This window comes from Lygodium microphyllum, chromosome 24 (genome assembly GCF_053477565.2).
Source record: "Lygodium microphyllum isolate KBCC chromosome 24, Lygodium_microphyllum_v1.1.10, whole genome shotgun sequence".
Taxonomy (NCBI): Eukaryota; Viridiplantae; Streptophyta; class Polypodiopsida; order Schizaeales; family Lygodiaceae; genus Lygodium; species Lygodium microphyllum.
The window spans coordinates 43395003-43467091 of record NC_141158.1 but is presented as its reverse complement, the minus strand read 5'-3'; positions in this window follow the sequence as shown (position 1 = coordinate 43467091).

Genomic DNA, 72089 nt, shown 5'->3' with positions numbered 1-72089 from the left:
ATTCGCTTTTTGGATTTTATATATGCCATCATCCCTTTGGGCACCCATCTCCTTTTTTACATGACCGGCCATCTTGTCAATGCCTCTTTTCCTATTCCCTTCTATTTACATAATGCCTTCACCTATGCCTATCCACTCTTTCCAACTTGCACAGGAGGGAGACTAGCGCTCTTTTACAAAAAATTTGGGTTGCCTTTACATTTTAAAATGCACATTTTCCATTGCCTTGGCTTTTAAGGTTTCTCTTGCTCTTTTGTCTTTTTCTCCTCTTATCCTTCTCTCGGATCACCCTTTTTGAAATTTCTCAAATTTTCTTCGCTTCTTCCTTTCTCTTTGTCTTGCACTGGGGTTAACATGATGATATCCTAATCTCAAGTTAATCTTGATAAAAAAACTTAGCTCCCTTGCTCTCATTAAGAAAATTATCTACTCTAGGAATCAGACACCTGTTATTCAGTATGCTCTTGTTTAAATCTCCATAGTCAATACACATCCTGAAGGATCCATCTTTCTTCTTTACCAACAAGACCAATAAAGCATATAGCAAAGTCTATCTAGGCTCAATGAACCCCACCTCTAAAAGATCCTTGATTTTATTGGACACTTTTTCATGCTGACATTTAGAAAATCTATAGGGTGGCTTATTGACAACATGCTTGGAATGTGTCTCTAAATCAATAGGGTGATTCATTACTTTATTGGGAGGTAATGAAGTAAGCACCTCAAACAAATTCTTGTACTCCTTAAGTAGATCTTTTAATGTTGGATGAGCAATTGAATCCTTAGATTGATCGTCAACCTCTTTATTCATGTGTAGAACAAAAATCTAAGAGCACTTCTTATACTCCTTCTTGATATGCTTAATGGTGATAAGCTAAAAATTTGATTTACTAGGAATCCCCTATAGATGGATAGGTTGCCCATCAATGGAAAAATTCATGTACAACTATGAGAAATCCATAAGATCCTCCCTAAGGTTATCAACCAAATACACCAAACTACTATATCTATGGGCTCCATTTCCAAAGTAAGGTTCACGTTTGCTTCATAATTTTTAGCCAACTCCATGGGAACCTATAAACACATTTGGATACTAATTTTCTCTTCACCATTTCTACCTAAACTCTTGTGGAATATTTTAAATCAATGGGAAAACAATGCAACTTGTACACAATTGAGTTATTTCCAAAACTATGCATAATGTGAGAGTCTGTCAAGATAAACACATCCTTTCCATGAATGGTACCCTTCATATAGAGTACATTAGGGCTCCTAGAACCTCACCAAGCATCTCTAGAAATAGAACAAAGAATAGTGGTATCAATATGCAAATTTTTCCCACCAAGATCAAAGGGAACATGCCCACCAAGGTCAAATGGAAATCTATCAACTACTCATAAGACTAATTTGGCTCAAGATCCTCATCATGCTCTGCAAACTTAGCTTGTGCACTCACATTTGGTTCTTCAATGACTTCCTCATAAATATCCTCAAGTACTATCATGTTGTAGTTCTTAGTGGCTTTAACATTCTTATAAGTGCATTTAGACACATTATCAACTGTATACTTTACACCACATTTGAAGCATAGACTCTTCTCTTTGTACTCTCAACAAAGATCCATGCATATAAACTTGCCATTGTTTGCTAAATTATTTTTGGGTCTACTATCACCTTGCTTAGGCACAACTGTATGGCTAGCTGCTATTTTGAAGCACTTTGCTATCTTGAAGCATCAAAAGTAGGATATGTAGGAACTTTGAGCTACCAAATGAAGTATTATCCAAAAGAAGCTTGCATAGGGATATCTTTCATGTACTTACGGCCATACCTCTCTACTAGCTCAATATCTTGAAATAGTGTAGCAAGTTTCTAGGCCATAACATTAGCTAATAAGTTAGGATCAAGACCAAAGATATACTTATGCAATTTTTCACCATTGCTCATACTTTTTACATACATGGTAAGGTTCAAGAACTAGTTAGTATACTGTCTAATTGCTACTGATAGGCTTCATTGGTCCAATTGATACCATCTCCTAGCCAATTTATCTTTCTCAATGGGAGAGAAACACTTGAGCTATCTTAGCTTTGAAATCCTTCCAATTATCAACCTATTGATTCTCCCTCTTTATGTACCTCCACCATGTATAAGCAAAGCCTCAAGGTGAAGCATAGAAAAAGTGAATATTTTGGTTGCCAAACCTAAGAAATTATCAAAATAGGACTCTAAATTTAAGATCCACTTCTCCAAATTAGCCTATGATTATGAATGGCCAGTATATTTGGTCAACACAATTTTATCATGGAGCTCCCTCTCAATAAAACATTTCTATCCATTTGATACTCGCGGTTGCATGTTCATATACTTACCAATGGGGACTGAAAGATTAGAGGTACTCCTATGATAATCGGTTTGGAATCTACTTGGAGGAATAACTGGCTCACTTCTAGCTCTTGGAGGAAGGTTAGATGCATGCATGATCAAAATATGCTGATAAGAAGTCTCCTTAATCTCATAGGTTGTATGTTTTATACCCTTCTTTCCAATGATACCTGGCTGTGGGTTATTATTCAAGGTTTGCAATGATTTTTTATCTCTACATTTCTTGTTTGCCATTTGTACTACCATAAGCATTAAAATTTGAGCACTAAGTTTGTCCAAAGATTCTTTAGTGGAAGAGGCAAACTCCCTGGAATCCTTAATAGAGTGAGCTATCTGCTCCATAACTTCCTTGGTTTGGATGTTTGAGTGAACCATTTGCTCCAACCACTTGATCCAATTTAGAAACCAACTCCATATGTCTAATAGAGTGCCTAGTTTCATGGTTACAAAGCATGGCATTGAGAGTGCTATATGCACCATATTGTTGAAATTCTTTCTCATCATAATGATATCATCATTAGCCTTGTTCTTTCCCTTATTTCCAACCATTTTTGCTCATTGTCACAGTGTAGTCCAAGTAGGCCACGTGTCACTAATAGCTATAAATTTTCACCATGATATCATAATCAATAAACTTTTGATTCAAAATGAGCTAACAAATAGCTCTTTAGGATGAGTATAGCACTTGACTTTAGAATTGAAATAAAATACCATAAAAATATTCTTTTTTTCTATATAGAATAGTCCACCCTATAAATACATTATTTTGACATTTCCACCACCCTTAGGTCCAAACTAAGGTCTCCCAACCCTAAAGCACCCTAAATATAATGATTTTGAAATTTCCACCCCCTTAGGTCCAAACTAAGGTCTCCCAACCCTAAACCACCCTATAAATACATAATTTTGACATTTCCACCACCCTTAGGTCCAAACTAAGGTCTCCCAACCCTAAAGCACCCTAAATATGACCTCTAGGGACTAGATATGACTTGCAATACTTTGTATATGCTCTGGATAAATTTCAAAATACTCTGGAATATCTGTAACCAAGTGGATAATACCCAAAAGTAGGTCCTAATTCCTTATTTCATTGAGCTATCGTATGAACAACATGTAATAGACTTGGAATAATTTGTAGCACATGTAAATGGCAGAATATCAGTTCCAATCAATGTCCGAGTGCCTTGTTATGACTACATGTACTTGTACCCTACTAATGAAGGTTGAATAATCCTATAAAAAACATGTAATCCCTATGAACTAATCAATGAGATCCTAATCAAATGCTCTTTAGCTAGAATATTTCATAGTATCTATGTGAGAGATAAATAGCATGATAGGCTCCCTACACAAGCTCCCAATCATGGATAGGTGAGTAAAGTTCTCCTCAGGTCAGTTGCACCCCTTTGGATCTTCAATAAAATGAGGGAGGATCACCTCTCTTTGTCCCACTATCTCCCTCGGCATCTACCTTTCTTCTTGATGGGAATTTCTATAGCAAGAGCATTCTATTCTAAGAAAATAGAGATGATATGCATTACTAAAATGATTCTTTCAACCTTCAATTATATGCATAGATTTTTATCGATGAAAATAGAATCAAAAAATGCGATTAGCTACTAAGGGTCTTACCACTAGAATTCAGTGACTCATTGATTGCATTACTTACCCTTGACAATTTAATTATTGGGTATAAGAGAATCAAATGATCAAAATTAGGGTTATGGGTAAAAGCATTAAAAATGATCACCATGATTGAATTGGATTAAAATGAATACTAAAATGTGATGTAGAGCTCTAATTTAGCTAAAGAGGCATTAATCTTTGACCCATGGTTCATTTAGAAGCTCAAGTGATCAATATCTCTCATCAAAAAATGGAAAAGCTTGAGCAAGTGGTTGTAAAGATGTTTCAAGGATTAAAAACAATTGAAATACCTCTTGTAAGCTTGAAGAAGAAGACGGAAGAATCACTTGGAACCAAGCCTCAACCATTGGTAAAAGATTTTGTCCCAAACTAGTCTACAAGCTCCCTGCTCCATGATTCCATTGAAATCAACACATCCTTTTCTTAAAGATCATTAAATCCTTGAAGAATAGTTTCCTTGAGCCTTCTTGAATGCTTGAATGTAAGAGATTCAAGCTCCCTAACTAAAACCCCCAAAATAGAACTCCATTATGCACTCCATGAAGCTTAACAGGCTGAAATCTCTTCAATTTCTTCAATCTTGAAGCCAAACTTTCTTGATAGTGGTAGTAGAGAAGCCCTAAAGGTCACAAAGAGTCAAATCTTGAAGAAATTTGAAGCTTCAAACCTGCTACCCTACTAGTTTTTTGGGTTTCAAAGATAAGAATGAAGATCAGAGACTCAAATAACTCAATCCTTACTAAGGATGATACCAAACATTTCTCCAAAGAGTGTACAAGTACTAGACAAGAGGTTAATGACTACCATGAACTATAGAGAAAGAGTTTAAGATTAGTGCAAAAAACAATGCAAAATCCAAGCCTGTTTCTATAGACTAGTGAGTGTCATGCTTCATCATTGGTGGTTGGAATGATCAGTGGTAGAAGATGAAGAATCACTGCCCAGTGTTTCAGAGAGAAATGGAGTGGCTACTAATCAAGAAGAGATTATTCTTGTTGTTTGCCATGAAATCTTTTCCAAAAACTTGAAAAAAAGAGGAAAGAAAGAGCTTTTTTGAAAAGCAACTCGACTTCTAGTCTTGATTAACTTCTTCTTTAATTTTTACCTCCAAAATGACCAATTTCTTGTCCATAACCTACCATTAATTTGTCCATGATGCCTCCAACTTAGTCTCATGCCTCCAACACATGATGAAATGGTTCGAGATACTAGCTCATGGGTAGCCTAGTCAAGTCAAGCTTGAAATTTTAAATTTTTTGCAAGGGTTTTCTCAATACAAATCCACTAAGGGAAAGAAAACATCCACTATGGTAAAGATACAATGAAAATTTCTTTAGAATAATTTGTCAGAGTTTTTGATGGTGGTGGAAGCATCTTCTTCTTCTTCTTCATTCATAAAATGACCTTGATGGTGATCATCTTGCACCTATTGTGATCTCTTCTTGTGGAAACATTCACTGGCTACATTGCCAATCTTGCCACATAAATGACAAATAATTCGATCCTTGTTGCTGTTGGTGGTGAATCCTCGACCACGTCCTTTTGCTGCCTAAGTACCCTTAGTGTACAAGAGGTTATCCCTTGATCTAGTTTCTTTTACATCCTTGCTTTTAAATTTGCTTTCTCCATCAAGCAGTGAGTACTCAATGTCTTTGAGTGAGAGACTAGGAACATTACTTAGTGCTAAAACAAGGTTCTCATATGGTTCATGATTAACATTGGCAAGTAGCACTGCTATTGCCTTATCCTCATCAATGTTCTTTTTAGGAGTTGCTAGCTGAGTTTTAAGGCTCTTGAACTTATTGATGTGTACAGTCATAGACGAACTGTCTTTAACATCCAACTTATAAAACTGCATGAGTAATTTTACCTTTGAGTTCTTTGCTTGGGTACCAAAGATCTTGTCAAGTTCTTCCCATGCCTTCTTTGCATCCTTGATGCTAGAAATATGATGTAATACATCATTTGATAGACCCCAGACAATAATACCTAGAGCTTTGTTATTCATCTTCTTCCATGCCTTTGTTTTAGGCTGGTCTTCTACAGCATCTTCCTCTTTAGCATCTTCTTTCTTGTCATCTACATCATCTTTCTCAAGAGATCCCTGAGGTCTTTCCTCATGAGATGATACATGGTTTTCTCCTTCTAAGCATGAAAGCCTTCACCATTAAAATTTTCTATCTGCTTCAGTTCAGTCATCTTAGAAGTAGGTCTTACCATGAGAACACTCAAGTAGTTATGTCTATCATTTTACAAAGAAATGGAGACTTACAAATGGATTTGATCAATCGAACTTTAAATCATTACAAGTTCTGAGAATGAGCTTTTCTGTAGCTGAGGTAAAATCGATGAATAGCTTGTTCATGAGTACGCTAAATACACATGTCAAGAGACACTGATTGAGTATCAATAGATACTATGTCTAGAAGATCTTTATATATTGGGCTTGATGTTGCTCAATGATCTCCTCCCCTTACTGATTTTGAGTGTTGTGGACTAAGCTAGAACTCACATCAGAGTGGCAGCAACTTGAATTAGTTGGAGGAAGTGAGAGACTGAAGTGTAAGATGAGCTTGAACTACACAAGCTATGGCTGCCTTGTATTAGGGTTTTTGTACATGATTGTTCTTTTGTCTGTAGTAGCAGCATGTACATGCAATCAAATGACAAAAGATTTGATGGAGAGAAGTCTCATATACCACGCTTTAAAAAACTTATGGTTCTGAGTTGGATTACAGCATGTGCAGATCACGCAACTGTACAACAGCCTGTCAAGCGCAGTTTAGGGGACAGGTTTGACAAATTTCCATAATGCTAGAGATGTATCACACGAATGTCAGAATTGAGGTGCCAGGAGAGAAGCTCCTGAATAAACTAAAGAAATTTGCAAAAGATATCTCGATGAGATGTTTCATGTACTGAGAGATCCAGGGACTCCAAGGTAAGTGGGTGCAAGTTGGCTATGGTGGCCAAGAAGAGATGTGTGAAAATGAAGTAGAAGATGAACTCATACACTTGTCCTAAGCTAGATTTGAGCTGTTTGAGAAGTTGGAGAAGCAGGGAGAAGAGCTAAATTAAGCTCACTATGGCTTTGATACCATGTTGAGAAACATGGATCTTGAACACAGTTTAGCTATGGAGGCTTGAACTCATAAGGAAGAGACATGAAGACTAATGACTAGACACATACTTTCACTCAAGTGAATTAGGTTCCATGATAGATTAGCTTGGACTCATAAACACAATCTTGAGTGGATAGGAACACAAACTCTAATTACAAAGTACAATAGCATTGCATTGAAAAGTGAACCCAGTACATGTCTTTATAGCTTTCCAGCTTCTCCACTCTCCTCACTGTGCTTATGGGATACAAGTCTCCTCATCCTACAACATACATCATTTGACCTATTTTCCAACATCGTGTACTCCATTTAGCTTTGACTAAGTTGAAAGGCTCCTAGATCTTTACACATGTCTAGTTCAAAGGCAGATACCCTATCCTTGAGAAATTGAAATGTAACTAGTCTTAGAAGGAAATCTAGGGAAATATTGTAACCAAATAGATCAAAGACCAATGCTTTTATACCACTAATCAAGAAGCAGACTAAGAGGTGAGAGAAAGGAGTATAGAAGAGAGAGAAGAGAAGCGAGAGAATGAGTGATACAGAGAGAGAAAGAGTAGAAATATATGAGAGAAGTGAGAGAAGCCATGGGATCTGTAAACAAGGAAGTGAGATGAGAGATAATAATTCTATTATTTTCAAAAGTATTGAAAATTACATCTCACACCTTTTATACCTATGTGAGTTTGACAACGTAGTATTAATAATCTCTCTCTTAAATATATGTCTTCTTAACTTCTTATAACCTTTGCATCTTTGGAGGGAAAAAAAGATCCATGGACATAAGATCAATGGCTAAAAATGTGGTGAATAATAACATGGGAAAGGATGGGGAAAAACTTAACTTTTGTTGAAATATGCTTAATTTACGAATGATGCTTAACTTGGAGAAGAAGAAAGGGAAGGAATAAAACAAGTCTTTAATGCATACTTATATGCATATGTACATGCTTGTGAGGGAGGAAAGAGAAAAAAGATGGCTTTTATGGAAAAATACTATTTATTTGTAGGGCTTTCATGACAATTTGGAAAGAAGGCCTATAGGGAACGTTATGGCCCTCCTTGCAACCATGAAGTAGTGAACTTTATGCAAAAATTCATCACTCACTACAACAATGTTTAATTGATTCACTTTCTTCCACATTACTATGATATGATAAGCTGATAATGATGTTTTGATCCAGCTTATGGGGAGAGGAAACATCAACTGGAGAGAGGGCTCATGAAGGAGGGTGATGGTTCTAAAAACATCACTTGTTAAGGCATTAAAAGCTCAAAATCATGATCATGATCAATGATTTGCTACCTGAACATCAACTGTCATAGAAGTTTTAGGATCATATTAGGAAGGCGGACTACTTAAATTGGAAGAGAAACAAAAAGATGAAGCAATTAACTACAAGATAAGATGGCTTTTGTTTGATAGAGGTGCAATCTCTAGATCATGATTAAAATCCATGATATCATATGCTCTTGCAGCCATTTACACTATTTAGTCTTTGTGATTGAGAGGATGACACAATGTTATATTAAGGTGGCTTGACATGAAGAACTTGCAGGTCATCCTGAAGCTGACACCAACATGGAGGATGTCATCTGCAAAAACTTGGGCTGCTAAGAGCTAGGCATTATGCAAGATCAATGTTGCTAAGATGCTATACTAAGTGTGATTATCACACCCAAGTGTGGCAATATCTTGTAAAAGGAAATGAAACCAATGTTGATCCTAATGGATAGATGGTGTGGTTTCCATGTGTCCAATATGATAGCACATATTTTTGGACCCAAAAATATGTAAATATTTTTTAGTTATTCAGATGCGCAGCAGTACGACATCCACCCCCTCTGATCCTGCGCATCCTCCGGATGGGCCAACTACCCATGACCATCAATATTTTAAAGAATTCCTTGGAATAAGACCAACAATTAGAGCATGTATTTGTTGGAGCTTGGATATCAAAGATAAGAGCTACAAGATCAACATGATTTTTGACACAAAATGCAATTATTAAGTAGGGATTAAGGCATTAGTTTCAGCCATTGGCACCACTTGTGAAGCTTCTCTAAGCAAGCAGGGAAACGCTACCTACTTTTCATGGTTTTGAGCTTTCTTCTCCATTCTTTTGAGCCATTTCTTTTTGAAACCCTAAATACATAGCATGGCATTCATAGACATCATGTTGAAGTTTCAATTTCTTGAAGATTTGTCAATTCTTTGGCTTGGACACTCCTTTAGTTATCATATCTCAAGATTGATGCAAGATTGCAAGCTTTCAAGCTCTTTGGATTTCAAGAGACCATTGTGTTATTTTGGGTATTCTTTATTTCAATGAGATTTGTCAATTCTTTGGCTTGGACACTCCTTTAGTTATAATATCTCAAGATTGATGCAAGATTGCAAGCTTTCAAGCTCTTTGGATTTCAAGAGACCATTGTGTTATTTTGGGTATTCTTTATTTCAAGCTTCTATTTCTAGTTAATGAGAATTCCATAATGTTGAAGACTCTTTTATATTGAAGACCTCTTGATCTATAAGCACCAAAATGGATTTCTCACTTAGCATTGGAGTTATGGATGCTATCGAGAAATTGGCAACAATTTCTTGATGCATGTGGCTAATGTTAGCATATTTGATACATATGATGTGAACTAGGTCTTAGAGAATGGATAGATATGTGGATGAATGAGGATGATTAGTTGGAAGGATATGGATCTCAGGTGGCAAGTCAAACTTGACTCAATGCAATGTATTTAATGTACACCTGAGCCTATTTAAAGAGGCAACCTCTATGCAATGAATGTATAGTTTTTCTTACTTTGTCAACCTATCGCTATCTTCATCTATGACCCTCTTTGAACTCTATCTCTTTCGCTTGGTATCAAAGCTACCATCTTTAAGGTTGTGAGGTTGAGTATCCATAGCTACAAGCTTCAAAAGTGTTGCTATTCAAGTCTTGTTGAAGCTTGTGAAGGGCCTACTTACCAAAAAAAAGCTAAGTGGTAGCTTATTTTACAAGCTTGGGGTCTACTTCTCACTAAGACATAGAGATTGAGAAGAAAAAGAAGGATTTTTTGTTCCATTTACTTAGTCCCTAAAGGCATAAATCAAGTCATCTTTTGTAGCAAGAGATTTGTTAAATTTGGTGCCAATAAAGGTATACTTTTTACTTGTACAAAGCCATGGCAGCCTAGATCAGTTGTGCAGCCAACAAGGTAAACATTTTTTAATTCTCCCTCTCTACATTAGCCTTATTAAGGCTTAATAAGCTCTACCACCACAAAAGCTAGTTAGTAAAATGATGTCATGAGGCATATTCCATGGTGGATTCCATGAGACCATGGTGGATTCTGTAAAACTATATTTATTTGTCGGGGCTTGTGCACAAGGTGGATTCCTTGTGCGAGAAGTTGACAGGGACGTTGTCGTGCCGCTACGCGCGCACCATGTAAAAAAATCTAGAGCGTGGCTTCCTTTTAGATTTAGAGAGTCAATGCCACTTTAGGCATTAGTATTAGTGTCTATGGTTCAAAATATTAGATTTTTTTGGACAAGTTTTTAGTCAATTTTTTATATTCTAGATATTATATCTTGTAAAATCCATAAAACTATAGATAACTTCTAGATTAGGAGGACATGTAAAAGAAAACATGTAGCTTTCAACCAATTTGAGATGATTTTATGTAAAAAAGAGATTAGCAAAATCGTGTGATGCGTGATCGTTGTTTTCAGGCAGTGAACAACACTCCAAAAGTGGGAGATGAAGAAGGATTACTCTACAACAATTGGTGCGCATATTGCAGTAGACTCAGCAACAAAAAATCCAAATGTTACAACAACAACAAAGGCAAGATAAAGAGAAGATTGATTTCAGAGCTATCAAGGCCCTAGAGGAAGTTGGGCATGAATTAAAACAATTTAATCGTCAAAATGTCTCTGTACATATTTTTATTCGCTTATATGTTGAAAAAAATGCTCTTCTTTGGTGTACCACAACATGCATGGAGCCGTTATTTTGCCAAACTAGCCAAGCATGGTCTTCAAGAAAGAATCCATAGTCTTTTTCAACAAGATGCAGATTGGGCTGCATTCAAAAAAGCCCTACGCAAAGAATTCTTCTTAGAAAACTCTGGCCCAATGACGAAGAAAAGTTTTACTGAATGGGTTGAAAAACCCAACAAAGGTTTAGCTACAACAGCTCTATACCATGAGTTTGAAAGTAAATTTGGACAACTTGATGCTGAAGACCAACAAAGTATGAAATGTCAGAAGATTGAATTATTCCTTAAGGCTGCAGATCCTATTCTGCAAGAGAAGCTTGCTGATCGCCTAGAAGACTGCATGGACATATGTTACTGATGCAGTTAATATGATTGCTCGAAGAGAGCAGATGCAACTAAGATTGGGCTCTACTTCAACTTCAACAACTCTATTGATGGAGCTTGTTCCAGCTTCAAAATCCCCTATTCCTTTGACTAATCAACCAATTCTTTCTTCTTCTGTTCCTTCTAAAAATGATGTAATGAATGAACTCATTAAAAGCATGCCTAACCTTCATCTAAATCTTATAGAAATTAGTTCCAAAGTAGAGAAGTTGGATGTCAAAGTCGAAGAGCGAGGACGAGCATCAACTCAAAGACCCATGAGAGAAGGCTTTAAGAGGCACTGTATTTGGTGTGACAGCCAACAACATGACAAGAGGGAGTGTTCTGCCTTCCGTAAGGCTGAAGCACAGAAGCTCATCTTTTGGAAAGACGAAAAAATTCATGCGGTTGAAACTGGTCTTCCACTGGAGCCAAATTTTGGCAGTGGTGGAATGAAGAAAAAATTAGAAGATTTAGCTGTAAAGAATGCCTATGCAACAATTTATGCAGCTACCTATGGGCTGCAAATTGAGCCAATTAAATCAAGTTTGAAAACATGTAAAGCTAATGTGCAATCTATAGTATGGATGCATGCACTAGATCAAATGAAACCTGGTAAAGCAGCCAAAGAAGATTTGGCTAACACCAGTCAATATATTCGAGGAATAACTAGTTGGAAAAAAACTAGTAGATTCTTTTTCTGCCTTTGCACATTTGACTAACATCAATCATACAGAAGTCTTGATTGAAGAAAAGAGAAGAAGAGAAGATGAACCAGGGCCTTCCTCTTCTGGCCCTCCAAAATGGGTAACTAGAAGAACACATGAACAACAAAGCTTGCTAAAAATATAACCCCAGATCAAGAGATGGAAGATGTGCCACAAACAAAGAAGACCAAAGAAAATAAGAAAGGCAAGCAGCCATGCTACAAATTGCAGTCTGACATATAATCTACAACCGATCTCAAACGAGTCCTAGAAGAACGAATTCTAGGAAGAAAAATTGAATTCACCTTAGGCCAAATTCTTGGAATTGCCAAACGTGAATTCCATGATGTAATTATTAATGTAATCAAATGGAAAAGACAATGTGTTGGTGATAAAGAAACAGTGCATGATTTTTTGCAATTTCTTTGAGTTTTTGTGCAGGATGAAGAGAAGCTGACTTCACAAGGAATTCTTGAAGCAATTATAGAATTAATTGCATCAATTGAAGCTGAAGATAAAGAAAACATGAATACAAAAATTAAAGAAGTGAAAGTTGAAAATGTAATGGTCGGTTGGTCCAAACCAGTTGGGCAGCCCACCTCTTAAAAAGAAGGCCATCTACAGTAAATGCATGAGGAAGAAGAGGCTCAGTTCATTCCAAGTAGTCACTACTCCCGTACGCATTGGGCAAGAGCAACAATGGAGACAGTTGTCAAAATTGGAGAAAAAGAAACACCATGTATTGCACTCTTAAACCATGGCTCGGAGATAAACGTCATGGCAAGGAGTCTCTATGAAAGTGGCGGATGCCCATAAATGTTGATCCAGGTTGGCGAATGAGAGCTGCAAACAACTCTTCTGGAGAGTTATATGTTGCATGTCCTAATGTGCAGGTAACTATTGGAGACATAAAAAATAATTTTCACTTTTTTGTTCAACACTCTTGTAGTTACCCTATCATTCTTGGGCAACCTTACATTTATGAAGCCCACTTGGAAACAAAAGCTCTTGATGATGGTTCTTCCTATGCTCGAATCCGAAGCAAGAATAATGAACCAAAGAATAATTCCATTATCTTTTATTGGGTAGTTCGCACATGCCTATGCCTTCCGGATATTACATTCTCTCCCCCTTGGAGGAATCGAGATGTCATCATCTCGAGATAAACTGGGGATATTGATGGTTGAGAGTGCCATCATCTATCCAAGTGGCATCCTCTTCAGGATAATCTTTCCACTGGACGAGGTATTCTCTCAAGGTTCTGGATCTCAGTTGTCTCTCCCTAACATCTAAGATCTTGTCAGGCCTTAGTTCAAGGACTCCTTGACTAGGCATTACAACTTGTTGGTCATCAAGTACATGGTTAAGATTAGGTACATACTTTTTCAATAGGCTGATATGGAATACATTATGAACCTTTAGGTTCTCAGGGAGTTGCAGTCTATAAGCATTAGGTCCTAGGCACTTGAGGATCTTGTATGGTCCACAATACCTTGGACTTAGCTTCTTGCAATTTCCTAAGGATAGGGAACTCTTCTTTGGGCGTACGCGAATAAAGACCATGTCTCCTTCTTCGAAGACTCTATCTTGATGCTTCAAATCCACATAGGCCTTTTGTCTATCCTTGGAAGCTTGGACGTCCTATCTTATTGACTTTATTTGGTCATCCATCGCTTCCAACATCTGCCTTGAAGCTTCAACCCCTAAGGTTGGATCTAAGAAGTTTAGGGAACTTCAACAGTCATGACCATACAATGCTTGGAAAGGGGTCATCTGAATGCTTTGTTGGTAAGAAGCATTGTAGGCAAATTCAACCAAAGGCAAGTATTGAATCCACCTTTTTGGCTCACGACAGTAGTATGCCCTAAGTATATCCTCGATGACTTGATTGACTCACTCTGTTTGGCCATCGGTTTAGGGATGGTAAGTTGTGCTGAAGCAGAGTTGAGTTCCAATGGCTTTAAAGATAGCTCTCCAGAAGTGTGATGTGAAGAGAGAATCACGATCACTAATGATTCTTCTGGGTAACCCATGTAGCTTGAATATCTCCTTGATAAACAATCTTGCAATGTCTGAGACTTTATAGTTTGTCTTTGCTGGAATAAGGTGTGCAACCTTAGTAATCAAGTCAACCACAACCATGATGGAGTTGTATCCTCCCTTGACTTGGGGTAGGCCTACAAAAAAATCCATACTAATGAATTCACATTTCATTTGGGGAATGTCAAGCGGTTGCAGCTTCCCTGGCATCTTGACATGTTCGGCTTTGATACGTTGACAAGACAAACACTCAGTGACATATTTGAGAACGTCACCCTTAAGCCTCTCCCAATGGTAGCTCTTCCTAACTGCATTGAGAGTCTTGGCATAGCCAGGATGTCCTGCGAAAGGGGAATCATGAGCTTCCCACAATATCTTCTGCTTAAGTGATTGACTTGCCGATATACACAGCCTCGTTCTATAGTAGACAAGTCCACTATTGATAGAGAATTCATGATGCTTAGCTTGCAGCTTTTGATCCTAATCCTTGATAGAGATTTCCCTTCGCATTGTTTGGTAGGTCGGATCATGGCATGCATCCTCTCTAGCTAACTCAAGTATTGAATTGTTTGGCATAGATACTTTTGTAGCTAGGGATCTAGCTGTTGACGGGTTTTGCAAGATTAGGGAATTAAGGAATGCCTTGCGACTAAGTGCATCGGCAACTACATTCTCTTTCCCTGGTCAGTACTTGATTTCAAAGTCATACTCCTCCAGTACTTCAATCCATCGACGTTGCCTCATGTTGAGCTCGTTCTGGGTAAAGATCCACTTGAGACTCTTATGGTTAGTTACAAGTGTAAACTTGTTACCCAATAGGTAGTGTCTCCAAAGCTTTAGTGCATGGATGACAGCTAGCCATTCTAGATCATGCATAGCATAATTATTCTCATGACTCTTCGATTTCCTTGAAGATTATGCTACAGGATGACCTTCCTACATGAGCACACATCCCAAGGCAAGTGTGCTAGCATCAATTACTACCTAAAACTCCTTATTGAGGTCTGGAAGTTTTAGGATAGGTGGTGATACCAAACTTTGCTTCAATCTGTCGAAGCTATTTTGTTCGGGAGTTGACCATGCAATGGCTGTTTGCTTCTTCAGTAAGTCCATCAGAGGTGCTGCAATCAAAGCATAGTTTTCGATGAAAAACCTATACCATCATGTCAATCCAAGAAAGCTGCATATTACTTTGACAAATGTTTGTATTGGCCATTCTAGCACATCTTTGACCTTGGCTGGGTCCACTGAGATTCCATTTGCTGATACTATGAGTCCCATATATTCAATCTGACGCTTGAAGAATGCACACTTCTTCATCTTAGCATACAGCTTATGCACCCTCATTGTCTCAAGGACACAATCTGAAGTTGGGATTCATGATCTTCTTCCTGTTTGGAATAGACTAAAGTGTCGCCAAAGAAGACAAGCACAAAATCATCAAGATATGGCCTAAAAATATCCTGCATTAACCTGTTGAAGGTGGCAGGTGCATTCGTAAGCCCAAATGACATAACTAGGAATTCAAAGTGCCCATATCTTGTGTTGAAGGCTGTCTTTGGGATATCTTCTTCCTTGATCCTTATCTGATAATAACCCGATCTTGGAGAAGATCTTTGCACCCTGAAGACGATCAAGAAGCTCATCTATTCTAGGAATAGGATACTTGTTCTTGACCGTTGATTGATTCAATCCTTGGTAATCAATACATAATCAAAGTGTTCCATCTTTCTTTTTTTGGAACACTACTGGAGCTCCCCATGGTGAACTACTAGGACGAATGTAGCCTTGATCTAGCAGTTGCTTGAGTTGTTCCTTCAGCTCAATTGCTTCCGGTATAGACATTCTATAAGGTCTTTTTGCAATTGGCACAACTCCGGGTACTAGCTTAATCTCATGATCCACTTCTCTTTGAGGCAGGAGTTCTGTCAACTCTTCAGGGAATACATCCACGTATTCCTTTAGCTAAGAAGGTCCTTCACTAGACTCTTGCTTCTGACAGGTGGTTTCTTCGATTGACAATTGGCTGCTAGATGTCCAAGTTGATGGCATTTGTAACACACTATAGATTTGGCTTTAGATACATTGTTGGCAATGGCAGGAAGTCTAGGAATATTGGGATTTGGCTGTGAGGATGGCTTAGGGTTTTGATTGGTATTTGATGGAAAAGCAGGTGGTTTTGTCTAAGACTTACGAAAAGATGATGAAGGAAATCAAGTTTGATTGAATCTTCTAAAATTTGAATTGAATTGCTTGAAACCATAGTTACCATTTGCTTGAAATTGTTGTGGACGCTTGTATCTTCCTCGAATCTTGTCTTCAGTGTCATGAACTAAAGAAATTGCAACTTCAAGGGTTGCAGGCTTGAACATATTGACTTCGGCGTAGTAATGTCCAAGTAATCCAGACATAAACTTGCGCTTGCGAGTCGCTTCAAGTACGTCTTCAAGCATTTGGAGTTGTAGTAAGGCATTTCAAAAATGTTCGGTGTACTGGAAAATAGGCTCACGATCTCTTTGCTGAAGAAGGTCCCATTGCTTTATGGGTTTTCCATGGAATTGTGGAGGAAGAAAATTTTGCATAAACTTCTTTTTGAAACTCTCCTAGGTAGTGGGACAATCTATGCTCTTACGAACCACGGTCCACCAAAGAGATGCTCTATCAACTAAGTGATTAGTGACACATTTAACTTTATCTTTTTTAGTATATGTCTCTTCATGAAAGTAATCATCAAACAGACTGATGAATGCAAGTACAGTCTTTCCATCTCGAGTTCCATTGAAAGTACGGAATTTGAAATTTCTTTTACTTATCTTTGTTTCTTTGTGGATGGATTGAGCTTCGAGAGTCGCATCGATGGTACGTCGGATAAGATCTTCGGGTTGTGGTCCATCCTTTTCGGTAGTCGATCATTGTAAATTGGCCAATTAAACTTGCAAAGCTTGTCAGGCTCTTCGTTCTCCATCCAGCTACATCATAATTAAATCCAATTTTTGTTCCATCATAGGTTCAGGAAGATCGCCTTCAGCCATTAAATCGTCCATATTTTGTTCCATCATCTTGTAAAAATCCAAAAGACCTCAGACTCTCAAAATCCAATTAGCGGGATGAGCATAGCTCAAAGTCGGGTATACAAGGCTTATAGGTTTTTGTTTGCGTTTCACGGTCTTCGACTTTTGCGGTTGTGGGATTTGAAGTCTTCGTAAAATCTACGTATGACCTTCTGCGTGTGCTGAAACTGGTTCAGCAAGTCTGCGTATGGAAACAGAGTCTTTTAGGGAACAACTTTGCAGTTCTGTGCTTCTGCGCAGGAACAGTCCTTATAGGAGTAATTGAGGTAAGTCAGATTTGATCTCTACTGACTTGGTAAACTTGCACAACTTGTAGACTTGCAGAACTTGTATGATTGAAGTTTTGTGAAACTTAAATAACTTAGGCTTAATATAACTTAAGCCAACCAACTGAATCGTCAAAATCTGGGGGGGGCAATTTTTCCGCCCCGCCGAATCCATTCAAGACATACCAATTTACGAAACGTCGATTTTGTGAGCTTTAAGCTCTTAAGTAAGCTTTTTAAGCTTACTTAAGCTTAAAATTTTGGTAGTTATGGGAGCTTATCTATTTTTTCTGAGAAAAAATGACTTGGAGAGGGAGATATTGACGTGGTCATCCGCTTCCTTAGGCTAGTCCTTCGAGATCAGAGGCTGTAGACAGAGGTTCTTGACTGCCAGGAATCCACCCGTATCGACTGTTTGCGATGAAACCAACTGTAGAGCTCGATCGTTCCAGGAGCTCTGCCTTCGTGCAAGATGGGTAGCGATTGGAAGCTCTCAATCTCAACTTCGCTCTGATACCACTGGTGCACAGATCGAATGTTGTATACTCGCATAGTGAGCGTCGAAAGGTCCCCAAGAACAAAAGAACTCTACTTTTTGCACAAAACTCAAGGTAGAAAGCATGCACGACATGAACAAGAGACCGATTGGGTGCAATCTCCCCCTATGCCTTGTGTGAGAGCTCCACAAAGCATGTATTTTATGTATTAATCATCTTCAAGCTCAAATTGGCCACCCAAATTACAAAATAGCATGCTTTTGGCTTTTGAGTTTGCTTTACTGCCAAATAGAAATAAAGCTAATGGGCAGGCACCCAAGGAGTCAGGTATACCCGATACAATGTCCAAATACAAATATCATAATCGTGCGCCCATGCTCATACAAAATAATAAATAAATATCCAAGGCCTTAATAAATAGGCGCGATAAAATATAGGCGCCATGCCTAAGGTATGCGCCCATCAAAATGTAAGTGATAACTCGAATACACGCTATCCTCCAATGCTTCCCTCCGCCACTACTACTATCTCTACACATCAACTGAAGCATTCACAATCATTAGTAAAATAATACAATTAAACTGACAAAAGTGAATATCTAGCAGTCTTCAGCTACATAAATAAATCAATTGGTTAGAAACCAATCCTAACCTTAATTTATCACGAGTGCGCACTCTAAACTCATAAATGTTTATTAATTTAATATGTATTTTGCGGAATCACCTGCGATGGAATCACCCATGTACACACTAAATTAACGAAATACCCGAAAAGGATAGGCGTCCCCATCGACTTCTCGCACAAAGAATCCACTTTGTGTATGAGCCCCGGTCAACAAAGTTTACGGAATCCACCGTAAAACCTCACGGAATCCACCATGGTACAGAATCCACCGTGAAATATGCCTCCTGGAATCACTGTCTCATACAAAGAGGCTACATTAGGTGATATTGCTAATATCTCAACACCCCTCCTCAATCACAACCAAAAGGTACAAAGTGTATTGAGGCTTTAGTGAAAGTAACACCTGCAAAGTGTGGGCACACCAAAAACATGGCAAAACACCGGAGACTATTGCAAAAAAGACTAAGTATGGGTACCACAAACATGATGGTGTTGGATATGCTCAATGCCCCACCCTCATAAGGTGCCACCAATGATCCATAGTGCTGAAAGTTGTAAGGCCCCCATTATGAGGAGAAGCCAAATGTGAGCTCGGACATTGGTTGAATCCTGACTTGTATATCAGATGAGGTCTATGTGATCAGATAGCAAAAAGGTGACCATTGTGGGTCTAATCTTTGAGTTGGATTGAGTAGTTAAGCTGGTAGCAACTCGAGGCACATTGCATTGAGTTGCGGGGTAAGGGAGTTAAAACGGGCTGGGGGGTCCTAAGGGGGCCAATGGCTCCCTTGGCGGGGGTTCAGGGGTAGCGCCCCTAGCCAAAAGAGAATATTCCCTGGTCGACTAGTGGAGGCTCATATGGTAGGTCGGACATGCCGACCTAACCACCTTCACGAGCTATAAAAGCTAAACCCCTTCACAGCCATCGATCATCAATCTTTCACCCAGTTAGAGTTGTTCCAGCTAGCCTTAAGTTCTTCACCTATCTTCTATCTAGATCGCCCTCTAAGCTTCACTGTGGAAGCACACGGGTGGACAGAGCCATTTCTGTATCAGTTGTTTGGAGCTAAAGAAATTTTCTAATTCTCCTCTTATCTATTGTGTACTCTTTATCTGTATCTCTTTCTCAGATTCTGTTTGCTATGCCATATAATTTTTACATGGTATCAGAGTCGAGGGGACTCTAGGGATCAAAGAGTGCGCAAGAGGCAAAGGCTTCAATAGCAAAGAGTAATAATGTTGTCTTCCGGAAGCAGTTCTAGCGCACAAGGGAAGCGGTTCTAGCGCATCAGGGGAAGCAGTGCAGGAGGTGGTGTTGCTGTACCAGCTATTCAAACACTGAGGATTCATCCACCAACCTTCAACAAAGGAAAGTTAGATGGTACAAACTATACCTTGTGGAAGTTCAAAATTACAACTATCCTTGATTCTTATGAGCTTTTGGAGACTGTGCTGGGGACTGATGTAGAACCATAGCCTACACCCGACCCATCAAATCCTAGTGTGATGATTCCTCCAAATGCTGATCTTCTACGAGCTTGGAAATGAAGGAATGTAGATGCATTGTGTGCCTTAGTTACAAGTTGTTCTGATAGTATTCTGACTTTGATTCAGCATACAGCCAAAGCATCAAAGGCTTGGAATGTACTGAGGAGTCAATATGAAACACGAAACCAAACAAGGATTCAAAACTTGGAGAATCAACTAGCAGCTGAGAAGTTTTGTTGAAAGAGAGACAACTGAAACATTCATCACTCAGATTAAGAATCTGTGCAACCAGATGGCTTGTGCTGGGATACAAAAGAGTAGCGAGGAGATAGCTCGGAGGTGACTTTGGATTTGTCCACAAAAGTTTGATGGACTAGTAACTGCCCTTAATACTCATGTGAGACCTCAAGCTTTGAGTTTTGAGGAGTTTTGTGCATTATTGCTGGAGGAGGAGTTGAAGCTGAAAGCCCAAGAAGGAAGCAACAATGGAGATGTTGCATTCTCTGCCAATGCAAAATGCAAAGGTGGTTCCTCGACCAAAAATGATGGTGACAAAAAGAAGAAGGGTAGTAAGAAGAAGTTTCAAGGAGAGTGATTCTACTGCAAGAAGAAAGGACATGCAATCGCAGATTGTTGTGTCAAGAAGGTAGATGAAAAGAATGATACCCTTAAAAGTAAAGGAAAAGTGACAGCCAATATGGCTAAAGCAGAGTTGGAGTTATTCATGGCAATCATTGAGGAGGTGTACTCCTCGGCACAAGAAGAATCTACCATTTACTCATGGGTGTTGGATAGTGGAGCCTCCTGTCACATGACCAACAAGAAAGGTCTATACAGTTCTATGCAGCCTCTATAAGAATCCATCACTGTGACGGTTGGAAATGTTGCAAAATGCCCTGTTGCTGCGGGCACATGTACTATTTTATTTGTTGCTGCAAATGGTGATGTCAAAAAGCTTTCAAATGTGTTGCATGTTCCCGAAATTAGGAGAAATATGTTATCAGTTGTTGCTGCCATAACTGATCTTGGTCATGAAGTGAGGTTCCAGAAGACAGGTGCAGAAATTCTTGACAGTGATGGCAAACTTGTTGGCAAAGGAGAAATAAGGAACAACCTATATGAGCTAAGTGCTCTTATAGTCACTGTTGGAGTGGGCACAAGTAAGCTTTGGTATGAAACATTTGGAAACATTGGATTTGTAGCGTTGAAGGAGATGCACAAGCAAGGTATGGTTGCTCACCTACCTGCAATGACTGAATTGAAGAAACCATGTGAAGCTTGTATGGTGGACAAGCAACAGAGAAAGGCATTTCCACAAGAAAGCAAGAATAGAGCACAAGCTTCTCTAGAGTTGGTGCATGCTGACTTGTGCAAAAAGATGCCTACACGGGCCTTGGGGGGATCTTCTTATTTTATGTTGATTGTCGACGACTATAGTAGGAAAATGTGAGTGTACATCCTTCGTGACTATAGTAGGAAAATGTCGATGACTATAGTAGGAAAATGTGAGTGTACATCCTTCGTGATAAGGCTCAAGATTTTGGTAAGTTTAAAGAATGGCTAACACTTGTTGAGAATGAAACAGGAAAAAGTGTAAAGAACTTTAGAATAGATGGTGGTGGTGAGTTCAACTCAAAGGAGTTTAAAGAATTTTGCAAGAGCAAAGGGATCAGCCAATTGATGACACCTCACACAGCTCAGCAGAACCGTGTTGTGGAACGCATGAATCACACCATTGTGGAGATGGCAAGATGCATGCTAAAGGGCAAGGGACTACCTAACCATTTTTGGGCTGAAGCTATTAATACTACAGTCTACATTTTAAATCAGAGCTACACAAAGGCTCTTAAGGGAAAAACACCTCATGAGGCTTATACTGGTAAGAAACCATCTGACTCATACTTCAAAATTTTTGGATGTGAATGTTATGCACATATTCTAGATGAGAGGAGAAACAAATTACAACCAAAAAGTAGAAAATGTATCTTCTTGGGTTATACTGATGAGCAAAAGGCTTACAAACTATATGATCAAGAGGCAAAGAAGATCATTGCGAGCCGTGATGTGGTGTTCAAGGAGCAACTACATATAGTAGAGGAGGAGAAGGAAAGTTCTTCCACTTTATCATCAAGCAAAGAAGTAGTCCACTATGAAACTGTCCTGAGATCTGTCCCTATCCTTAAGGAGGAGGAAGCATCATCTTCAAATGATGAGGAAAAAGTTCACCAACCTGACATCACCCCACTGAAAAATCCATTGCCGTGTTGGGTGAAGCATCTCTATGACCACAATAATCCTATGCCCACATCTGTTGAGGAGAAGACATACAGACAAAGGAGGTCTCAGAGAATAGAGGAGCAACACATAGTCAATATGGCCTTGATGGCTAAGATTATGATAGAAGTAAAGGAGCCAATTGACTTAGAAGAAGCACTTGTAGGTCCAGCATGGAAGTGAGCTATGCAAGCCGAGTATGATAGCATAATGAAGAATGAAACTTGGGAGCTAGTGGATCGGCCATCAAAGTGGAAGGCTATTGGCACTAAGTGGATCTAGAAGGTAAAGTACAAGGCTGATGGTACTTTAGAAAAGTACAAAGCTAGACTGGTTGCACAGGGTTTTTCACAAGTTGAAGGGTTTGATTTTCAAGAGTCATTTTCCCCAACTGCCAGAACGACCACTATTCGCACATAGTGGCCACCCACAAGCAGTGGCCAGTTTACCAAATGGATGTTGAGACATTGTTCTTAAATGGCGACGTCAAGGTGGAGATGTACGTGGCTTAGCCACCAGGGTTTGAGGCCCCCTATTCTGAGAACAAAGTGTGTAAGTTGAGAAAGGAATTGTATGGGCTGGAAAAAGCCCCCAGAGCATGGTATCAGTAGATAGATAAGTTCTTTTTAAGCTTAAACTTCAAAAGATGTGCCTCAAATGCTGACGTGTATGTTTACATGGATGGTGAAAAGTCTGTAGTGATTGTCCTATATGTGGAAGACCTTCTTATTACAGGTGAATATGAAGATATGATCAACCAAACTCGAAAGGCTTTGAGTTCTGAGTTTGAAATGACAAACTTGGACTTGCTACACTATTGCTTGGGAATTGAAGTTTGACAAGAGCCAGGAAAGATCCTCATCTCTCAGAAGAAGTATGTGATCCGGGTTTTTTACAAACCGGATTTCTACCACAAAATTTTGGCCAAAACCCCTATCAAGAGCTTTACCATATCACTTTGGGTTTACTCTTCAAGCACTAGGTATGCTACATTGCTTCTCGATTATGATAACTCTAGCAAATGGAGGGAACAAGTTCTTAGGAGGGATATCAATGTAAAGGGTAAAAGGGATGGTTATCTTAGTGAAGATGAAAATGGATTACACCTAGGAGTTGAGTGAGTGCATAGATTTTTCAAAGGACTAGCCTCCAACTACACATGGATTCCGTCTACATCATTGAGATTTGGAATCTATCACCATCATTAGAGGACACCTCACCCTAGCACACAAGTCAATATCCACATCATGGTGTCATTTGGATCTTACACAAAAGCTTACAAGCATGGATCCCTTATGTTACATGCTTATATACATTTATATATATATGGGGGACTAAAGTCAAAGTAGCTTTTGCAAACCGTCTTTTATAATCTCAATAACTCCTAAGGAAAAGTGAATTTAAAGAAAATTCCCACGCTACCCGATCAATTTTGACTTGGCCTACAAAGTTGCAGAAGAAACTTTTTTCAGATTCTTCACGGATTTGAAGTTACGAAGGCGCAGACTGTTGGCTCCATTCAATTTGCATCTCTCTTTTACCACACCAACTTTCCATTCTATCCTTCTTGTAAATTATTATAATAATGTGCTTTGGGCACCCACCTCTTGTAATATAGCTCCATTTTTCTATTTTGTCTAGCACCACCCTTGGCTTCTTGCATGATGACCAAGGTGGAGACTTGTCCCATCCACTATTCTTCATATTTTTAAAGATGCCATATATCATCTAGGATTATGTTAATCAAGAATATTAGTTTAATATAATCCCTCATGGAGGCTATATAAAGAGCCCATGGAGAATGGAGAGGGGGGAGAAGGACAACGACAAGCACATGAGAGCACTCTAGAATACCCTCATCTCTTTGAGGTAAGCTATGAGTAAGTTCTTTTATTATATAGCATAATGGCAAGCTTCCTCTACCTCTTCTCCTCTTGTCTCCCTCTCTTCTTATCTTCTCATCCCATGAATACATAATGACAAGCTTCCTCTACCTCTTCTCCTCTTGTCTCCCTCTCTTCTCATCTTCTCATTCCATGAATACATAATGGCAAGCTTCCTTTACCTCTTCTCCTCTTGTCTCCCTCCCCTCTCATCTCTCTCTCTCATATTATAATAGGGTGTCTAGTATATATATTCTCTCTTGTAAATTCGTGTCTTGGTTCTTTTGATTTCTCTTTGAGAAAAGGGATGTCCTAGCCCATCCTCCCTTTGGCTAGGTGGTGCCCCTCTTTAGTTCTCTTAGTGAGGATTGGAGGTTTGATGGGTAAGAGGCAACCCATTCATCATTAGAGCCCTCATTTTTTGTGCCCCCGCTGAGGAGTTCTCAAGCTACACTCTACAACTTCTATGAAGAAAGAAACATCTAAGGAGTTGTGCTCTTCTTCAATGAGTGTTTGTCAAGGAATCACTAAGGAGGAATCTTCATCAAACCCTATTCAAGGGATTCATTGCTCAAGAGTACCACTATGGTTTCCAAAAGAAGCTCAAGAGAAGAAGGATCTTTATTGACAAACGGCACGTATGTGGGTAAAGCAAGTTAATTATACACACCCTTCTTTGCTTCAAGAGAAATCTTGCTCTCATCAAGTCTCTAGGTCAAGGAATTGTGTTGAGTGCTTGGTGGCTAGTGTAAAGACACTCCCTAAGGAGCTTCGTCTTCAAGTGGTGAACGTGCTTTCAAATTCGGGGATTAACAAGTTTTTGGAGGGGGAGTTACACATCAATGGTGTGTGGTATTGGCGAGAGGCTACATATGGTGATGAGCTTCAACTACTACTAGCAAGAAGACTCAAAGTAATTGAGAAGGTAGCTATCGAAGCCTATGAACTTTACAAGGCTGATGATGGTCACACAAAAGCTACACTAATCAGTGGTGAGAAAATCCTTTGCATCTCTTGAATGGTGGGATCTAAGAGGCCATAGCTTCAACAATACGCTTCATGAAATTTTGTAGTGAAAATTTGTAGTTAATGCATAAATGACTACTCCTACTTTCTACAACTTTCAATCGGCTCAAAACATTCAGGTGGATGTGTACATTAGTAGAAAGATACATTTTCAGCAAAGGTTGGTCTTCTATTTTGGAGCTGAGAGGTTGAGAGAGATCTTGTTGTCCCCTGATCCCATAATACTCCCTATTTTGGATTATAACATCTCATTTAATATGCACATATTCATTCTACTCTAAGTGTATCCTATGAACCATAGGGATTTGTACGGACCTATTCGTCCACTTGCTAGACAAACCGTGCATATAATCATTAGTACAAAGCTCAGGTTTCAAAATATTATAAGGGGCTTATTGGGCCCTCGTTGTCTTGCTGAGATTAATGCATCTGTGATTCCATTTATTCTACTCTTAATAAGATAGGAATTGGGCCTAGACATGTTCATCTTTATTTTGTATTGAGCTAGATCAACATCTTTCTATCATGACTTTTCCAAGATTTTTTAGGCACAAAGGGGAGAAATCTCTAGACTTTTTGGATGACTTAGAAATGGCCTTCCTAGTATAGGCCGGGACGATGAAGCAACCAAAGTACAGGCCTTCCCTTTAGTTCTAAAGGGTGATGCTCGGGTGTGGTATCAAGCTCTCTCGAAGGCTACAAGGGGTAATTGGGAGAATCTCAAGACCGCATTCATGCACAAGTACCAAGATACAGAGCCACCTGAAGATATTTGGAGACAATGCTTAGATCTTTACCAAACCTTACCAGGGGAGTACCAAGCATATGAAGGCATGTTTATAAAATTGTGGGATAAATGGACAATCTCCTTAGCTGAGGGAGAAAGAGTACCTGATTGCCTTAAGAAAGATTGTTTTCTAGCCGAACTCCACTCTCTACTAAGGGAGAAGGTCAAAGGAAAGTTTCCCATATCCTATGAAGAATCAATCACTTATGGAGAAAGATAGAAAATTGAAGTATCAAGCCCAGTTGAAGGGGGGAGGTAAGCCCATACAAGTTTTACCAACCATGCCAAGACCTAGAGAAATAGTAGAGGCCCCACCTGAACTGGAGATGCCATAGCAAGAGCTTCTACAGTGCATTACTAATCAACTTGAAAGCCTTTCGTTAAATTTGGTGCAAGGAGTACGGCCCCCTCTCCTCATAAATGAAGGCAATCAAGGTCCAAGGAGACAAGAAAGAGAGTATGTTTGCTATAATTGTGGGGAGACTAGCCATGGTATGTACTTTTGCCCTCATCCCAAGCGTTTTCTAGGAAATGGGTTCTAACCAAAAAGGAGGGGAAAACAAGTGACGCCACCTAGGGAGAGGCTTGTTTCACTGAATATAGGGCCTCCATCGTCGGTTCAAGTTCTCCAGCATCCTCGACCACTTGCAGAGGTGCCGCCCTTGCCTGTCTAGCTGCTAGAGAATCATGATGTCAGGATAATTAGTTTAGATAAGAGTGATGTCCAAGTGATGGATAAAGTAATAGAGGTTGAAGCAATATCGGTGAAGAAAGCCCGTAGAATAGAGAGAATGGAGCCTACACCACCAGAGGAGGTTGAACATATGGAAGAGGAGGTAGAGTCTTCAAAGGCTGCAAAGACACACAATAGTAAAAAGAGGAGGGCTCGCTCACGCCGACACATTGAGCCAGATGATTTTTCCTTGGGTAAAGGTACTAGAGCTTATGATTTGCTTCTGATGTGAGGGATCAAGGGCCAAAAATTTCATGACCACAATTACTATATCTATCTCCAACAGCGCGGCGATAATGGTTAAAGATGGTAAGCATTAGACCCATGAAGAATAGACATGTGAATGCAATCTAGGCTAGAAAGATGAAAGATATTATGCATCTAGTGGAAGCCGAAATCAATGGGTAGAGAGTGTCAAAGACATATGTGGATGGAGGTGTAGAGATTTGTGTCATGATGGAAAAGTTGATGTATCGTTTGGGATTAGAGGTAAATGAAACTACTAAATTTGGGACCAAAATGGCTAACAATGTAGTAGTAAATTGTTTGGGAGTTATAAAGAAAGTCAAGGTAAAGGTGTGTGGAGTGCAATTGGAGCTTGACATGTATGTGATGCCATTGAAGGGGGATGGCTATCCGCTCATTCTCGATTGACCATGGCTAATGGGAATCAAAGCCATACAAGATTGGGAGACAGGGGCTTTAGAGCTAAGGCCACAAAAGGGGCTACAGAAAAAATGGAAGATCACTATCTACAACATGAAGGAAGGCTGACAGGAGGATCTTGTGTTAGAGACCACCGCTGATCAATGGAGTTTCAGCAAGGATTGGTCATCTATGACAGAGGGAGAGTCTTCTAATGAGGAGGAAGAAAGCTCTCTAGAAGTGATGAAGATTACATTAAAAGGGCATTTTAGTAGTGAAATTCCGCAGCGGCTTCCAAAGGTCGAAAAGGAGGGGTTAGAAAAAATGTTGGCTAAGAATCTACCAGTTGAGGAGAAGGCAGCCTACATGGAAGTGGTGATAAAACACTCTGCACTTTTTATTTCTGATTAGCAGTACAACATCACATAAATCTAAAAGAGGAGCAAGGCCAGTGGTGCAATGACTGCGATGGTTGGGAGTAGTTTAACAAAATGCTCTATTCACTGAGGTGCAACGAATTTTGAAGGTAGGCTTCATCCATCCAATAAGGGACTCAAAGTGGATTTCACCTATGGTGGTGATACCCAAGAAGAATGGAAAATTGAGGATTTGTGTGGATTACAAGCCGCTAAATGCTGCAACAAAGAGAGATCACTTTCCTCTTCCCTTTCAGGATGAAATACTCAACGAGGTGGCCGGGCATGAGAGATACACTGTTTGTGATGGGTATTCAGGTTATTTCCAGATTCGAATAGTTGAGGACGATCAACATAAGACCACCTTCATCACGCCTTGGGGGTGTTTTTCTTATAAAGGAATGCCATTTGGATTAACAAATACCCCAGCTACCTTTCAACGATTCATGAATTCTGTCTTCTAGCCATATTTTGGAAAATCCATTAGGGTCTTTATTGATGATTTTTGTACTTATAGTTCTAAGGCTCTACATCTAGGGAAGGTGAATGAAGCTTTCAACTGCCTCACACAAATGGGGGGGCAGTTTAACCATGAGAAGTGTCGCATTGGCGAAAGCAATGTAACTTTGTTAGGGCATGTCATAAGTGAGAGGGGCATTGAAGCAGATCCAAAAAAAGTTAAGGCCCTATTGGCGGTGCCATCACCATCTTCTGTGAAGCAACTAACCTCTTTCATTCAGAAGGTGAGATATATGGGACGATTCATTCATCTCCTCTCCCAATTAGTATTTCCACTGCAACAGTTGACCCACTCTGAGGAGCTCCTGTGGAGTGACAAAAGCAAAAGGTGCTTTCACGAGGTGAAGAAGGCTCTTAGCACCCTTCTTATAATTTTACAGCCTTGCTGGGATCAAGAGTTTTTTTGTCAACCCGAGTTTTGGGGAAGATGCTCTAGGGGCATCACTAATACAAAAGGATGCTAAAACTGGCCTAATGAGACCGATTTACTTTTCTAGCAGAGTAATGACAATATTAGAACGAGGGTACAAGATGGTGGAAGTGATGGTTTTGTCTCTAATGTTTGCTGTAAGAAAGTTTCGTCCTTATCTTCTCCCTAGGCCGTTCACAGTGATCACGACAGAAGAGTATTTTCCCTATGCCTTACAACACATGGATGTTTCAGCCAGAATCGCTAAGTGGGTGATACAACTCCAAGAGTTTGACTACATCTTCAAGGTGGAGGATTCTACTCGAGCTTGCCTAGCTGATTTGTTGACCCATAGATGCCATCAAAAGAAGGAAAAAGAGAAGGGAAAGATAAAAGAAGAGACACCTCCTCTTGAGGAGCTACCACGGGTGGAGAAGGCCCATGCCCTCTACTTCGATGGGGCCTACAAGCGTATTAAAGACATAACGGCAACAGGAATAGTGGTGTTCAGTCCTGAAGGTGACAAACTTTATGGAGAAGGTATCAACTTGGAGGATGTTCATTCTAACAATGAGGCAGAATATCAAGCCTTGCTTTTAGGTTTGAGGTGGTGTCTCTCACATGGTGTCACTCGACTTAATGTTTTTGGGGATTCTATGCTAATTGTTAAGAAAATGAAAGGAATATGGGCTTGTAAAAATGATAACTTAGCAGTGAAAATGAGAGAAGCTAAAACTGTCATGAGAAAGCTACAGAAAGCCCAAATCTATTTTGTGCCAAGGCGCACAAATGGCGACGCAGTTGCTCTAGCAGCTGAAAAATTGAAAGAGGTAATGGTGGGCATCATTGCAGTAAAGCTTCCCTTGTTTCAAGGTAAGTTTCAACTACCAGATGTGCTTTACTTTGTTGAGCATGGTGAGGTACCTACACATATGAGTAAGAGTGAGAAAAGGTGGCTGGCTACTAAGGCCACTAAATACCGCTTGATAAATGATGTGTTGTATTGCAAAGGAAAGGATGCAGTGCTTAGAAGAGTGCCAACAGCAAAGGAGATTATGGATGTGATTAAGAGTTGCCATGAGGGGGTTTGTGGCGGACATTTTGCCAGTTTTGTGTGGCCTAGTCTACATCGAGATGTGCAACATTGGTGCCGCACTTGTGACGATTACCAAAAGGCCGAACCAAGGAAGCTAGTGCATGAGGAACAAAATCCCATAACTACATATGGTCCATTTGAGAAATGGGGGATTGATGCAATAGGGAAACTCCCACGAACTCAGTTTGGCAAGGAATACATCATAATGGGTGTGGACTACATGACGAGGTGGGCAGAGGCTTTAGCATCTGGTAGGATCACAGCCCAAGAAGTGGGAAAATTTGTGTTTGAAAAATATTTGTTACAGGTTTGGCACACCTTTGGAAATTATCTCTGATCGAGGTCCTGGTTTTAGGGCGAATCTAGTTGGGGAGCTAATGGAAAGGCTAAAAATCAAGCGCATACACTCTACTCCCTACTATCCACAGTGTAATGGTTTGGTAAAAAAAGTGAATGGGCTGATTTGTAAGATAACTACCAAGCAAGTACACATGCACCCCAAGAACTGGGATAAAAAATTGAGTGTAGCTCTTTGGGCCTACAGGACTTCATTCAGAACCTCACTTGGCTATACTCCATTTCACCTCGTCTATGGCCAAGAGGCTTTGCTTCCTATAGAGGTGGAACTGGCCAGCTTGCATGTTTTAGTAGCCAATCAAGAGAAGAATCAAGATAAGAAGTTAGATGAAATGATCTTGGATCTAGAGAGGCTGGAGTTAGACAGAGAAGCAGTAGTCCAACACTATTCCATGCAGGCTGAAGAGAGAAGGAAGACATTTAATAAGAAGTTGGCTAGCAAACACATAAGGGAAGGATCACTTGTGCTACACTATGATAACCGCTTTGATAACAGAAAGGATGCTAAACTTGTGTTCAAGTGGAAAGGGCCATTCATGGTCATAAGGAGATATCCAAACGGCAGCTATAAGCTAGGTGACATGGATGGGAAGGTTCACAACACAAGGGTAAATGGATGGCGAGACTGAAGCCTTATTTTCAAAGAAATATAAACATTTTGGAGCTGTCATTCAATGAAGAGCCACCAATGAGGGGGTGCAATCCTCCTTGCTCTATTGGACCATCATTAGCAAGCTAAAGGCATGAATGCCTCTAGCCTAAGGGGAGGGCTAATGATCCACGCTTTTTACAAACTGGATTTCTACCACAAAATTTGGCCAAAACCCCTATCAAGAGGTTTACCATATTACTTTGGGTTTACTCTTCAAGTACTAGGTATGCTTCATTGCTTCTCGATTATGATAACTCTAGTAAATGGGGGGAACAAGTTCTTAGGAGGGATGTCAATGTAAAGGGTAAAATGGATGGTTATCTTAGTGAAGATGAAATGGATTACACCTAAGAGTTGAGTGAGTGCATAGATTTTTCAAAGGACTAGCCTCCAACTATACATGGGTTCCGCCTACATCACTGAGATTTGGAATCTATCACCATCATTAGAGGACACCTCACCCTAGCACACAATTCAATATCCACATCATGGTGTCATTTGGATCTTACACAAAATCTTACAAGCATGGACCCCTTCTGTCACATGCTTATATGTATTTATATATATATGGGGGACTAAAGTCAAAGTAGCTTTTGGAAGCCATTTTTTATAATCTCAATAATTCCCAAGGAAAAGTAAATTTCAAGAAAATTCTTGCGCTTCCCAATTGGTTTCGACCTTGTCTACAAAGTTGCAGAAGAAACTTTTTTTAGATTCTTCACGGATTTGAAGGCGCAGATTGCTGGCTACATGCAATTTGCTTCTCTCTCTTACCACACAAACTTTTCATTCTATTCTTCTTGTAAATATATTATAATAATGTGCTTTGGACACCCACCTCTTGTAATATAGCTCCCTTTCTCTATTTTGTCTACCACCACCCTTGGCTTCTTGCATGATGACCAAGGTGGATACTTGTCCCATCCACTATTCTCCATATTTTCAAAGATACCATATATCATCTAGGATTATGTTAATCAAGAAGATTAGTTTAATCTAGTATCTCATGGAGGCTATATAAAGAGCCCATGGAGAATGGAGAGGGGGGAGAAGGACAATGACAAGCACATGAGAGCACTCTCGAATACCCTCATCTCTTTGAGATAAGCTATGAGTAAGTTCTTTTATTATGTAGCATAATGGCAAGATTCCTCTACCTCTTCTCGTCTTGTCTCCCTCTCTTCTCATCTTCTCATCCCATTATTACATAATGGCAAGCTTCCTCTACCTCTTCTCCTCTTGTCTCCCTCTCTTCTCATCTTCTCATTCCATGAATACATAGTGGCAAGCTTCCTTTACCTCTTCTCCTCTTGTCTCCCTCCCCTCTCATCTCTCTCTCTCATATTCTAATAGGGTGTCTAGTACATACATTTTCTCTTGTAAATTTGTGTCTTGGTTCTTTTGATTCTCTTTGAGAAAAGGGATGTCCTAGCCCATCCTTCCTTTGGCTAGGTGATGCCCCTCTTTAGTTATCTTAGTGAGGATTGGAGGTTGGATGGGTAAGAGGCAACCCGGTCATCATTTCAGCCCTCATCAATATGTATAGGAGAGCTTAAAGGCATTTGGCATGACCGAGTGCAAGGAGATAGCTACACCTATGGAGGTGAATGCAAAGTTATTCGTTGAGGATACATCAACACTGGCAGACATTGGGAGGTACAAGAGGATGGTCAGCATGATCTACTCGTGTAGTACTAGACCAAATACCAGTTTGTTGTTGGTGTTTTGAGTAGGTTCTCAAAGAAAACTCATGAGAGTCATTGGAAGGCTGGGATGTGGGTGCTCAAATACTTGAAGGAAACTCTTGACTATGGTATCACATACAGTTCTGGAACTTCTCTTTTTTGGGGAATTGTGAGTCAGATTGGGAAAGAGACAGTGATTCTAGGAAGTCAGTTTCTAGTTATTTTTTCTCTTTGGGTTTAGGAATTTTCTCTTGGATTAGTAAGAAGCAGCCAAAAGTGGCATTGTCTTCTACTGAAGCAAAGTACAAGGCAGCTTGTTTTGCTCCACGTAAAGTAGTATGGTTGAGAAGGATCCTATGGCATATGGGAGTGCAAGATGAAGAACCAATTGTGCTGAGATGGAACAGTCAAAGTTGCATTGCCATTACCAAAAATCCAGTGTTTTATGCACCCACCAAACATATAGAGATCCAGTATAACTATGTACATGATTTGATGGAGGATGGGATAGTGGAACTGGTCTACTGTCCAATAGAGGTGAATGGAGCAGATATCTTCACCAAAGCACTTACGAAGGATCTTCTTAAAGTTCATCTTCAGAGACTCGGCATTGGGCTGAGGAGATAGTTCACCTATGGGTGGACATTGAGGGGGGATGTTATATATGCTCAATGCCCCACCCTCATAAGGTGCCACCAATGATCCATGATGCTCAAAGTTGTAAGGCCCCCATTATGAGAAGAAGCCAAATGTGAGCTCGGACATTGGTTGAGTCCTAACTTGTATATGAGATGAGGTTTATGTGACTGGATGGCCAAAAGGTGACCATTGTGGGTCTAATTTTTGGGTTATATTGAGTAGTTAAGCTGGTAGCAACTCGAGGCACATTGCATCGAGTTGCAGGGTAAGGGAGTTAAAAGGGGCCCCTATTTTCAAGTCCAGGGGGCCTGCAGAAGCGGCCCTTGGTTGGGGGGTCCCAGGGGGACCAGCAGCGCCCCTAGCCCGACGGTAAAGGGAATATTCCCTAGCCGACTAGTGGAGGCTCATATGGTAGGTCGGTCATGCCGACCTAACCACCTTCATGGGCTTTAAAAGCTAAACCCCTCCAGTCAGATTTGCTCCAACTAGCCTTAAGCTCTTCACCTATCTTCTGTCTAGATCACCATCTAAGATTCACTGTGGAAGCGCACGGGTGGACAGAGCCATTTCTATATCAGTTGTTTGGAGCTAAAGAAAATTTTTAATTCTCCTCTTATCTGTTGTGTACTCTCTAACTCTATCTCTTTCTTAGATTCTATTCGCTATAATGTGTCATTTTTATAGATGGACTGTTGAGAGATCGAGCTCCACTCGTGATATGCCAGGGTGAACGTTGTGCATTTATGTCACCGACTTGTCAGTTGCAGATGCGGTTGGTACACCGCCCATGAATAATAGCTAGATGACAGCTATCCTTATCTACTCTAGTTCGTGGCTCAATTAGTATGCCACCTTAGTTATTTGAGTTTGGTTTGAGACCCATATATAGGGTTCTTCTATTGCTTTGTATGAGAGTTCTTTTTGGCTTACACAACTAAGAAGAGGAAAACTGTTTTCAGCCTCCACCTCTGTGTGTATTCCCCCATTGTGCAAGCAAGAAAGCTACAAGTGAGACTCCTTCCTTCTCTCCCACAATCTTGACATGGTATCAAAGCCTTGTTCGTGGTAAGGAGCTCAAGAAAGCAAGCCAAGCTCACGGTGTTCTGGTAAGAGGAGCAGTGTTGCGTTTATTTTCTGTTTTGGGAGCAGATCTCTGCAGGTAGCATAGCCGGAAATTGCAAGAGTGCATTGTCTCAGGTTGAGACACCCTTCGCGGTGAAGCAAGAGGGCAGTATATGCTGCGGGAGATGGCTTTAGCCCTCGACGACCCTGTTTTTTTTATTTGCGGCCATTTCGGGGCCTGTTTTGGAGGCGGAAGTTTTCTGCACGCACTCAGAAAAAGGCCCAGTTTTATGCTGTGCGACCACTGTTCTACAGGTCGGTGAAAAGTTATTGTAGAAATTGCATCGTATGCTTGTGTGCAGAGACATTGGGAGTTACAGAATCATCCTTGTTGCTTGTTGATGAAAAATTGTCACTAGGAAGTGGCTGTGTGGTCAAATACCACTTTCGTCAGTTTTGCAGATTAGCCCTTGTGAGGCTGAAGCTGTGTTCTTTGCAGTGACAGAACTTTTTGCAGTGTTCTGTAATGGCGTCTGATTCTCTCTCACAGATTGTCACTGAAAAGCTTGACAAGAACAACTTCCAAGCATGGAAGTTTAGAATGACGAATTTCCTTATGGGAAAAGGATATTGGGAATTTGTTGCAGGAAATGAAGAAAAACCAGTTCTTCCTGATGTTCCCAATCAACAGCAAATGCAGGCATTTAAAGCATGGCATGAGAGAGCCAGGAAAGTTATGTATTGGCTGTCTATCAGTATTTCAGACTTTATGATTGTGCATATTCAGGATGCAAGTACGCCAAAGGAGGCATGTGATACTTTGTCAAAAATGTATAGCACAAATACTCAAGCCAAGAAAATGCAGCTCAAGCAAGAGTTGCATAATGTGCAAAGAGAAAATATGAGCATCAATGACTACCACATGAAGGTGAAGAAGATTGCAGATGCACTTGCTTCCATTGGGTCGCCAGTGGAAGATGATGATTTAGTTTCTGTGACCTTGAATGGTCAAGGAAAGGATTATGCACAGTTTCGAACATCCATTTCTGTCCGTGAAAGATTTCTTGATTTTGAGGAGTTGATTGCTCTTCTAATTTCTGAGGAGCAGAGAAATGGTGGTGCATCTTCTTCAGGAGGAACTTCAAAAGATGTTGTCTTCTACTCAAATGCTGGAAGAGATATAGGCAAAGGTAGAGGAGGCCAATCTGGAGGCCATGGTAGAAATCACAATATGCAGCAAACTCAAGAAAACCAGTCCTATGGAGGAGGACGTGGTAACTCTAGAGGCAGGGGGAGCCAAAGAGGTCGTGGTGGATGGCAAAGAGGGCAAAATGCAAACAACAATGTTGAATGCTACTACTGTGGTAAAATGGGCCATAGGGCTAAAGACTGCTATAAAAAGCAGAATGACATCATGAATGGAAAACTGCAACAAGGAAATTATGCATCTTCTAGTAGATAGGGTGATGACATAAATGAGCATTTGTTTATGGTGCAGCACATGAACAATTCTGTGACAAGTGTAGAAGAAAGCAACGATGTATGGTATGTTGACTCAGGTGCATCAAACCACATGACAGGTCATGCAGAATGGATGGAGGATGCAAGGAAAATGGAAAAACCAGGATTTGTGGAGACTGGTGATGCTACTGCACATTCTATTGTGCAGATTGGAAAAATTCCCTTGTCTATGCAGGATGGGAAAAAGAAATACCTTTCCGATGTATTTCATGTCCCGAATATCACCAAAAATCTAGTTTCTGTTGGTCAAATGGTTGAGCAGGGCTTGCAGGTCAGATTTAATCCTCATGGATGCTTTGTTGACGATATGAAAAATAAAGGTCGCTTGATAGCAAAAGGAAAGAAGAAGGGCAGAATGTTTACGTTGGATACAGACATGCCTGAATTGAGTGCAGCAATGTTTGCACATGGGACCGATGTAGTTGCAGATATTGATATCTGGCATAAACGCATTGGTCATGTTAATGTACAACGACTTAAATCAATGCAGGCCCAAAATATTGTTGCAGGATTGCCTAGATTCAAGGTTGCAGAAATGCATAAGGTATGTGAAGCCTGTCAGTTTGGAAAACAGGCAAGGAAACCATTTCCTAGACATGTTCAAGAGAGTAAGAAGCCATTGGAATTAATCCACTCTTATGTGTGGACTACTAAAGCTGCATCTCTTGGAGGCTAACATTATTTTGTCACTTTTATTGATGACTATAGCAGAAAAGTTTGGGTGTATTTTATGAAAAAGAAAAGTGAAGTTTTTGGGCATTTCAAAACTCTTAAAGCTATGGTTGAAAAAGAAACAGGCCTGCAAATAAAATGCCTAAGGTCAGATGGAGGGGGAGAGTACCTCTCAAATGAGTTTGCAAGGTTCTTGCAGGAGCATGGCATAAAGCAGCAATATTCATGCAGTCATACCCCACAGCAAAATGGAATTGCAGAAAGAAAAAACAGGCATATTGGAGAGGTATCTCGTGCCATGCTCAATGAAAAAAACCTGCCAGATTTTTATTGGGCTGAATCAGTTGCTACAGCAGTCTACATAATGAACAGGACTCCCACTGCAGCAATACATGGAATGACTCCAGAGGAGAGGTATACTGGTAGAAAACCAGATATTTCTCATTTGAAAATCTTTGGTTGCATTGCCTATGTTCATGTGCCAGATGAGTTGAGATCCAAGTTGGATCCAAAAGCTGAGAAGTGCATCTTTATTGGTTACTCTCTGCAGAGCAGAAAGGGTATAGATGCTATAACCCTTCTACTCATAAGTTTACAGTGAGCAGAGATGTTGTTTTTGATGAGATGAGTAGCTGGTATAAACCAGTAAATGTGATTGATGATGTAGATGCACAAAATGATAATGCTGCACAGAATTCACAGCAGCAGTCACAAAATATTAGTGGACATGGAGTGTCCTCTAGTAGTGGTTCACATTCTTTGCCATGGACAGATAGATTGAGATCAGGAGAATCTTCTCAAAGCAATGCAGATAGTGGTATGCAGGTTTCACGAAAAGGAAAAGAGAAGGTAGATCAGCCCATGTTTGATGTGAATGCAGGTCACTCTTATGTGGATGGTGAATCCAGTGGCTCAGAACAGAGCATTGATGATGAGTTGGGTATCCCCTCTATTGTTACACCTGGAGTAAGGAAGACCAGGGATGTTTTGAGAGCACCTGAAAGTGAGCCTACTTTGCATAGGTCTACCAGAGCTAGGTATCCTGTGGATAGGCTGAAATATGATGGATTTACAACCATCCACTATGCATATATGGTCAAAGTGATACAAGAACCAGAACCCACTTCTTTTGAGCAAGCCATGGGAAAAGAAAAATGGGAGAAAGCCATGGATGAAGAAATGGATGCCTTGGAAGCAAATGCTACATGGGAGTTGGTACCTTTGCCTAAAGGTAAGAATGCAATTGGGTGTAAGTGGGTTTATAAGGTGAAGCACAATACAGATGGTTCTGTGAACAGATACAAGGCAAGATTAGTAGTCAAGGGGTATGCACAAACATATGGCATTGATTACGAAGAAACATTCAGTCCGGTTGCAAGGATGGCAATCGTAAGAGCAGTCATTGCTATGGCTGCATCAAAGGGATGGTCTTTACATCAGATGGATGTAAAGAATGCCTTCTTGCATGGTGATTTGCAAGAAGAGGTCTATATGGAGAAGCCACTAGGTTATGTGCATGCTGTTCATCCTGAGTTTGTTTGCAGGTTGAAGAAAGCCTTGTATGGCTTGAAGCAAGCACCTAGAGCATGGTCTGACAAGATAGGACAGTATCTTGTCACTATTGGCTTTCAGATTTCCAAGGCAGATTTCTCACTTTATGTGAGAAAAACAGAGAAAGGTATTATGTTGCTTGTCATTTATGTTGATGATTTGATTATGACAGGTGATAATGATGAAGATATCCTTCATGTGAAAATGCTATTGAAGCAAAAGTTTGAGATGAAGGATTTGGGAGAGCTGCGTTATTTCTTGGGCATTGAGGTGATTAGATCACCAAGTGGGATACAGCTCTTGCAGAGGTAGTATGGATTGGACATGCTATCCAAATATGGGATGACAGGCTGTAAGCCTATTTCAGTTCCTTTGGAGCAGAATGTGAAGCTGAGCGCAGATGCAGGTGAGCTTCTAGAAGACCCTACTATGTATAGACGCATAGTAGGAAGTTTGATTTATATGACTATTACCAGGCCAAATTTGAGCTATGCTGTTGGATTGGTAAGTCAGTTTATGCAGGCTCCAAGAAATTGCATTTGGATGCGGCTAGACGCATACTTAGGTATGTGAAGTCCACATTGCAGTATGAACTATTTTATGAGACTGGGGTTCAGATACAGTTACATGGATACACTGATGCTGATTGAACTGGTAGTATTTCTGATAGACGATCTACCAGTGGGTATGTGTTCTCTTTTGGGAGTGGTGCAGTCACTTGGAGCAGCAAGAAACAGCCTACAGTTGCCTTGTCGAGCACACAGAGGCTGAGTACAGGGGTGCAGTAATGGCTGCATGTGAGGTAGCTTGGTTGCATAAGCTACTTTATGATATGCATCAGTCTACAGATGGGCCAGTTGTCATTTATTATGACAACATGAGTAGTATACACTTGGCAAATAACCCAGACTATCATGCTAGAACAAAGCACATTGAGGTGCATTATCACTATGTGCGGGAGAGGGTTTTACTAGGTCTTATTGATCTAGTTTATGTCAGCACAGAGGATCAGGTAGCTGACATATTCACGAAGGCATTAGGCGCAGAGAAGCTGCGCAAGTTCAGAGACCTGCTTGGTGTGCAGGAATTGGGATTGAGCTCGAGGGGGAGTGTTGAGAGGTCGAGCTCCACTCGTGATATGCCAGAGTGACCGTTGTGCATTTATGTCACCGACTTTCAGTTGCAGCTGCAGTTGGTACACCGCCCATGAATAATAGCTAGATGACAGCTATCCTTATCTACTCTAGTTCATGGCTCAGTTAGTATGCCACCTTAGTTATTTGAGTTTGGTTTGAGACCCATATATAGGGCTCTTCTATTGCTTTGTATGAGAGTTCTTTTTGGCTTACACAACTAAGAAGAGGAAAACTGTTTTCAGCCTCCACCTCTGTGTGTATTCCCCCATTGTGCAAGCAAGAAAGCTACAAGTGAGACTCCTTCCTTCTCTCCCACAATCTTGACATGGACATCCAGAGGCTGTAGTAGGGGCTTTACAGAGGCTGTAGTACAAGGCTATATGAGGAGTTTTATAAGCTTATGATAAAGACATTTGGGCTAGACATTGCAAGGCTAAAAAAGTCAGTAAGAAATAGGATCAAGGACGCTAAGGCCCTTGCGGTTTTTAGCATATCTTTTGAGATAGATATTCAATTCATTGCAGTTCTTCTTGTCTAGCTTCCTGTACTTGTACTTCACTTTGTTTGCCACTTCAAAGTCTTCATGATTTTTCTGCTTCTTCTTCTTATTCTTATTCTTTTGGTCCTCTTGATTTGCTTCTTCATTCACTTTGCTTATAATTGTTGCATCAGTCTTTATGTCCATGTCCCCCTCAAGCAAAGGTATCATTATCTTTGAGGTAGAAAAAATGTCTTCAAAATCTTCAAATAAATTCATCGATTGCTCTTTAAAACAAGTAAATCCATCCTTCCTTATAAGCGGAATAAACAAGTCTTCCATGTAGTCGAATTGAGCAACAAGAGTAATCTTACTCTTCATGAGAAGCATCTTTATAAAAGACTCGATTTTGGTCATCCCCATGATGGAAATCAGTTTCAAAATGACTAAGAATAACCAGCAATGAGTTGATCTTTGTATGTGTCAAAAGACACAAGCAATGGCAGTGAAGTATCAAAATATACTAGTTTGAAATTTGATGTCTCTTGCTTGGGTTTGACTTGATGATCTTCAAAAAATCTTCATAGCTTCCCCTCCTTGCTGATTTGATGGTTGAATACTTGCTAAAAACTTCAGATTAGAGTAGCCTTGGCTTGGTTTAAGTGGCATTAGAGAGAAAATGAAGGAAAATTGAGCTTGAAGGTAAGTGGCTATGGCTATCTTGTCAAAATAGGGACCAATGACTGGTAAATGAGCTCCCACGAGCTCCACAGGTTGAATCTGCTCAGGCCCTTTAAGATAGAGGACCCTCACTAATGGTTCTAACTCTCCCTAAGAGGGTTTGTACTCGTTTTTCCTGAATTGAGAGATCTAATTCTTCAAAGTGGTCTTTGTCAAAACTATGCCCAGATTTGGAAAAATGGAAATGCCGAGCATGGTGTGCATCAATATCCTTGATTTTTGTGCCAAGAAGTTGCGCCTTGACCTAAAGAAAAACTCTCAAGAAGAAATCTCGAAGAGATATGGCCTCGTTGATGAGATACGGCTACTCCAACAGAGGTAGGAAGGTGTTGTCCATAGACACAATTATGGCAACGACTCTGAAAAGAGGCAATGCTGAAGCTATAGTTTCCCAATCTCAATGATTAAGGTGCCAAGGAGGAGCTCTAGAAGTAGAGAAACACTTGTCTAGAAGGAAGTTAGGAGAGATTTGGCCTGTGAAGAGAGATATGAAAGCTTCAAGTTGACAGGGTGTTGCTGGCTATGGCTGCCATGGAAGCTTCATTGAAGGTAGGAATGCAAATGAAGTTGGAGATAGGGTCCAATACTCAAACTAAGCTGAGCTGAGATGAAAAGGAGCTGAGATAAGTGAAAGGAGAGTTGGGCCATGCTTAGCTAAGCTCTGATACCATGTTAAAATACATGAGATTTAGAGCATGGCTATGGTGGCTTGTAAGCATAGACTAAACTCATGGTGACATTGACTGAAGACCACAACTGTTACATAAGTGAATTAGGCTCCAAGATGGAAGCTTGGACTCATAAAAACAATCTTTTGTAGGACTAACAAGTACAAGAGTGACACTAGCTAATAAAGAAAAGCATCATCATGTATTCATTCATCTATCAAAAGTGGTAGTCAAGTACAATGCTTTATAGTTGTTAGATGGGTATAGTTTTCCCTTTTTGTGCATATGGGATTCCTACAGCCTGCATGTCTTCATCCCAAACTACCTCATAAAAAGAGGCTAAATTAGGTGTGATTGCTAATATCTCAACATTCCTCTTATGCATGTGAGAACTCTTCATAAACTCTCAAAATCTTAAATTGAGAGAATCATCTGCATGGTCTCCCATCCTACAACCTTCCAACTGCCTTCACATTGGATTGTTGACCAATGTCAAAGTGTATACTATAAAAGGCCTTAATTATGTGGGTTATGACAAAAAGGATATAGAGATCAAAGATCAAAAATAATAAAAGAGAGAGGAAAATAATTAATTTCAAACACAAAACATCAAGATAGGAACCTTGAAAAAATCCTTTGATTCAATCTTTGCATGATAGAGTTTGTCAAATGTAATATGCACTCAAATACAAGCACATAACCCAAGGACTAAGACTTTGAATCAAAGAGAACCCTATTCACTAACATAAACCTGCATTACATTGACTTACTCAAATGATTTTGGCTCCAAAACTGTAAAACAATGTTATATATGGTAACCCCTATCATCGGGCATATTGCCAAGCTTGAGCATACATTAGATCCTACTAAAAACTTGTATGGGGACGAAATTAGTGCTTCAACCTTGTTATGACACTTTTATTACAACAAAGAAAAAGAATCCCTATGCTATCCCAAATCTTCATAAAAATATGTACTCTTATTCTAACATCATTCTTTTATTCCTAGAGCACTAGATGCATGAAGGAGATGCCTATAAAGGCCTTGGAACAAATAAAGAAACATTTGTTATAGTAGATATCCTACTACTGTTATTACAAGTCTTTGCTCCTCCAATCCTTCATAAAACTGTGCATTCTTATTCTAACAATGATCTAATAGCAAAAGGAGTTGCATTGAAAGACTTAGAATGACCTTGTGAAAGGTTTATGACAATAGATACCCTACCAGTTACTCTTATTATAGTAGCATACACTATCAAAGATCCAACTTCTAAGCATCAAGCAACTCGCAAGATTTCAATATTGAGTCCACTCACATTGAGTTTCTATATAGTTTCACCTCTCTCATGAGCTATAAAGGCCTCTCCAAGAGCTCCAAAACTCTATCACATTTTTTTATCTACTCGTGCCCTTGTTTTTTTTCCCACTTTTTTTATTTTTTTAATTCTCATATTCCCCTCCCTAAAGTTTTGGCATGAGAAGTCTTAAAACAATTCATTTACTTCATTAACTTAGGCCATACACACATAAACTTCCTCTTCCCTACTTGTGCGACTTAACCCAGACATTCCACCTAATCTCAACTTTGGCATGCTCACAACCTATCTTTTAATGCATTGATAAATAGTTTTAGTGAGGAAATAACTAGCAAATCCTACCTTTTACTATCACACATGTAAACCATGGAAGAATTTAATATACAACTTATTATATGCTTTTAGAATAGAGACAAAAAATCCTCTAACATCATCAACACTAAATTATTTATTGATTCTTTGGATGGATTCGATACCTCTTTATTTAGGTACAATGTAAATATTTGAGAGTGGTTTTTAAACTTCTTTTTATGTTGCTTTGTAGTTACAAGATAAAAGTCAGATTTATTATGGATTCCTTGCAAATGGATAAGTTTTCCACTACTTTATATAGCTTTTAGAAATCCATAGAAATCTTATCCAATATCATCATCCAATCACATCCAAATACCACATCTTTGGGCTACATTTCTAGAGAAATCAAGTTCACTTTTGCATCATAAATTTGAACCAATTGTATGTGAACTTGTGAACACATTTGGGTGTTGATTTCTTGTTCTCCATTGACTATTTGTGCATCAAAATCCTCTTTATGATGTTTATTTTCAACATGGCCTAAAATGTTTAGATCCTCAACTTTTTCTTCTTCTACATCCTCAAGGGACAATCATAATAGTTCTTTACCTTTCCATTCTTGAAGGTATACTTTGAAGTATGGACAATTGTATAAAGTTTTTTACATTTATACCCTTTTCTTTTCTCTCTCTAAAGAGATCCATGGATATGAATAGTTATCCAACAGTTGCTAAATTACTACTTGGCCTATTGTTTCCTTGCTTATTCTCTATCTTGGGGATAACTAATGCCTTAAAGTTGCCTTGCTATCTTCTAGCATTTAAGGGAAGGTATGTAGAGGCTTTAGAATTCCCAAACAATATGCTAGATCAACAAAATTTTCCCCCAAGGTTACCATGTCTATTTGTAGCCTTAGGCTATCCAAATGAGGATTGAATAGTGACATCCTTTCGGTACTTTCGAGTATATTGCTGAGCTAATTGTATTTCTTAGAAGAGTGTGGTTGGTTTCTTGGCCATAACATTTGCTAAGAGGCTAGGCTCCAAACCATAGATATACTTTTGCAACTTAGAATCATCACTCACACTCTCCACATACATACTAAGATTTGAAAACTAATTGCTATACTCTCTAATGGTCATGCTCCTTTGATTCAACTCAAACCATCTCCTAGCCACCTTCTTTTCAACTAGAGACACAAATTCCTAGACCATCTATGCATTGAAGTCATCCCTACTATTAATTTTTTTATTTTCTCTCTTCATATACCTCCACCAGGTATGAGAAAATACCTCTAGGTGAAGAGTAGTAAAATGAATCTTTTGAACATCTAACTTGGGATAAATGTCCAAGTAGGACTCAAGTTTGGAAATCCATTTCTATAGATGAGAAGGAAATGATGAATGCTCACTATATTTAGTCAATATGGTCTTATCATGGAGTTCTCTTTTAATAAAAGCTTGCTACCAATTAAAATTTTTAAAATGTGCATCCAAATAACTCTAGTGGGGATGGAATTATTAGAGGTACTCCTTTGAAAAGCTATCTAAAATCTTCTTAAAGTTGGTTGTACCCTTATTGCTTGGGGATTTGATGCATGGGATACTCATGATAGGCTCCTGATTTTTATCAGATGGTTCACCTGTTTCCTCGGGTTAGTTACTCATGAGTATATGTGTGCATCACGTGGGTTCAAAATAAGGTATTTTTAAAAATACAAATTTTATACTTTTTTTACATACACAAAGGTGTAATATAAAGGCGTTATTTACAGATTGAATAGAAAAGGGTTATGTTTTATTTAGGAAAATTTCACAAAGAAGGATATTTATAAATAGTCATTGAATGCACGTGATGTAGAGGATATACATATAGTAACTTCCCGAGCCTATTTCATAATTGTTATTGGCTATCCCTTTACATTCAATTATTTTTTGCAACGAATTTTAACAAGGCTAAAATGACTATTTTGGTTTAATTTTTTCCGTGCTATCTCTATCATCAACCTACACTACCACAAGCTTTGAAATTTTGGCCATTAGCTTGTCCAAAGAGTTCTTGATTGACTCAGCCATGTGCTTGATTGCAGGTGCTTGATTGCAGCACATGGCTTGGGCACTTCATGAAACCATTTTCTCCACCATGTGATCAAGTTTGGACATGAACTCAAGGTGCCTAATTGAATGTCTTGTCATATGATTGCAAACAATGGTATTAAATGTGCTGTAGACCCTATATTCTTGAGAATCATCATTCTCATGTGGTTGTTCAACCAATGCATCTCTAGAATCTTTGATTTGTTACTGAACATCATCATTAGCTTTATTTTTTCCCTAGTTTTCTATCATTTTTGAGTGCTACCCAAACAGACACCTTGTTAGAAAAATTGTGATATCTTTTGATCCCAACATGCAAATGACTTTCTTTCTGATTCAAATCGAACCCAAGGATAAGCTCTTCAAGGTGAGCTATCAGAAGCATTGTTAGATTCAAGATAGAATAGTTAAATAATGTTTTTAATGGATGTATAGAATAGTCCAACAACCTTTAATAGCCATGTTTCATAGTTTTAACCACATGTAGGCCCTTTAAAGACTATATGTACCTTGTAATAATCATTTTAGGATCTACATATGCTAAGAAAAAATCTATTGTAATGGCACTTGATTAGAATAAAAATGAAGCTGAGAATGGATCTAAGAGGTTTTAACAATCTTGGAAGAGCTACTTCTTTGATAATTTGAAGCCTATGTATGAAGCTTAGAGGGATGAGTCACACATATATGTATGTATCACGTGGGTTCAACATATGGGATTTTTGAAAAAAATCATTTTTACACATTTTTTACATATAGAAGGGTCCCATATAAAGGGGTTACCTATAGATTGAATAGAAAAGGGTTGTGTTTTATTAAGGAAAAACTCACAGATAAGGATATTTATAAATAGGCCTTGAACACACGTGATATAGAGGGTATACATATAGTGAATTCCTCGGGGGATGAAGCAATCTCTCATCACCGTGTGGATTCGGCCACAACAAGTGGAACTAGAGATATTTCATAATTAAATACAATAGATTACCTCTTCAAATGAGCAAAAGAGAAAGAGTTCAAAAAGGTTCATAGATGAAGATAGCCATAGGTTGAGAAAGCAAAGAAAACCACACATTCATTGTATAGATGTTTCCTCTTAAATAGGCTCATGTGTACATTGGGTACATTGCATTGGGTCAAGTTTGACTTACCACCTCCTTAGATCCTTATCCTTCCAACTCATCTTCCTCACACATCGACACATCTATCCATTCTCTTAGACCTAATTTGTATATATATACCCCCCCTTAATGTGTGGTCGATCATTACCCATTGCCATTGTCATTAGGGATGTGATTAGAAAATAATATTTCCCCATGCTTGCATACCCTATCGTACTCATCACTGGTGCCAATGGTGGACATTACAATCTTTTTCTGTTTTTGGTACTCACTGAATTTTTACTCTTTAGTCTTGGTTGATCTTTTCTTCTTGTCTTTGCATTTGGAATTTGGCTATGCTTTTGATGTTTCTTTTGCTTTACTTTCACTCTTCTGGCTTCCTTTCTTAGACTTTGACATGCTTCAGTAGGCTTCATATTGACCTTCATGGTGTATTTTCTCTTCTTGATTTTCATAGTCTCATTGTCTTCTTGGAATTCTTTTCCTTCATGGTCTCTCATCGTGTATTTCCTTTGATCATTTGCTCTTTGAGTTCAACTCTTATGACAATCTCTTTTTTCTCAATAAGATGGATATGCAAAGATACATTGCTTTGGCTTGATAGCATCATGCCATACATGGTTTGATGAGACATTACATTGGGATACATAGAATTTGGGATTCTATTTGTCTTTGACCTAATAACATAAATGGAATTTGATGAGTTTTGATGCATCACAATGGCTTTCGATAAACTTGGGGACTTCTGCATGATGGAAATAGAACATTGTTTTTGCAAGTTATGGGAAGGTCTTATTACTCTTGGTAGGCATAGTCACCTAATGGTAGTGTCTAATCCCAATTACAAGAGAAAAACGTTTTTGGAAGTTACAAGGAGTTTGATCGATTTTTCAATGTAAAAAATTCTTGCATAAAATCAACCCTCAAATTCATTGTTTGGACAATGAGAATGCAATCCCTTTTGTTTAATTAGTTCAATCCAAAAACCAATATGAATAGGGGCTTAAGCAAACTAGTTTGTGGGGAAGGCTCCATGTGAACAAGGCTAATAAAGAAGTAGTTTACAAATTGTAATGTGAATGGGTATCAAGAATAACCACTTTGACATTGGCTAAGTGTAAAAAAAAAGTGTTGAGAGAGGGGTTCTTTAAAACCTTAACAAGAAATGTAATAGAGAAAAGCAATCAAAAAACTTATTGTTCGCAAAATAAAAAGGCTTATCATTTTGCAAAATTGTGGTAGTCAATAGCCATTTTTGGCTTACATGGATGTTCTGTAGCTTCTCTTTGGCATCCTCTTCGATTGTTGGTAGCATTATTAGATCAAGCATTCTTGGAGTCCAATCATCAAATCATTTGTGTGTCTTAACTAGAATGTTTTGTCGAATGTTGGCCATTTATGACCAGCACAAATGATAAGCTTTTTGGCACCCCGAGGGATGATGCATTGCATGTGCCTTCCACTCGAATTTTTTTAGCATTAAGATGGTAGCCTACATCCTCTTATGCCTTGGTAAGACTCAAAGTTGTTGGTCATTTTTTGTGCGCAAATCGGATACTAGATGCACATGTAATGAGCACCGAAAGGTCCCTAAGAACAAAGAACTCTACATAAACTTCATAAAATCAAGAAGATTTTTGCACGACATGAGAAAAAAAAGACAAATTGGGTACAATCTCCCCCCGTGCCTTGTGTGATCGCTCCAGAAGGCATGTATTTATAAATTTATTAATCCCCAAGCTCAAAAATAGCCAAATTTTACAATTAGCATGCTTTGGCTTTTTTGTTTGCTTTTGTCCAAAAAAAGAATAAAGTGGTTGGGTGCCCCAAAAGTCGAGCTGTGCTCAAATACAATGTCCAATAATGAAATATTTAAACTGAGCACCCACCCGCATACAAGATAATAAATATTTTTCAAGTGCTTCAATAAATAAGCACGCCTAAATAAATATTAGTGCCACACCTTTAATGATAAGGCACGCGCCCATTAAAAATGATAATTTCTTCTACATAATTTGAATACACGCTATCGCCCAATGCTTCCCAATGCCACCAATGCCTGTTCTACACATCAATTGAAGAATTCATAATTGTTAAAAAATAATAAAATTAAACCCACAAACATGAATACCTAGAAGTTTTTAGCTACAAAATAAATAAATAGGTTGAAACTATGTCCTAACCTTAATTAAATACGAGTGCACTATAAACTCATAAACGTCCATTAATTTAAATACAATGTATTTAAACCAAACACCCATGTGCATAAAAAATAATAAATATTTGTCAAGTGTTTCAATAAATAAATGTGCCTAAATAAATATTAGCACCACACCTTTAATGATAAGGCGCACGCCTATAAAAAATGATAGCTTCTTCTAGGTAACTTTAATACACGCTATCGCCCAATGCTTCCCAATGCCACCAATGCCTGCTCTACACATCAACTGAAGCATTCACAACTGTTAGAAAATAATAAAATTAAATCCACAAAATTGAATACCTAGCAGTCTTCAGCTACAAAATAAATAAATAGGTTGGAACTCTGTCATAACCTTAATTAAATACGAGTGCACTCTAAACTCATAAATGTCCATTAATTTAAATATATGTTTTACAGAATCACCCTCTATAGAATCACCCATGTGCACATTAAATTAATTTGACGCTTGAAAAGGACACACGTCCCCATCAACTTCTCGCACAAGGAATCTACCTTGTGTACGAGCCTCAACAAATAAATACAGTTTTACAAAATCCATTGCAAAACCTCATGAAATCCACCATGGAATAAAAACCTCACGGAATCCACCATCGAATATACCTCCTGGCATCATATCCATATGAATCTTGCATAAGGATATCTCCTATTCCTGATCCGCTAGCATCAGTGACTACTAGAAAGAATGTCGGTTAAAATTAGGTAATTGCAAAAGAGGGGCATGTGTTAAAGCATGTTTTAGTAAATCAAAAGACTTTTGTTGATTATCAAACCAATGATATGCAACACCTTTCTTTAATACTTTTGTTAAAGGCAATGCAAGCAATGAAAAAATTCTCACAAATTTTCTGTAAAAGCTAGCAAGACCTAAGAAAGAACGTAACTCACGCACATTTTTATGGATTGGCCAATTCAAAATTGCTTCTATATTTTTAGGATCAACTTGAATACCATCACAAGAAACAATATGACCTAAGTATTTAATGTGGGTTTGGAAAAATTCACCATTTTATGGGCTAGCATATAATTGATTCTCTTTCATCAATTTGAAAACCAAAGATAAAATTCACTATTTTATGGGCTAGCATATAATTGATTCTATTTCATCAATTTGAAAGCCAAAGATAAATGCTCATAATGCTTATTCTCATTTTTACTGAAACCAATATGTCATCAAGGAAAACAATTACACAATGCTAATACTTCAAAAATATTTGATTCATCATACGACTGAATGTAGCTTATGTATTAGTCAAACCAAAAGGCATAATAAGGAAATCATAATGATTGAATTGAGTTCTTAATGCAGTTTTGAAAATATTAGGTGTATCCAATCGTACTTGATGATATCCAGATTTGAGAACTATTTTGCTAAAATAGTGGCTCCTTGTAGTTTATCCATGAGATTATCTACCCTAGGGATCAGGTATCTATTCTTAATAGTGATCTTGTTTAGGGCACGATAGTTAATGCACATCCTATAGGTGTTATTTTTATTGTTAACTAATAGGGCAAGTGCACCAAAAGGAGAACTACTAGGCCTAATAAGTCCTGGTTTAACTGTTCTTCAACTTGTGATTGGATTTCTTTCTGTTCAATTTGTTTATGTCTATAAGGTACTTTACATGGTGGTTGAGAACCTGGGATTAAATCTATTTTATGATCTTCAGGACATGTAGGTGGTAAACTAGAGGTTAAATCAATCTCAAAACAATCTTTGAATTATGAAAGAAATTGTGCATACCTAGGATGCATCTGATTTTCATTAGCTTCAATTTCTTTCACCCATACTAACTATGATTTGTTACCTTTTCTCAATGCACATTTAGCCTATGTGTGACTAAGAAATTGAAAATTTTCAAATGTGTGTGTTCCATGTAATGTGATTTCTTTTCTGTTAGAATGAAATTTCATTGAATGTGTAGAATAATCTATATCGCAATTATATTTGTGATGCCAAGGAATTCCTAAAATAATGTCACTAGCTTGCAAAGGCACAACCAAGAAATTTTTACACTCAACATAGTTGCCAATTTTAATTTCTAAATCATGAACTTCTTGTCTACCATTATATCTAGTGCCTAAGAATGCAACTTTTATGCAATAATGAGTTGGAACAATAGGTAAATTCAATTCTTTTACCAACTTTGCAGAAATAGAATCATGTATGCTCCCATCATTATGGAAAAAAATCTTTTCGTGACCATACGCAAGAGATTTCATTGTTAATAAAGAATGAAGATTTGGCATATCTGATAAAATATCTAAAGTAGTATCGATATCATCATCATCTTCCGTGAAATCTTGCATTTCTTGATGGTCTTCGTCTTCAGTCACTCCCAAGTAATTGATGTGAACAGTTGGCTTTTTTGGATTAACAGTTCACCGCTAAGTGTCCAAGTCATTGACACTTGTAGCAAACTATAGGCTTGGCTTTGGAAACATTATTGGTAATGACTGGAAATTTGGGTATGTTGGAATTTAGCTGGAGAGATGGCTTAGATTTTGAATTTGTGTTTGATGTGGTAAATGAGGGGGTCGTGTCCAAGGTTTACGGAAAGAAGAAGGAAAAAAGCGATTTTGATTGAATCTTCGAAAGTTATAATTGAATTTCTTTGTACCGAAATTATCGTTAGTTGAAAACTGTTGTAGTCACTTTTCTCGTCCATGAATTTTGTCTTCAGTATCATGGGCCAAAGAAATTGCATCCTCCAAAGTCTTTGCCTTGAACATGTTCACTTCTGCATAGAAGTGACCAAGTAAACTGGACATATACTTGCACTTGTGGATCACCTTAGGAATATCTTCAAGCATTCAAAGTTGCAGTAAGGCACTCCAAAAATGCTCAGTGTATTGCGGAATGGATTCACGATCTCTTTGTTGCAGAAGATCCTACTATTTGATTGCTTTTTCATGAAATTGAGGTGGAAGAAAATTTTGCAAAAAATTCTTTTGAAAAGCCTCCCAAGTAGCAGGACAATCAATATTTTTGCGGACAACAGTCCACCATAATGATGCTCTATCCACTAGATGGTTAGTGACACATTTATCTTTTTTAGCATACTGTTCTTCATGGAAAAAATCATCAAACTCACTGATAAAAGAGAGAACACTTTTTCGGTCACGTTGCCCATTAAAAGTATGGAATTTGAAATTTCTTTTATTTATCTTGGCTTCTTTCCTGAGAGATTATGTTTTCAGTGTCGCATCGATCGTACATCGTATAACATCTTCAGGTTGCACTCCATGTTGATTGACAATGGATCATTGAAGAATAGCCTGTTGAGATTGCAAAGTTTGACATGCTCTTTGCTCCTCTTGAAGTTGCATCATGATTAGGTCCAATTTTTGCTCCATCATTGGTTATGCTATTACCTTCGGCCATAAAATCTTCCATGGTTTGATCGGACATCCTACAAAATCTCAAACAACCTCACACACTCAAAATCTTGTTAGAGGGATGAGCGTAGCTCAAGTTTGGGTTTACAAAGCTTGCTTTTTTTTAAAAAATATGACTTTTTGCGATCTTGCTTCTTTGGGGATTACGGTAATTGATGTTGGTTTTCTTCCAAGCGGATACGTCTTCCGTATAATCTGTGTATAAAAATCTGTTTATTGGAAATCAACTCTGCCAGGGTGTAGGTACAAACAAGGGCTTGTTGAAGTTGCAAAACTGGTTTTGGATTGATTCGGGAAAGAGCTCAGTGTGAACAACTACTAGGCAGGAGATTAAAGATTGAAACTTTTAAGCTTTAAGAAGCTTAATAAGCTTAATGATTTTAAGAAAAAAAAAGAATCACGACAAAAGGACGTCCGTGACGGATTTGACGCCGTCGAGAATATGCTATTGCCGCAGACGCTGAAATTTGACAGGTTAAGGTTTTTATAAAGCTTATTAAGCTTTATAATCTCCAATTAACTAATCTTTTTTCTTTGTTCTTTGTTAACACTGAAAAAAAAACGTCTTAATAAAGGAGCTTGAAAAATGGTCCTTCGTCACCAGAGAGTGGTCCTTTGTGATGTGATAGCACTACACGGGGTTCTTCACTGCCAGGAACATGCTGGTATTGACGGTTCATCACGAGACTGTCTACAAAGCTAATTTTTTCCAACAACTTTGCCTTCACGCGAGATGGTAAGCGATTGGAAGCCCTTGATCTTAGCTTCACTTTGATACTAGTGGTGCAAAGATGAGATGTTGGATGCATGCGTCATGAAAGGTCCCCAAGAACAAAGAACTCTACATAAACTTCATAAAAGCAAGAAGATATTTTTCACGACATGAGACAAAAAGAAAAATTGGGTAAAATCTCCCCCCGTGCCTTGTGTGAGTGCTCCACAACGCATGTATTTATAAATTTTTTACTCTCGAAGCTAAAAAATAACCCAATTTTATAGTTAGAATGCTTTGGCTTTTGTTTTTGCTTTTGTCCAAATAAAAAATAAAGCAGTTGGGCGCCCTAAAAGTCGAGCTGTACCAAAATACAATGTCCAATAATGAAATGTTTAAAATGAGCGCCCATGTGCATACAAAATAATAAATAATTGCCAAGCACTTCAATAATTAGGCGCGTCTAAATAAATATTAATGCCACGCCTTTAATGATAAGGCGCGTGTCTATAAAAAATGATAATTTCTTTTAGGTAATTTGAATACATGCTATCGCGCAGTGCTTTCCAATGCCACTGTTGCCTACTCTACACATCAGCTAAAGCAATCACAATTATTAGAAAATAATAAAATTAAACCGACAAAAGTGAATACCTAGTAGTCTTCAGCTACAAAATAAATAAATATGTTGGAACTCTGTCCTAACCTTAATTAAATACTAGTGCACTCTAAACTCATAAACATCCATTAATTTAAATATTAAGTTTGCAGAATCACCGGCTATAGAATCACCCATGTGCACATTAAATTAATTTGACACCCAAAAAGGACAGGCGTTGTTGCAGCGCATAGGGTTGAAGGTCACCACATGGGTTTGGAAAGAGAAGAATGTATGGGGATTCAAGAGCTTAGACTTCGGAGATGGTAGAGATAAGAGAAGGGTTGAAGGTTTCAAGCTAAGTTCTTGAAGATAAGAGACAGTAGGGTGTAGGTATATTCAAGGAGAGGAGTAGACAGAAGAGAAGGGGCTCAAAGAGATTGAAGATGTAGATGAATAATCCCAAAAAGAATTAGAAAATATAGAAGAATACTAACAGAGATGAAGGCCGTCAGTTTCTTTCAGCATTATGAGAAAATATAACTCTAATAGACAAAAACGTGTACAAAATAATACCTTCCTCTATGTTGTTGAGATCGCCAATTTGATGCTTCTAATGGCTCCAAAGGGGGGCTTAAATACCAGGGCACCTGCCCAGAATCCTGCCAGATCACTCCTTCTTCATCTCCTACTTCTGGAGTGCTGTTCACTACCTGAAAATAGCGATCGTGCGCGCACGATTTCGCTAATCTCTTTTTTTAAATAAAATCCTCTCAAATTGGCTGAAAGCTACATGCCTTCTTTTACATGTCCTCCTAATCTAAAAGTTATCTATAGTTTTATGGATTTTTACAAGAGATAATATCTAGAATATCAAAAATTGACTAAAAACTTGTCAAAAAAAATCTAATATTTTGAACCATGGACACTAATACTAATGCCTAAAGTGGCATTGGCTCTCTAAATCTAAAAGGAAGCCACACTCTAGATTTTTTTACATGGTGTGCATATAGCAGCACCACATCCACCCCCTCCTAACTTGCACATCCTCTGGCATGTGCCAAAGTCTTATGGATTTGCATTGTCAGAAGAAGTATCTTCTGCCATGTCCATGTCTTTATCTTTTGCCTCTTCTTCTTCCTTTATGTCTTCATGATCTTGAATTATATTCAGGTCTTCTAGCTCATATGTTGAGCTTTCTCTTCGTTTGAAGAGCTTGATTCTTTTTCGAGCTATGCGTATCTTCATGCTTGTTCCATCCAATTCAGCCAATGAATATATGGCATTGTCATGAACGACCTTTACTACATATGGGCCAAACCAATGCTTTACCATCTTTCTAGAAGCACTGTATTGATTGTCTAGGCTGCTGCCATAGACAAGCACCCAGTCATTCTCTTGAATTGCTCTTGGCCAAAGTCGATGTTGCTTATCAAATCTTCTTATGTTCTTTAGTCTTGCTGTCTTTAGCTTCTCAATAGCTGCTTGAACATCTTCATGCCTTCTTTCTAGCTGCCATATGCGCAAAGTCAGCAACTCTTCTCTACTGATGCCTTCCTCCCAAGGTAGAAGACTCCATGTGAGAATAGATTCTTCAATTGGCATAATTGGTTGTTGTCCATGGAGAATTTTAGCTGGCATATATCCAATCACTGAACTGTGAGTAGTTCGATCAGCCCATAATGCAAAAGGTAGCATTTTAGGCCATTCTTTCATCTTTCCTCTACAAGACTTTGCTAGAGCTTTGAGAATAGGTTGATGACCTCTCTCACTCTTTCCATTGCCTTCAAGGTTAAAGGATGATGTTAAAGCCAACTTAATACCCAATTGAGCAAAGAAGTTGCGTGCCTCATCAGCATCCAACTCTCCTCTATCTGCAGTTACTTTACCCACACAACCATATCTACAAAACACTTCTTCAAGTAAAAAACGACAAACAACTTGAGTGGATTTGGTTGTTAAGGCTTTGCCTTCAACTAGATTGGTTAGATCCTCTCTTGCAAAGTACTAAATACTGCATATTCCATATTCATGTAGGCATGGTTATAAGATCAATAACCCATCTATAATGTATAGACAAAGGATAAGTTGGTTGTAACCCATCTTGATGCTTGACCATAGAATACATTTGACACACATAACATGTTTCAACAAAATGTGCTATGTCTCGATACATATTTTTCCACCAATATTTTTCTTTAACTTTACTTAAGGTTCCCCATATGCCTCTATGGCCAGCCCATAGGCTTTCATGAAATCCCTTCATTACCTGTGGTTGCAATCTTTAGTTACCTAAAACTCGGATAGGCGCTCCTTTCTTCTTCTTTGCGTGCTTCCATAGATATCCTTCTTTATGAAAAAAGCCATAAGCTATCCTCTTGATATGCTTGAACTCCTCATCAGTCCAAGTCTCCTTCTTCTTCATTGTGCTCCTGGCCGATCTTTAGCCAATCTTCTTCATAATCTTCTTTAAGGAAATGAACTAGAACTTGAGCAATGCAATGAGCATGATGGCTTGGAGTTGACCATCCTGTTGTTTTCAGCTTTGGACCTGTATATGCAATAATTGAAAATGTATTTTCAACAGCCATGGAATGAAATTCAACAAGTATAGATTCTTCAGCTTCATCTTTTTCCATCAGCTCTTCTTCATTGTCATATCTTGCATGTGATAGCATGTCAGCAACTGGATTTCCCTTTCCTGCAATATGATTTAATTTGGGGTTGAGAGACTTAATATATGCAATCCATCTTAGCATAGCAATGTTGGGTGTAGAGTAGTTAGCAATCATGCCCAAGAGTGGAAAACAATTAGATTCTACCACTACGAAAGCACCTATAAAGTATTCATGATCACACTTTAATGCTCTTACAACTCCCTACAATGCCCTTTTTACTTGTGCATACCTTCTTTGACATTCATTGAGAACTTTTACTCCAAAACGAATTGTATACCTATTATCTTCAAGATCCTCTTGGCCAACAGCCCATCCTATCCCAATGGGACTTGTATCCATAGTAAGGATGATGGGTTGACCATTTGAATAATCAGCCCTTTTGAGAGTGGGTGCTGAAATTAATAGCTTCTTTGATTTACGCATAGTGAGAGTATGCTCTTTATTCCAAGAGAATCTTTGGCATTTTCTTAATAATTGATAAAGATTTTTGGCTACATGAGCAAAATATGGTATCCATATGAGATAGAATATACATGCAGCAAGAAATATTTCCACCTCTTAAACTTTGCTTTTTTTTACGCATTCTACTAATGGCATCTATATTGATTGGAGAAGGTTTACATCCATAGGGGCCACATAGATGACCGACCACTAGGACTTCTTCTACTCCAAAAATTGACTTAGCTCCAAAAAGGGTAAGATGTACCTCTTCTAGCCTTGTCAAAATCCTGTCACAATCATGAATATGGTTAACTAAAAATGTCCTACAACCATCTTTGTCAAGCTCCTCATTCTTTTCATTGACTTCACATCCCTTGATAGGTACATCATTAAGAAATGGAAGAGTAAGTTGTGGAATAAAGTCCCTTCAGACATTGTGCATGGCATTCATCATATGGGCTATGGAGTTTGTTGCACCTTGTGGTAGAGTACACATGCGGACCAATCCAAGAGGTGTCTTCATTGTGGTAATGTCTCGGCTTTCTTATGAAAGCTGAAATTGGTCATATCCTAAATATGGGTCGCCCATAGAATAAATTTCTCTACCTACAAAAGCTTCAGCAAACTCATTAACAATTGGACCTGAACCAACATTTTGGATTGTGACACGATTGACTGGCCATAGATCTTGAATGAATCGTAAAGTCCCATTTTTCTTAAGCACAGTAAACCATTGTTTTGAGTAAGGTGCTGAAGAAGGTTCTAAAATCTTCATTCTGATCTTCTCATTTAGAAGTTCTAATAATTTGGGTAGATGCGCCCTTGGAACGGGAATGGGCTTGAGGTTCCAAGGCACATGTGGGACCGTAAAAATTACCATAGGAGCCACAATATTTGGATCCATACAGCCTATTTCACTTGGTGGAAATGCAAAAGCTTTTGCATGTTTCATTAGCATTTGCATAAAAGAGTGTTTTTCAGCCGGCGAAAGGAAATAATTTTCACCTATTTTGAGCTTTTTTATACTTTCAGATGTGAACTTGTGACCAATTTTGGAAGAATCACAAAGACTTGGTTGATTTGTTGCCCTATCAGTGAGCCCTTCACTTTTAGGAGGTAGTGGGATTGCCACAGGTTTGACTTTCTTATCCACTGTCTTGCATTTTGTCTCCACTTTTGCTTCAGCCTTGTTGAGTAAACCATTGCCTTCCTGTTCAACAAATTCTTGAATTGTTTGATAAAAATCCAATGTACATACTTCTATGGACTGATTTTCTACTTGATTTTCTGCATGAGCAGCTGCATTTTTTTTAGCCCATGTGTCCATAGTAATCAGTCAAAAAAATACCCGAAATATCTTCATTTTCAACGATCATGTCATAAGTTTTCAGCTCCCTTTTTACATGACATAAATATTTTCTTTCAGCCTTAGTCATGGCCGGAAGAGACTTATAACAACCCATACTATTGGCTATACATACATATAAATTTGCTAGAGACACAGTTTTTGTTGCATGAAGAGGTTCAATCTTTTTACATGACGCACTACCATAGCCTCCCTTTATAGTAGTGCAGCCTGAAAACCCTTGAATTCTCAGGCATTGGGAGGCACAGGATAATCACACAGTTGATCTCTGTTTCGATGATGTTTGTAAATTTTTTTATTATTTACCCTCACCTCTAGCCGACTGTCGAGCTGGAGGAAGAGAGGATTAGTATGGTGGGAAAGCTCCTTGCTGGAGCTTGCCAAAGCTTGTAGCCATGCGCGACGACGCGCAAGGGAGGGAGGATCCCCCTCCCCTCCCCTATTTAAATTGAGGGGGCGTAGGCTGAAAGGAGGCTGCCACAGATCGGAAAGAAAACGTGTGCCGTCACACTGCAGAGAGGGAGAGAGTGAGTCTCTCTGTTCAACTCGTGAGGGAGGGAGTGATTGAAGATATGGCTGCTCTGCCAGAAGCCCTAGAAGGGAGAGGAAGAGCCGTGAGTCTAACGCTGTGGCATCATCACTACCGTGAGTTGGAGGAGAGAGGTCGAGCTGATCGCCACCGGGAGATCAGTAAGGGTTCACTACCAGTCATCTTGGCGCACCGCTTGAAGCTATAGGCCACACTGCTTGGCGGCCATCTCACGTCTGGGGGAATCATTTCCCCCCTCCCCCCCATGTGCCTTTCTAGGCAGCCTTGGAAACTTCCAAGTTTGGGCTTTGTAAGCCCCCCTTCTTGTGCCTCTTGAGACCCCCCTCCCCCCCCCCCCCCCCCCGTTTTTAAAATTCCTCTCTAAGGCTCCCTTAGGGCCTTTTCCCGCCAAAAGGTTTGACCTTAAAGGTCCTTTTATCCCCGTGTTTCTAAATGCCCCCCCCCCTAAGGACTCCCCCCGTAGGCCCCTTCCCCATAGCCTTTAAGGCCACCCTTTTCCCCCCTGGAATTTCCCCCCCCTAAGGGCCCCCCTTAGCCCTTTTTCCTTTCCCCCCCCTCAAAAATTCCCCCTTGGACCCCTTAGGCCCTTCTCACCCCCCCAAAAGCTTTTTCCTTAAAGGGACTTATTCTTTTCCCCCCATATCTCAAACTCCCCTAAGGGCCCCCTTAGCTCCTTTTCTTTTCCCATGTAAAAAAATACCCCTTGGAGCTCTCTCAATACCTTGTTTTTCTACCCCACATGTAAAAGAAAAAGAGAGTGTTGAGGGTCTTTTGACACCTTCCTTTCCCATTCAAAAGCCCTCGTAAGGGGATTCCACACCTTTTATTCCTCGTTCGTGCGAGTCTTTACAAAGGCCATTAAGCCTTTCCCATGGCTTCAATGGGTCTTAGTCATGAAAGATTTTGAAACTCCCCCTTTCGAATTCCCTACTTCAAGGAGGAAGCCTTCTAAAAATGCTTTCGACGAACGGTGCAAGTTATTTCAAAAGGGAGCCGCGGTGGAATTTCTAAAAGGAGTTGTAAAGCTGCTTCCACGACGAAAAGACTACAATTGCGATGCCTCCTAAGAAAGTCCAAGGCGCAACCATGGGAGGGTTGTCTCTTGGCATCCACGTGGACATCTCACTCCAAGTCCAGGTTTTCCTTCCTAATTTTTATTTGGTATTGTTGTAATTCAATCATGCAAGGATAATTGTTGGAAAATAGGATACATTTTTGTCCTAAATGCTCACGACGGAGGAACTTAGTCATTAATACTTTCAATAAAACAAGCAAAATAAAGGAAGCATAAATGCATTTCTAGCAAATATCTTTATGCATTGAAATGAATTAAAAATTAGATTAATATCCATTAAAATAGTATACTTCATTTAAGCCTGGAAGTATAAACTGCATATCGCACTATTAACCCATATCCTCTTCACAATGAATCATCATGGAAAGTGCAAGGCATGAAATGATTCTTACGATGCATAACTCTAGGAAATTATCGTTTGTCAACTGCATAAATTATCAAGTAAAAGGTTGCTTGTTTAGCATGAATTTTTTTTGCAAAGTTATAGGAAGATTAGTTGGAATTAAGCTAACCTATGCCTGACCTTAAATCGATAAGTTAGGGTTGAAAAATCAATTTACGTGTAGACAACGAGTCATGTGGAAATGATCACGTAATTATCTTCTAGAGTTAAACAAATTGGCATAAACCTAAACCACCTAAACTGCGGAGTACTCGTTTAGAATGAGTTAAATTCCAAGAAATTCACTAGGAAATTAATATGTGAACTAATCGTACATTTTGCTAAAACTGAAACTCCTATACCCAAAATACTTTCCCACATTCACCAAATGTATGGACCGTGAAACATATTTGGGAAATGATCTAGGGTTTGTACTTAAGAATCTTACAAGATTGAACTTGGAACCCTAGGACTAACGACGTCAGCCTAATGTAATCAGGAATAGATTGTTTCGTGACTTCGTTCAATAAGTAGAAAAAGTCTCATAGTTCGATGCCACACTTGCGCAGCAAGTGCGGAGTCATATGATCTTGTGATTGGATCACAAGGGAATGGCCAAATTCTCGCAATGAGGTTGGCAGGTCCTTATGCAAGTTATCTTGCAAGAGGATGAATAATCATCCTAATTTAGTATCTTTCTTGAGTAAAGAAGATTTATTGGAAACTAAAGACTAGCCGATAAACTGAAATAACTGATGAACTTAAGGTTTGACCAAGTCGGGTTAATAGGGTATGCCCTAACCCACGATATAGGGGATCTTGCCAAGTTGCAAGTCATCTCGGATCGAGTGCTGAATGCATTCAAGAGGAAGGATTCATCCCTTAGAATTTTTCCAACAAAAACGACCAATGGATATGTTTGTGCTTGTTCTAGATTTAAGAGCACTGTTTGGCTTTGTTTGATCAATGAACTAAAAGATAAATGGATATCTAATACTTTAGGTTGAAGGCCTGAAGGGAGAGGCAGCTTCAGTTACCCCTGACGGCCTCCCTGACCCTAGCCAAGGGGGTTGTTAACCGCACCGGGCAAGTGGACCGAACCCTCCACGAGAGGTCTCTCTGTTGAACACTACTTGGAGTAGGAGGACGCTTGGGTGCCAGGGGAGCTCTGGCCGTAAATCCCTTGCTTTCCGAGCCTTGCACAAGAGGCTAACGTGACTTGGGATTGGATCTTGAGGCCCACATACTAGTCTACGGGCGGAAACTTGGATTAGTGATCCTTGTGGATTGCTGCATAGCCTTCGGGCAGATTGTGGATAAGCCTATAGACTGGACTTTTTGTATTTCAAAGATAAATATGATAACATGTTAATAAGGAACTTGTCTGATATTGTTTTTCTATGTCAAGTGATATGATTACGTGAAAGAACCAGTGCCTAACGGGCTAATTAAAGAAGCTGATTGTTATATGTCCAACTAATGTGTTGGGTAATTAAATAACTAAAACAACCTGAGTAAAGTGCGGAGGATGGGCCATAGGTGCATCTTACGGATGGGTGGTTTCGGTTGGCCAGGAACTTTTCTCAAATCACGATGGACAGCTAGAAGATCGTCAAAGAACACAACCAACAAAAGCGTTGACCTAGAGTTATGATTGATCCCGATTTACGCCGTTTTAGGGGAACAGAATGGGACTATGCCTTATGGCAGAGAGGTTGAGCTTTGCATCCCTCTCGTTTTTCATTCTCCTTGAACCAAGTGCAGCGTGAATCCGCTTCCAACCTGGCGTTTCTGTGTAAAGTAGTTCACTTACAGTGTTTCACCTTTAACAACAGCGGTTTGGGTCCAACGCTAGTTGCCGTTAGGAAATGACCAATAAAGAAAATCCTAATTTAGGTCGATCCTAAGTGGGAACGGCTGGAATACATCCGCTACGTAACAGATGCGGAAAGCCCTAGATTGCAAACCTCGTAACATTCCATGGGAGTGCCGGGCGGAGCTTTCTAGACATCCTTTCTGATGGACTGCTAAGATGTGTCCCGAAGATACAAAGTGGACATGTTACAGAAGGAGGTGAAGCTCTCCACCATCTCTTATCTTCTTTTCCTTCATCTTCATCTTCTTCTCCTTCTTCTTCTTCTTCTTCTTCTTCTTCTCTCGTGTGCACGACTATGGAGGATGAAGCTTGGAGGTGGAGGCTTAAGGGCGCTTGAGCTTGCATCAAGAATCATGGAGCTACTAGTGTACTTGAGGGAGGAGGCAACTCATTCGAGCATCGAGGTAAGTTCACTACACTCATAGAGAGGAATAGCACATCGGCCATGTGAGAGGTAGCCATTAGTCCTCACTCAAAATGCTTCAACAATAAGTGGCTTGTGGGTCTTGGTGGTTGAGCGTGAGCTTGCCTCCACATTTTGAATCCATTACAGGGACCACGGATTCAAGTTTAAGCGATTGCGTGCTTATAATCAAGCATTGAAGTAAGGGTTTCAACCTCAAACTAGAGCTTGAGACAGATAGGAGGTTTTGGGTTTTTAGTCCATGCTACATGTAAGTATTTTTGGTTATTTACAATTAGTTGATTAGGAGAAATCATTTGAGTACTTTGCTTTTGATTTTTGTTGCATTTAGAGTAGGATAGGATCGAAAAATCAGAGTGGAAAGCTTAGGGTTTATTGCTGTTCAACAGGTATGAATAGGGCACAAACAGCAAAAAAATGGGAAAAAGGAGTGCTTAGATGTGTTGGAGTCGCAAGGGGAGTGATTGGGAAGATTAAGGTTGTGCCCAGCAAGGGTTTAAGGCCCCACAAATCAAGGGAAAGCCTCGTTTGTAGTCTTAGCTTTGAGAGAGAGAGAGAGAGAGAGAGAGAGAGAGAGAGAGAGAGAGAGAGAGAGAGAGAGAGAGAGAGAGAGAGAGAGAGAGAGAGAGAGAGAGAGAGAGAGAGAGAGAGAGAGAGAGAGAGAGAGAGAGCTTGCAGGCCATGAGCTCACATCGAATCAATCCAAGCATGTTGAAGTTCTCTACTAGATTCAGGTATATGAGACCCTTGGCCTATACCCTTGCTTGAACTCTACAAGGTCTTGTAAATGATAGTAGTTTGAGTGTGGAGATTTTCATTGAATTGTAGCCGACACATGTTTTAGCCAGTGGAATCGGGCATACATTCTAGTGTCTTACTCCGCAGAATCGGACACTCGGACCAAAGACCTTGTCCAATTCAAAAAATCAAACACTTAGGATCAGACCTGCTAGTCACCGCTCAGATAACCCACCCTTGTCCAATTTTGAGAATTAGAGAAGAGGAAATCAGACACACCACCTCATCTCATCGGTGCTCCTTGTTTGATCGTGACAATCAGACCAACCAAAATTGAACCATTTGGACTCGAACCATCCGATTGACCAATTAGACTACCCAAAATCGGATGTCCGATTTTGATAATTGGACTCTTGAGAATTGGACCTCTAATAATTGGACTGATTCAAATTGTACCACCCCATGCTATCCAATCAGAAACACCTTGTCTGATCGTGACAATTAGACCTCATCATGTCCAATTCCCAGAATCAAACACTTGTAAATTAGACATCCAATTTTTAAAATCGGACTTTGGTAAATGGGACAGAGTTAGAGAGAGAACATCTAGAAATTTGACAAACCTTGACCAATAAAGAGTGTGACCCACACCGAAAGAACCCATCGAACGTCGTATAAATAGTTACAGGCCTAGGAATCGTGATAGAACAGCCCGGAATCGTGTGGCATCACATTTACACAAACTTGACATGCTTAGTATTGTAGGCTTATTGTAAGTCCCCAAACTAACCTTGAACAAGCTGAACGATATAGCGCAACAAAAAACCCTATAAGTCAGTGAGGATAGCCAGAAATAGAATGTACAAGCCTATAAGGCCAAACCATAAAGGAGAGTGCTAGAGCTTCTTAGACACTTTCTTTTCCCTCACTCACTCTAATTTCCAGCACTCAAAACACACTTAAGAAGAGCTAAAATCCTGGTTGTGCATTGTGCACAAAAAAGAATACACATGGACACACACACACACAGAGTGAGGGTAAGTTGAGGACTGGTTGTAATTAACAAGAAACTCACTTAGACATAAAAACTTGAAAGAACCCACCAGTAAGAAAAGATCCCAAGATATAGATAGGTGATCGAATCCCCAAAAGTGGAACCAAGCGAAGAACACAACTGAAAAGCCAGATGCATCAAGGATCGACACTATCGAGAAACTCAATCTACCCAACCTCATCAACCTGATCTACAACTTGGTAGAACAAGAAGTCTTAGACATGGAAGAGGGCAGCTCACACCGTAGAAGCAATGAAGAGCTTGACCTGAGAGACTTTCCTAAAGTGATCCAACAATTAGTGAGAAAATATGATACTCAAACCCGGCTAGAACACTGAGGCAAACATGTAGAGGAAATCATAGCAAATCTTAAGGAGGAGAGGAAGGTAGCATGCAAGTCTTTGCAAGGCATAATCATGTTCAACCAAGATCAGAAAATTAGGTGTATCGTGTCCCCCTTTCTTCTTGCAAGACACGTCTTAGCAACCCATCAAGAAGAGAGTCCAGAAAGCACCACCCAGCACTCCCATGGAATGTCACGGGGTTTGCGATCTAGGTCTTCCCGAGTCTGCCACGAAGTGGAAGCATTCTGGCCATTCCCACTTAGGACCGACCTAAATCAGGGTTTTCCCAATGGTCAAGTTCCTAGAAGGTAACTAGCATCGAGCCCCAGATGAACTACTTGTGCAGAAATGTCAGGGTCAAAGCGGATTTATACTGCACTTGGTTCAAGGAGAATGGGAAACGAGAGGGATGCGAAGCTCGACCTCTTTGCCCGTAAGGCAGAGTCCCATTCTGTTCCCCTAAAATAGTATAAATCGGGACTCTAGCTTTCTAGATTCTAGGTCATCGTTAACTTGCTGTCAATTCCGGTGAGAAAAGTTCCCGGCCAACCGGGACCACCCTTCTGTAGGATGGACCCATGGTCACATCCACTGCACTTTTCTCGGGTTGCTTTAGTTGTCTAATTACCTACCACATTTAGTTTGACAAGTAAAAACAACTTCCTTAATTAGCCAATTAATCATTGGTTCCTCCACGTAACTTAAGCACTGACATAGAAAAATAATGTCAAACATCCCGGAGGCTATTCCATAATCCAGCCCGAAGGCTAATCCATAATCCGCCTGAAGGCAATTCTAGCAATCCTCAAGGATTACTATTCCAAGTTTCTGCCTGTAGACTAGTATGCGGGCCTTGAGATCCAATCTCGAGTCACGTCAGCCTCTTGTGGAGGACCCGAAAACAAGGGATTTATGGCCAGAGCCCCCCTGGCACCTAAGCGTCCTCCTACTCCAAGTAGCACCCACAGAGAAACCTCTTGTGGCGGGTTCGGTCCACGTACCCGGTGTGAGTAACAACCCCCTTGGATAGGGTCAGGCAGACAGTCGAGGGTAATTGATGCTGCCTCTCCCTCCAAGCCTTCAACTTGAAGCATTAATTATTCTTCAGCATTAGTTCCTTGAGCAAAGAAGTACAAACAGTGCTCCTAACTGTACAAACACAATTAATCTAGTGGTCGTTTGTTTGGCCAATTGCTAAGGTATAATTCCTTCTCTTCGAATGCATCCAGCATTCGATCCGGGATCAATCACGACTTGGCAAGATCCCAAGGGTTTCGTAAGCTAAGTTGCTTGTTTACCCTCTTTCCTTGGGTTAGGGTTTATACCTTGTTAACCCAAATTAACAAATACTTTAGGTTTCTTTACATTAAGGTCAATAATTCCTGGATAACCTCATTGCCCTAGCTTGATTGGTCAATTGCTTGCTAGGTATTTCATAAATTCCCTAGCTTGGCAAATCAGCCCCAAGGGAAGGTGATGTAGCAGGGACTACTCATCCTCAAGATAATTTTACTTGTACTTAGGACTTGCCAACCTCATTCTAAGGAGTGGAAATACTATTTTGTGATCTAGACTACTCATCCTCAAGATAATTTGACTTGTACTTAGGACTTGCCAACCTCATTCTAAGGAGTGGCAATACTATTTTGTGATCTAGATACAAAACCATGCATCGTTGCAACTTTTTGCACGAGACAAGTGTCGCACCTAACTTATGGGATTATTCCTTCCATCACACGGTATTCCTTGGTCAAGAACACCTTCGGTCAAGATGTATGGTTTGGGAGTCCTCTTGATCCAACCCAACCCTAACCCTACTAGGCCAACAATGTTTGGCCCTAGGGTTTCTAAATTCAAATGGAAGTCTAGTATTTGGTCAATCAATCCTTAGGGTACAATCCCTAGCTCGTTCTTGCATGGGCATTTAACTAACGCTAACATTCCGTGAATGTAGGTAGGACCTTTGAGGTCAGAAATATTAAGTCGATTTCCCAAGTGCAATACTAGGAAGAATTTTATTGCGGCTTAGCTCTACTTAGCGCATTGAGGTGATCATCATTTGAGTTACACCATTACAAGTGATTTACCTAATTGATCTAATTGTCTTGCGACAAGAGGTGTTCTTTCCTGTAAATAATTACAAGATATAACATTCAATTCAATTATGTGAATTCAAAAACCATAGATTTTTTTCTTTTATGCAGCTATAAGATTTATAATGATCGTTACTTTCCCTTGCCTGGTCATTGAGGTTCGGGGTGTTGTTCACACGCGAACTCAGAGTAGAAGCTCCCGCGTGTGCACCTTGCGTCTTTGGCTTAGGAGCCATTATGCAGTGAATTTCGCCGCAGCAACTACCCCTCAGATTACTCGCATGTCCTGAAGTCTCGCAGTCCGCGATCTCCCTCTCCCGCGTAGAACACAGGCTTGGAGACTTGGGTTTAAAACCCCGAGAAAGGCATGGGAGAATAGGGCTTAAGGAGGCTTAAAATTAGAAGCTTCCAAAGTTGTGACAGAAAATGACCATGGAGAGAGAAGATGAGGATGGAGGTGATGATGAGGAGGGTGGTGCTGGCGACAATGATGGAGATTATGATGATGATGATGGGTGAGGACAGCAGGGTGCGGCAGCAGTGCGATGGCAGCAGTATGGCGACAGGCAGGAGGTGGCTCTTCACGGCAGTAACAGCATGTCTCTTCTCCCTCTCTCCCCCTCAAGCTTCAGGGGGTCATATAGGATAAAGGGGGGGAGATAGCCACACACGTGGCTCTACATGCCTCCTCCCTCCTCCATTCTCTCCACATAACTCAAGGTCCCCTCCATACTCCCTCTCCCCGCCATGCATCGGCTGAGGGGAGAGGATTAATAGTAAAAGAATTTGCAAAATTTTATCCATTATCTATTTTCCTTTTCCCGTGAAGGGTGTTCCTGTGTGGGCTTGCGGTTTCAAGCCACGGTCTTCCATATGTGACACGGAGCAGGAGTTTATAAATTCATGCAGAGTAAGCACTTAGCCACCAACATTTTACGATGTGGGAGATTACTTTGGGTTGAATTTTTGCGTAGCGTGTGCAGGGTTTAGGGTCGATTAATATTTCATGCAGAAATATTACACTAGGAGCTTACGCCAAAGCATGGAAATGTGAGAGATCCAGAGAGTGCTAGCCCTAGCAAGTAAAAATAGAACAAAGAGCGAGAGAGAGCTAGAAGGAGACCTCATCCTAAGCGAGCTTTGACGAAGAAGCTACTAGATAACATGGCGATGGAGCAAAGCGCTAGAGTGTTAGCAACATAGCTACTGGTAGGGTTAAGAGTCAACCAAGCTCTAAGAGGCAATAAAAAATTCCCATGGTAGTGAAGCAACAGGACAAATACCAAGAAAAGGATGACTCATACAACTTTGTGGAGTAGTTTGAGTAGGTCTATAAGACCAACGGCCTCACTGATCCCACTCAACACTCACAAGCTTTTGGTCTATGCTTGGGTGATTGGTACACGAGTCTGGATGATGTAGAGTGTGCCAATTTCAATGGCCTGAAAAATCTCCTCATTAAGAGATTTTTTGAACTTGGATACTCCGATAACCTAGTAGTGTGACTTATGAATGTCAAGCAGAGAGAGAAAGAGGATATTCAAGATTACGTGACCCATGTGAGGAGCCTCTTCAAGAGGATCCCTATGGGTGATTGACCAACCAAAAGAACGGTGCCCACGGTATTCATTAACAGAATATGAAGTGAAGAGCTCTACAAAGCCTTGGCCATCAACTCGAGCTTACAGTGAGACGTAGTGACAAATGGTATTTAAAGAAGCTATTAGAGTGGATGAACAGCTCAAGGAGAGAAGCTCAAGGTGCTCGAATCAAGAAGAGTCTAGCACCAAGAATTTGAGAGGGCCTCAACACTAAGGAAGAGATCAAGCCCAAGTGCTCAGGAGAATGGGAACGACACTCATTCAGGACAAGAGCTAGCAGAGATGAAGATGAAAATAGCCAAATTGTAGGAGATAATGAGTATTGAGATGGCAAGCTCAATATGTGCGGACATTGATGATGGATTGCCTGGCTAGATGATTTTGCACATCTACACTTAGCATGTTGGTGGATATTATGATACTCACATGGCCATTGACTTATCACTTATTATATTTAGTTTGTTACACCTACCTACAGTTGGCAAAGATATAACGCCTGTCAATTAGTGTAGTTGGTTATGCATTGTTTGACTTAGAAGGTCACTTTCCTTTATGTTGTATCTTATCTCTCTTCTTGTGTGTTCTTGAGTGAGCTTCCTCTTGTGTATACAGTGTGTGTTTGGCGCAGCACCTCAAGAAAGTCCCCCCACCACACGATTCTTGACATGGTATATCAGAGCCCATGCATCAACACATACATGCTGTTGAAATGAGATGTCAAAGGGGGAAGAAATATTAATGATTGCACTAACTTTGATGAAAATAATTCAATAACATTGCGTAGGAAGGGAAGTTGTTAAACTATGGGTTCACATGCAAAAAAAAAAAGGAAAATAAATCACACAAAGATGACACTATTGTGAACACACACTAGAATCTTGCTATTTGGCATTTCTCATGGGTTCATTATGAGTGGATGCCTAGTGTCAGGGCATCCACCCCTCTAAATGTGCACATCCTTCAAATGGGCCACCATTACCCATTTTCATCACCATTGAGATCCATGAATAACTTGATCGCTTCATCCTCCACATCAAGTTCATCTATTGCATCATCTACTAAATTATCAATGTCCTCCTCATATTTCTACTCATCCTCCAACTACATAGTCTGCATCCTCTCTCCTCCTGAAGATCTTCATCCTTTTCCTTGCAATAGACACTTGCAACACTGTTCAATCAAGCTTGGTTAGTACATAGGTAGCATTGTCATAGACATGCTTCACCACATATGGCTCAAACGATATCTTCACTATCTTATGGATGGCTATATGCTGATTCTCTAGGCTCCTATGAAATACCACAACCACCCTCTTTCATAGCCCTAGGCTTTAGATGATACTTGCTATCAAATCTATTCTTATTCCTCATTTTGACTGCTTTCAATCTCCCCACTACCAATTGCACATCTTTTGTTCTTTGTTCTAGTTGCCTAATGCAAAGAGCTAGAAGCTCCTATCCAGAAAAATCCACTTGCCATAGACAACACATTCCAAGTCAAGACACAAGTCTCAGTGGACATATCTGGTTTCTATCCATACATCAACTCTACTTGCATGAATCTTATAGTCACACTCTAAGTTGTACAATCATCCAACAATGCAAAAGGTAGAAACCTCGACCAACCGTCCACCACAATCTTTGGCAAATGCTTTCACTATAGGCAAATGTCCTCTCTCACTCTTCCATTATCTTCTGGATTATAAGTGGAGATCAAAGCCAATTTGATACCATGACATTTAGAGAAGAATTCTCTTGCTTCATCCACATCTAGCTCACCTCCATCCATAATAAATTTTCCAACCTTAATGCTTTGCCCTCTAGTTGATTTATAAGATCTTATTTGGCTAAAACTATATACTCCATCTACTAAAGACCCACTAGCATAGTAACTAGATCAATTACCCAGTGCATACTTAGCGGGTATGTAGGATGTAGCTCATCCTTTATGTTGTACTAAAGAATACATTTAGAACTCTTTGTATGTCTCAACAAATTGGAAAATATCTTTGTATATACCTTTCCACTAGTATCTCTCATTAATCTTCTCGTATGTTGCATGTACACCCTTGTGTCTACCCATAGGCTCACCCATAGGCTCTCTTGAAACTCTTTCATAACTTGCAGTTCGGTAGCCCTCTTATAGACTATGCACAAAGATAGACCACCTCTCTTTTTGGGATTATTCCAAAGCATTCCATCCCTTAAGAAATATCCATAAGATTTTATTTTAAAACTCTTGAATTATAATCTGTCCATTTATCCCTCTTAGTTAGTGTACTGAGATATTAACCTATCTATAACCACTCTCAAGTGTAAAGCTCATCTAAGAAGGTCTCAATCGTAGAAACATCAAAGACATGATCAAGCATGGTTGCTAAAACTTGTGAATCATTCTCATATACTAGTAATGACTCCTCATCCTCATACTTGGACTTGGAAAGCATATCTTCAACTAGGTTCTCCTTTCCTACTATGTGCATGAACTCTAGGTTCAATGATTTGATGTAAGCAATCCATCTCAACATAGCTATGTCTCGAGTAGAGCATTTGGTAAATCATGCCTAGCAAAGGCAAGAAATATGCCACAACCATAGCTAGGATCCAATAAAATACTCTTTATCACACTTGAGAGCTATAACAACTCCCCATAGCTCCCTCTAGATCATAGGGTACTTCCTTTGTCTTTCATTTAGGACTTTTTCCCCAAACAAAATGGCATACCTATGACCCTTCTCATCATCTTGTCCAATAGCCCAACCTATGCTAATAGGGCTAGTGTCAATAGTCAACACAATAGGCCTTCGACTAGTCTACTTTCCTAAGAGTAGGAGTAAACTGTAGCAATCTCTTCAACTCTCACATGGCTCTTGTATGTTTCTCATCCCAAAAACATTTCTACCCCTTTTGAGGTAGCTGGTACATAACATCTGCAATATGTGCAAAAATGGGGTATACAAATAATATAAAACACACAAGTACCAATGAATCTCCTCACATTTGAAATAGTAGAATAATACTCCACAATCTCTCCAATAATATCCACCTTCATAGGCAAAGGTGTCTTGACATAGTAGCCACATATGTGCCCACTCATGCACACCAAAGATGGATTTCTATCTTGAGAGTATCAAATTCACCTCCTTAAGCCTGGTCAAAATCTTATTACAATCTACAGTGTGTTCTACAACAAAGTATCTACATCCATGTTCATTCAGGCTCTCATTCTTCTCTTCTTCTACACATCCATTTATGGGTACATCATCTAAGGAAGGCATGGTAAGTTGAGGGATATACTCGCGTAGGACTTTATGCATAGTATTCATCATATGTGAAACAAAATTAGTAGTACCTTGAGGCAAGGTACACATCCTAATAAGGCCTATTAGAGTCCATATAGTTGTAACATCTCTACTCTCCAGGACACACTGAGATTGATCATAGCCAAAGTACAAATCACCTAGAGAATGGATGGCATGACCTACAACAAACACCTCAGCAAACTTTTCCACAATTGGACCTATACCAACATTCCTAATCGTCACCCTACTCATTAGCTACATATCTTGTATAAATCTAAGTGAACCATTCTTCTTTGGAACCTTAAACCACCTATTTGAGTATGGCACAAATGATGTCTCTAAGATTCCCATCCCAATTTTATAATTTAATAAATCAATCCGGTATGGGAGGTGTGCTTTGGGCATTGTAATAGGGTAGAGGTTCCATGGAATATGAGAGATAGTAAAGATCTCCATAGGGGCAACAATATCTAAGCTCACATATCCTATTTCATTTGGACAGAATGCAAATGGTCTACCATGATGCTTAAGCATATCCTAGAAACACTACTTCTCTAGTAATAAAAAGGACCCATCATTTCCAATTTTCAATTATGCAAGGATCTTTGTTGAAATTTTCTGGTCTATATGCTCTAGATCTCTCACATTTGGTTTCTTTGTAGCCCTTTGTATCTATTCATCACTATTAGATGGAAGCAAGGGCTCCACCTTTTTGTCCATTTTTTTGTACTTTCTGTCAACTTTGGCTTCTTATAATCCATTGAAAAACTCAAATCTTGCTGTAAAATAGTAGCACATAACTATTAGATGGAAGCAGTGGCTCCATCTTTTTGTCCATTTTTTATACTTTGTGACAACTTTGGCTTAAACTCTATAATCTAATATGATTAGCCTTTTGCTATGCTCTACTTTAGGAGCAACCCCACACTATAGATGTTGAAATATTCCAACAACAAACTCTATAGATTGAAATGATCAACCATAAACTCTATTTTTTGAGTTACCCTAGCCTCAAACTCTAATCTCTACATAAAATCTGCAATTTCATGAAACATGTCTAAGGAATGTAGTAGTACAATACTAGGGTCACTCTATTTATAAGTTTCAGTACATCTTCTATTTTTGTTACTGTATCGGCACAAGTTAAGCTATCATACATCCCATGTATATACTCATCATCTTGCAAAACACCTTAGATCCTCAAATACTTCTCCTTCCTACATATGTACTACCTAGTAGCTCTAT